Source organism: Octopus sinensis, linkage group LG2, assembly GCF_006345805.1.
Source record: "Octopus sinensis linkage group LG2, ASM634580v1, whole genome shotgun sequence".
Taxonomy (NCBI): Eukaryota; Metazoa; Mollusca; class Cephalopoda; order Octopoda; family Octopodidae; genus Octopus; species Octopus sinensis.
Window position 1 is genome coordinate 136404306 of NC_042998.1, and position 63001 is coordinate 136467306.

General features: G+C 36.4%; 3 protein-coding genes and 1 long non-coding RNA gene across 7 annotated transcripts in view; 2 read left to right on the plus strand and 2 right to left on the minus strand.

Annotated features, from left to right (window-relative positions):
• The window catches only part of LOC115231180 (mitochondrial import inner membrane translocase subunit TIM44), a 30735-nt gene extending 18586 nt beyond the window's left edge, over positions 1-12149 (minus strand). Inside the window, exons 1-4 of one of the 2 annotated variants that reach the window (XM_029801258.2) lie at positions 11604-12149; positions 7070-7207; positions 4646-4870; positions 1935-2012 (exon numbers count right to left, since the gene is read on the minus strand). In XM_029801258.2, the coding sequence (XP_029657118.1) occupies positions 1935-2012; positions 4646-4870; positions 7070-7207; positions 11604-11648 (486 nt within the window). In that variant the 5' untranslated portion in view covers positions 11649-12149. Of the gene's footprint in view, positions 1-1934; positions 2013-4645; positions 4871-7069; positions 7208-11065; positions 11184-11603 lie in introns of those variants that run through there. The other variant, XM_036499586.1, reaches the window with a different exon arrangement.
• Positions 12150-15623: 3474 nt separating this feature from the next.
• On the plus strand, positions 15624-32886 carry LOC118761556. Its single transcript, XR_004997471.1, has 4 exons — positions 15624-15635; positions 19053-19058; positions 20643-20650; positions 32816-32886. It is a non-coding gene; the product is annotated as an uncharacterized LOC118761556 (long non-coding RNA).
• LOC115232459 (39S ribosomal protein L54, mitochondrial) lies at positions 19404-22185 on the minus strand. Its single transcript, XM_029802342.2, has 2 exons — positions 22027-22185; positions 19404-19820 (listed from the first exon to the last, which is right to left on the minus strand). Exons 1-2 carry the CDS (start codon positions 22175-22177, stop codon positions 19567-19569), a joined length of 405 nt encoding a protein of 134 aa, XP_029658202.2. The 5' UTR covers positions 22178-22185; the 3' UTR covers positions 19404-19566.
• Positions 32887-34700: 1814 nt separating the features above from the next.
• LOC115232399 (spermatogenesis-associated protein 5-like protein 1) lies at positions 34701-59722 on the plus strand. Of its 3 annotated transcripts, none has more exons than XM_036499590.1 (9): positions 34701-35331; positions 38074-39230; positions 46110-46310; positions 47145-47297; positions 49086-49295; positions 49750-49989; positions 53335-53463; positions 54900-55022; positions 55157-59722. In XM_036499590.1, exons 2-9 carry the CDS (start codon positions 38133-38135, stop codon positions 55328-55330), a joined length of 2328 nt encoding a protein of 775 aa, XP_036355483.1. In that variant the 5' UTR covers positions 34701-35331; positions 38074-38132; the 3' UTR covers positions 55331-59722. The 3 variants fall into 3 exon arrangements, with proteins under 3 accessions (XP_036355483.1, XP_029658116.1, XP_036355487.1); XM_029802256.2 differs by having other exon boundaries at positions 38090-39230; XM_036499594.1 differs by lacking the exon at positions 34701-35331 and adding an exon at positions 36958-37290 and having other exon boundaries at positions 38090-39230.
• The last annotated feature ends 3279 nt before the right edge of the window (positions 59723-63001 follow it).

The window sequence follows — 63001 nt, forward strand, 5'->3', positions numbered from 1 at the left end:
GGATTAGACAAAGCAATGGTTATCTATTATATAGACTAAATATTTGGTAATACTTCAACATTCCAATAGGACATAGATGTGATCATCATCATAATTACAATCTGACAATCAACAAGAGGAAATTGCAATAAAAGCCGACAGAGATCTGTAATTGAAGACTGTTTATGTTAACAGCCACTGATTCTGCAAGATCTGATATGATTAATACTAATGAATAAGTAGTAAACAAATTTTAATATGGTCACAAGTTGTCATAAATCCCTGGGTGACAATCCAAAAGTTTCTTTAGTTTCCTCCATGCTACAGCATTGTTTGCAGTCTATAGGATAAACTATTTATTCATAAGAGCAACACAGCTTTAGGATTCCAAATTATAATGATTTAATAACCAAAAGAAAAAAAAAACAGGAAAAACTATCTGAATGAAATAAACATACACACACTGAATATGGTAGTGGATAATGGTGGTTCTCCATCATTCAACAGTGAAGATTCAGGTGTTCAATCAAGTGATTTATCTGCTCCTGAATTAAAAAGTAAGTGGCTGAGAATTCCACATATACATGTGATCTTAACACAATTTCCAAGCACAATCAAAGTGACACTGTGTGTGACAAGACTGTTCCCTTCAATTACAACTACAATCCACCTGGTGGACTTCTGTGTAGTTTGCCATAACCCAGTTTCACCCGCAAGGTGGGGGTCAATGCAAGACTGAAGTAACATTTGCACAAGATGCCACACAATGGGATCAAACCTGGGACCTCTTGGTTGCAAAGCAAACTCTCTAATCATTGCATCTACACATAAAATGTAACATACTTCAAAAAGCAAATTAAAATATATGATTATTCATTACACTGTTTCACAAAATTTTTCTTTCTCTTTTGTCTTTTATCAGTAAGTGCTATTTCTTATTTGCTTCTACCTAGAAATCAAAGAAAACGACAATTATTCCCTTTAAACTTTGCTTTTGTGACCTGGACATCAATGTTTTGAAACTGACCTATTTTCCATGACATTTCAGACAGATTTACTGCTGTATTGCTGAAGCAGAAATATCATTATAGCAAATATTCTGCTTAATACCACAGATGTGCTTCTCAGTTGCTTGCCCGTAACCACTTGAGCATGTCTCTCAGTGGCTGACAATATATACATCTTTGTTCATGAGCAGGAGTAGTGGGGGAGCATCAAAGCCATATATTGAGTGTGAGTCTTTGGGGTTTGAATAAATGTAACAAAAACAATGTTTGAAGGAAATATCAGCCATTTATCATACTTTCTATGAGTAAGCAAATAGCAAATAATAGTTGCTATCCAAGACAAAAATCGTGTTAGTGTTATTAGCCTCTGTAAAATGATCATAGGTATCTTTAGAAATTTAAGGCGGCGAACTGGCAGAAACATTAGCACGCCGGGTGAAATGCTTAGCGGTATTTTGTCTGCGTTACGTTGTGAGTTCAAATTCCGCCGAGGTCGACTTTGCCTTTCATCCTTTCGGGGTCAATAAATTAAGTACCAGTTACACACTGGGGTAGATGTAATCGACTTAATACCTATGTCTGTCCTTGTTTGTCCCCTCTGTGTTTAGCCCCTTGTGGGTAATAAAGAAATAGGTATCTTTAGAAATTTAACTGCAGCAAATGTAGACAAATACTGCTTTAATAATTCTCCAACTCTAAGGTATCCATCCATCTACTCACTTCTATTCACCTTGAACCTTGAGGAGCCACCTGGACACCTCATCTACACAATCCATCTCCTTGCAGTTCCTACTGATCATTCTTTCCTCCTCTTATTGTAATGAGAGCATGGAACAATAGATGATGATGATGATGATGATAAATCCTAAGGTTACAAAAACAAGAATCTAGTGTTTACAATAATGCAGTATAAAACTGAGAACTGATTAAAGAAAGAAACATACTTACAAACTTCTGTCTGGCTTTTTGAATAGCATCTGACTGTTCTAATTTATTTCTCTCTTCTCGGAATTTTTTCAAGCTTTCCTAATCAAAATTTTAAATTAAAATATTTAAGAATCTGTAAAAAGAAAACACAATAATACAAACTATAATAAAGATTTCTCAAATGGGCACAATTTTTTTCAAGATGGAGATGTTATTGCCTCTCAGTACCTGACAAGTGCTGATGTCATCAACCTTGGCACAATGGAAGGTTGACTTTCTGGAATGATACTGTAAGACAATTTGCTTCACTGAGTAATTCTAATGATAAATACAACACTTTCTTCTGCTTAGATATAAGAGCAGATTTTCTGCAGAAGTGGTTAATTTACTTCCACAGTATATTACTGGCATTAAAGATCAGAAGAATGAATTTAAAAAATGCAAAGTTCATTCCATTTAATTTGAACATAGAGTAGTGAGGAATTAGTCAGTTTTCTGTTTTATACTTCATTGGAAACAAAATATCAGATATTGTTTATAATTATTGAAATCTGAAATCTGACATTGTTGATGCAATAAAACATTGTCAAGACATTCCTAATATTTAGGACTAAGAGGATACATCATTGAATAAATTTGAAAAAGTCTTTGTCTCTAGTGATACAATCTTCTCAGTCAATATGTAAGACGCCAACATTCTATGGAAATTACACTGCATTACAACAGCTAAGCTTCTACTTAAGAACCAGAAATTATTTCAGCCTTGAAAAGTTCTTGATTTGATACACAAGTGCCCTTCACTAATGCATTAGTCACATATATGAGAAAGTGCTAATGCTAAATACAAACATTCTTGACTCTACATCCAGCAGAGCAGATAGGTAAATTGTTACTCACCACAAGATTACAACCCCTAACTCACCAACATTTTGAATCACTATATCTTTTTTTCTACCACAGCTATAAAATTTTTTGATACTTTCAATTAGTTTTCCATGTTTTAATCTCATTTATATCCAACAGATACATTCAACCTCATTGCTTATTTTTTTCTCCACAGTTCTCAAACTAAATATTTCACAGAAATGTTTAGTCAAAATGTAGCACTCTGGAATTCCCTCTCTGCTTACATTTCCTCTACAGATATCTCAACAAGGAGAAGTTCAAACTGAACACACACAATATCAGTTTGAAAGAGTGGACAACTGATATGGTCACTGTTCCTGTTCTTCAGACTAAACCAAGATTTCATTTAGCACATTTTAGGGGAGGGCTACAGTTGATTGTAAAGGAACATACCCTAGTCATTAGAATATTCGGCTTACAGTCATTAGATTGCGAGTTCAATTCATGGACCAAGTTGCATCTTGTGTTCTTAGGCAAGGCCTTTCACTTCACATTGTTCCAATCCACTCAGCTGAAAAGGAGTGTTGCTGGATATTAATCCAGGGTGGGGCCACTGTCCTGCTGAGGGAGTAGTTTTGTACTCTAAAGTGCTTAAACACCTTGAAAGAACAGATAAGCTCCAGTGTCATGAGCCTGTAAGTTTGAGGCAGACTGTTAGAGTTAACTGGACTAACCCTAGTACTGTTACTTATTTCACAAACCTATGAAGGTGAAAACCACCTTGGCAGTACTTGAACTCAGAGCAATACTGCAAGATATTTCTCCTAATTCTAATATTTCTGCCACACCATTATTTCCCTGATATAATAATGGAAGTAAAGACCTAAAATTTTCTGGGAAGGGTTTACTCAATTACATCCACCCCAGTACCTTACTGGTACTTTATTTCATTGATTCCAGAGGGATGAAAGGCAAAGTCAATCCCAGGTCATAAAAGAGTTAGAAGAAATATAGCAAGCCATTTTGCTGGATGCTTTAACAATGCACACAATCCACTATAATAATGACTTCAAATTTTGACACAAGGCCAGCAATTTTAAGGGGAGGGAGTAAGTCAACCCTAGTGTTTAACTGGTGCTTACTTTATTAACCCCTGAGAAGATGAAAGGCAAGGTCAACCTCAGCAGAACCTAGAACATAATGAGTTCAAAGAAATATTGCCAGGAATTTTTTTCTAATACTCAAACAATTCTGCCAGCTTGCTGCTTTAATCCACCACAAAAAAAGATATGGTTAAATACAGAACAAAACTAGTGTGTCTATCTCCTTAAAAGATTTTTAAAATTGAGGTGGGACATGCATAGTTTATATTTGGTCATATTTCTTCAATATACAACAGTACTTTTAATAAGTTTGTAATAAAAGCAATCATTTGCATCTAATATAATTTAACAAATGGGCATCTTTTTTAATAGATTGAACGAGCAGAACGCAACCCCGTCCAAATTTTCTCAGAACAACTTGTCCGACCATCCCATAAGCCTTCCCTTTGAGAAACACTGATTTAACCTAAATTTGAGACACCAGCAAAAGAAATAAAGATAGACTTTTTTTCTTTTCCAAAGAAAAACAATTTCCCACGGCTTTATCGATCGCATTCTTACTTGGAATCGATTTTTGCAATTTTTTCAAGACTTATACACGCCCTGATACTGTCGGTATCTATATATCAAATTTGAGCGCAATCGAATGGAGGATGCCCGTGATCCTAGAAGCCACACACACACACAGAACAAATTTTATATAAGAGATCATAAAATATCATTATAACTTGGAATATCAATAACTTTATTTTTAATTAAAAACAAAACGTCTAGGTAACCAACCTTCATCTCTTTGTTCTGAGTCATTTCTTGTTTGATGTTATTAATAAAGTCTGTGAAAAAGTTCTTTCTTTGAGACATGAACCGAAGTTGAGAATGCACAGGAAAGGAACTAACATTATTCAAAAGATAAGTTTTACTTCTGTAGGCATTAGACAAGAAAGGAGACAGCATTTTGCTTTCTAGACTGTGATATCTGTGCGTATGAGATATATGATAGTGGGAGATCTGAAATTATAAAACAGTGGGGGGAAATGCAAGGAAGCATGTAAAACAGATCATAAATACAACAGAACAACAAAATTGAATATATGTAGAGTTATAGCCCTTTTGACACTAACCTATCTGAGACCGTTCATGAATATGAAATAAACGCTGCTTTAAAGTTATCTAAATTAAAACTTTCTAAAGAACTTTCATGTTTAAATCCAAACATCAGGTTAATAATAACTTATTTTATTAAATTCTTCATTATTTTCAAAATTAATTGAAACAAAAGTAATGTATTTCAACAGAAATATAGTAACAAAAGGGTTAGAGAAATGCTTGATCTATTTCCTATTGTTATCGTTTAGCCCAAGGTTGGTCCTGATTGAGCAGACCTATGGTTAAAAATATACCAGTATTGCCTTACCTAACTATATTTCTCAGGCATATTGTATCTAACAACATTATACAATGTAATCTTCGATATCAATTTTAAAGATGAGAGATTATGACTTAAGGGAAAATTGACTATTATTTCTACTAGGCTAAGAAATTATGTAGCAGCTCTCTTCTTGTCTAAGAATGTGTTTTCTGTTTTAAAGATGAGTAGGTAACTAGGAAGAATATTTACAAAGCTTTACCGATGTTAATAATTATAATTGGGGTAGTTAACTTACATTGTTGTCTAACATGTTTATCAGAAAGCTGTATAGGTTAAGTGGAAAGATGAGCTATATTTCATACTTATAGGTGGAGTGTTAGAATGTGTTGTGATGAGAATGAATCTGGAATTTTTGAGAAGGAAGATGCCAAAACAGTATTTTATGGTTCCGTTCTTATATTTTGCTCAAAAAACTACATTGTCATAGTTGAAACTTTACTAGAACATTATTATTGTAGATTTTGTTGTTGTTGTGCATGGATGAGGTACAAAATGCTGTTTGCAAGGCTGACAAAATGCACTTCAGCCCTACTCACAGTCAGTGAATAATGGTAAGTAGGAAAGACTTTGAACTATTACAACAAAAATAATACCATTCATCTAGTAGCATGGGAAAATTAACGTAAAATGAAATTTTTTAAAAGATTACATCATTTCAGATATGCATTTCACTCTTACTTATGATCAGGAATGAAGGTAAATAGGAAAAATTTCCTGCTATTGAAAACGATAAAAATCCATTTATGCTATATTAAAATGCAATCAAAAAAAGAAATTACATCATTTCAGATATGTACATATACTGGTTTCATATTTTGGCACAAGGCCAGCAATTTCAAGGGGAAGGACTAAGTTAATTACATAACCTTAGTGTTCAACTGGTACTTATTTTATCAATGCTGAAAGGATGAAAGGCAAAGTTGACCCTGGTGGAGTATGAACTCAGAACATAAAGACAAATGAAATGCTGCTAAGCATTGTGCCTAGTGTACTAATGGTTCTGCCAGTTTACCACCTTAATATGTACATATACTGACATTCATTTTACCATACATTCAAAGATGAAATGGCTGTCACATACTTCAATATTTATTTGTTACAAGAATGATAGCTTCTTTCAAAACAGAATACCCTTAACACCACACAATTATATGGTAATGGTGTTGAAACCTCTATGTTCTCAATCTCCAAAGAACACACATCAGAAACATTAGATTTTTCTTTCCTCATGGCAAATTAACTCTTCTACAATCTTTAATGCCCTTATCATTGCTAACCCCTCAATAATGGAAAGAAGGGTATCTATGGTTAGTTGGTAGGCTGAAATAACATTTGTTACCAAATGTCGCACTAAAATATGTGGAGCTATGCTTTGCTTCTAAAGCAAGATCTGTCTAGAGTTCAAGACCTCCAGTGAGAGGTTTTGATGTATCTGTATATGTATTTGCAGGCATAAGCAAGAGTTTTAGAGAAAGGCTGCAGTTGATTTTATATGTTAGCAATGATCCATCTGTGCATGTGCACAGAAGTTTGCCTTGTGTGCAAATTTAGCTTTTTTGCAAAGCATGCGCACATTCTTGTGAGTGACAGGCAGTACATTTCATCAGATGACTGAATGAAGATCTAATTACAGAAGTATACTTTAATAATAAGCATATATACAGATTAACAAGAAGAATGAGCAGACGAAATGATGAAAAGGAAGATACCTAGGAAGAGAGAATAAAAGAGTAAGAATAAGGGAAAGAAGAGAGGAATACCAAGAAAGTAAAACATACCTGTGATGTAGAAGAAGAAAATTCAGGAGAGAGGGATGTAGAAACATGTTCAGTTGGCCGGTCATCAGACTGATTGAGTTGAGTTGTAATGCACACATGTCTGCAAGCCAGCTGCCGTGATGTATGCAAGTATAATTTCTGGAATTTAAGAATTAGGAAGGTATAAATATATCAATCAAAATAAAGAATATGCCATCTCTAAAAAAACAAAACAAAAAAAAACAATAACATAACAAATAAACAATTCATACTTCATTTTGTATCTGGTTTGCAAGATTCTTTATGTGAATTCGTGTGTTGAAACAAATTTTGTTGTGTCTCGGGGGAGTCATTAGACCAAAAACAAAAATCATCAACTGTTTAATCAATAAGTTAAACAAATAATCAATTAGTTAGTTGGACAGATATCTAAGCAATTGACTAATAATAAAGGAGTGAAACTGAACCAGTATGTGAGTTATTAATTTTGAATAATGACCCTTTCAAGACACAACAAAATAATCCATAACTAATCATATTTATGCAAAATTACTTGTAATTTTTAAGTGTCATTATAAAGAATATATAAATGTAGTATTAATTCCATGAGAGTCTAAGACCTGGAAATATATCTTTAATTTTTCACCATATTTTATAACCAACATTTCTGATGATGCTTATTTCTTTTAATACAAAGCTCAGTATGTCTGCATGGATAAGAAGCCTGCTTCTCAAACACATGGTTTCAGGTTCAGTCCTACAGAGCAGTACTTATGGTTGCGTGAGAAAATTTGGTAGAAGGAAACTAAAAAAAAAGCTCATCATATACGGTACATATACATATATTGTGGAGGGGGTAGACCCAGGACAACGTGGGTCAAAGTAGTGAGAGAGGATCTGCAAATGTTGGGACTCACAAAAGGGATGACAGGGACCAAGATTCCTGGCAGTTTGCTGTGCTTGAAAAGACATGTCAAGCTAAGTAAAAGCATGGCTGTCCTTGCATACAGACTCGTCACCTGCAACTCTTTCCAGCTGAGCATCCCTAATCTTGTGGGCTCATAAATGCTGGTGCCACTTAAAAAGCACTCGTACCAGTGCTGCATAAAAGCACCCAATACACTCTGTAAAGTGGTTGGCATTGAGAAGGGCATCCAGCCACAGAAACCATGCCAAAACAGACATGGAGCCTGAACAGCCCTTCAGCTGGTCAGCTTCTGTCAAACCATCCAACCCATGCCAGCATGAAAAATGGACATATGATGATGATGATATACATGTACCTCAGGTGAAAACCCAATAAGGTTTGAAAATTGACTGAGGTTGTTCATCATAGTTTCAATCTACAGAGAAATAGTTAAATTTATCATTTTTGCATTGCTATGAAGTAGGCTTACATATATCATATCTTGATAGCGAGTGGCCTGAGACTCACTGATATTAAATAAAGAGTTAAATACTTATCGTATACTAATTGGTGGCCCTAGTTTTCTGTAGCTACTGGAATTGTTGAGCATATAAACGGATTGACTATTTATTTTCACAGGAACTGATAAGAACCCAATAAAGTTCAAAAATTGATCAAGATTGCTCAGTTGTTTCAATCTAAGAAGAAATAGTTTAAATTGCCGTTTTTATTCTCGTGGAAATTGGGACAATTTGTTGAGAGGAAATGTTAACAAACATCACTAGCCTAGGTACAAATGGTGATGCCACTGTTTGTAATACACATCGTAAATATTCACGCAGATACACACATATGTATGTGTGTATGTCTGCATGTATGTGCATGTGTATCTTTGCAAATATTTACAATCTACATTATTAACAGTGGCATTGCCATTTATAGCTGGCTAGTGATGTTTGTGAACATTTCCTGTCAACAAATTGTCCACTCGCTCTGTGCTTTCAGATTCCAGTGGAATAAAAATTCCCTTAATTGAAAAACAGATATCGGTTGGTGACAGAAAGAGTCTCTGGCCATAAAAATACTACATCAAAATCCCACCAATATAACCCATGCTACCATGGGAAAATGTACATTAAACAAATGAAGAAACACCTAAAGCATAACAGGCAAATAGTTGTGAAAACTAAATCTCTCCATAATAAAAACGGTGCCTTCCACAACATTGATTTAGTGATTAGTGACTTCAGTTTGTTTGTAAAATTTCTTCTCACAGTCAAATATGCTCCAAACAATAAGTTTAATTTTCACTCCTACAGACCAACACTTTGTAAATACTATTCACATTATGGAATGCATCTCTTTGGATGTAGCTGGACCAAAACAGTCATTGTCTTGAAACAAGCATCTCTTAGCAGCAGCTAATGAATAACCAGGTTTCCTGGTACTGATATCAGTTTTTAAACCTTTAAACCTTCTTTTTTTCTAACTGGAACCCCCAATGATGACCATAGTGATAAAAGCACTTGACTCATGTCTAAATGCAAAATATTTTATGAAAAGAACCACACAAATCAAAACCAGTCCTTGCAACCCTAGAGGAAATGGCCAAAGCAAAACAACCATTCACTCAATAGAGAAATGATTAGTTTTAATTTTAAAATCACAGTGCTTTTCGAAATTTTGTTGGAAAGATGTTCTTTTTGATGTACTTCATTTAATTCACTACCAGCTCTCAGCTATTACCAATGTTACAATGTTTCTTACATTTTAGGCATGTCCTCCAGTTAGCATCTCTCTATGTTCAGGACTAATTTCCCCATGCAAAAGTTACCCCTTACTAGAGAAAGCTTAATTGAATATAATGAGAATTTTACCTAGATTCATAAAAATAATGGAGTATTAAGACAGTTACATTTCCTAATGTGTCAGTGCCGACTCAATTCCAGATCTCAAAAACACTTTGACTTGTCATTGTTAAATTCCATGACTACTATTTCTTTTCAGAGAAAAAGAATATCTGAGTAGCAGCCATGCTGAGATTATTCCACAGAGATCAGCCATATCTTTCACTCTTATTGGTGCACTTCATCACTCAAAAAGATTTATCAAACCACCTGAAAAACTTAATTTGTGACTTTCCAGATCTCTTGTTATTTTTCTCAAGATTATCTCCATTTGTTTCCCAACAAGTGCCTACTAGGACATCGTTAAAGGGCTTGAATTTTCCTCAGTGGTATCTATGTTATATCTAAGTAGATCGAGCTGTAAACAAATATTTCATTCATCATAGTTACAGTACAGTGCCCACGAAGTTAATGTGAGCCGGTTACCCAAACACAAAGAAATGAAACAGTAAGTAAAGAGAAATTACTACAAAAAAAAGCATGGGGTGAAATTTTGATACCTATTTCGATGTCTGTATTAAACATTATTAATAAATTTAAAATTATTCTATAAAATTACGAAAGGAGTAGAAGATATACCAGTCAGTAAACAACATGTATTTACTCGTATATAATAGCGCTATTTTATACTTGATTTTAACTGAAAGAACTGGAGCACAGCTTAAACGGGGCAAAGCTAAAACAATGAAGAGAAAATTATTGTACCTAGATTTAACAATAAATTAGGGTGCGGCTTATACACGAGTAAATAAGGTCGTTCGACACCAAATAAACAAGGGTTATATTTGCGTGGTCCGTAACGTTAAAACGTTCTTTTGATCTAATACTACACCCTAATCAAGAACTCTCTTCTTGTTCATATGTTTACATATTAAGTATCATCGATCAGCAGACGTTCAACCTCTAAACATAAATTGTATGGCCCTCATCTGTGTGCGCGTGTGGGGGAGGACTTACAGAGGCAATAAAGAAACCCTGCTCAACTGAAAGTTTTCGAAATCCCCACCCATGTGTTCAATCATGTTCTCCTTAATAGAGAAAACAGTTTATAATTGCTACACAACACTTGGAATAATAAATGGTGATTACACAAAGGATTCGAACAAAGAATATCAGAATTCTAAGAGATGAGATCGTATCGGAATCCTGACAATATTAGCAATAAAAATAAATAAATAAATAAAACAAAGGTAACAAGCTTACAGAAAGTTTGACCTTCAGAGACCAACTACGTGCCATTTTCTTATTTTTCTTTGAGCAGAACAAGAAAAATCAACAAAAAGAAAAAGGCAGTAGCAGAATATTTTCAAGTAACTTTCAATTTTCTAAAATTAATTTTAAAAAATGAAAGAAAATTTCACAAAAGCTTATAAACGTTGGTGAAGCACACGCGATCCCAAGTTAACCAGGCTTTCCTTTATGTAATAGCAGACCACATTGAGGTAGACAGTTGTAAGTTAATTGGCACATTGAGACTGATTAATAAAGAAAATCTCTAAAACTTTAACAAAAAGCAAGTCGTCCGATACAGAAATATAAAGGTTATCATGTACGGAAAACAAACAGAAGGCGGCGCTGAATATTGACGGTAGTACATGCGATTCGAAGATGTACTCTGACAGACAGTAGAGTGCTAGCATAAAAAGATTAGTTTTTTTCATAAAACACGAACACACATATCAAGTTAAAGTCATACGAAATACATTGATTGTATCAAAGAACGAAAATAAAGACAACATACCCTAAGTTTATTCAGCTTGGCCGACTTTGCCAGTGAAGAAGCCATTTTAGCCCGGCTCTATTAACGATAACACTGTTGCTTTTACGTCACTTCCGTAAAGCTAGACATGTACCGTCCACGTGTTTCCAGCAGAACAACCTGTCTTATGTAACTTTCGCTGGATTTAACTATCTTTATGCTTTCTATTTGTTAACATGCAATACCTGACCTTTATTGTATCAGACTTGAAATGTGTATACTGATGCATTAGTCGAGAATTTTCGAAAAGTGTGTAGGAGGCGAGTGTTGCAAATTGTTCTTCCTGTTAAAGACACTGGAGCATTACGGCGGATAGCTGTCTGCTAGTTTAGATTATTTCGAACTGTTTGCTCTCTGATTTTGTCGGCAGAATCGTTAGCGCATCAAACAAAATGTTTAGCGGCATCTCTTCCGGTTCTTTATGTCCAGAGTTCAGATCTCATCGAAGTTGACTTTTCCTTTCACCTTGGCTCAGTAAAATAAAGTACTATTCAAATACTGAAGTTGATGTAATTGACTGGCCCTATCCCCTAAAATTGTAAAGATTGAGAAAAAAATTTTTTTTAATGGCGAGCTGGCAGAATCGTTAACACTCCCGGAAAAAATGTATAGTCGAGGTCGACTTTGCTTTTCATCCTTTCGAGGTCGATAAAGTAGGTAACAGTTGAGCAACAGGGTCCTTGTAATTGACTAACCCCTCCCCTCAAAAACTGCTTGTCGTGTGCCAGGCAGAATCGTTAGCAAGCCTAGCAAAATGCTTCGCAGCATTTTATCTGTCCTTACATTCTGAGTTCAAATTTTGGCATGGCTGACTTTACCTTTCAGCCTTTCGGGGTGGATAAAATAAGTACTAGTCAAGCACTGGGGTTGATTTGATCGACTTATCCCCTCTTCCAAAATTTCAGACCTTGTGGTTATAGTAGAAAGGATCATCATCATCATCGTCGTCGTCCTCATCATAGTCATCATCATCATCATCATCCTCATCATTATTATTGCCTTTGCACAGCTTCTAGCGCTGTTCACTACCAGTGAACTAAGGTAACACCTCTTATTTTTCGAGCACCTTCCAGAGTATTTGAGCGGTTCCAAGCAATGCTGTTTTCTGCAAGTGCTCCACCCTTATTGCAGCCCCTATTTGTTCCACGTACTTCTCGAGATTTATACTCACTGTTCCCAGGGCTCCGACAATTATTGGTACTACTGCTACCTTTATCATCGACCACAACTGCTTAACTTCCCAATTTAACCTGTCATATCTCTCAACTTTTCTTTCTTCCTTATTGCATACCTTGTTGTCAGCTGGGCATGCTATATCTATGATCCAGAATAGTTTGTTTTCTTTCTCAAGACTATGTCCAGCTTCCTATTCTCTATCTCATGGTTGCACTGAATCATAAAATCCCATAGGATCTTTGCATTTCCATTTTCAACGATGCCTTCAGGTATGTGGTCGCACCAATTTTTTGCTCTGTCAAGTTCATACTTGTTGCAAAGTGACCAATGGACAAACCTGGCTATACTGTTGTGGTGTCTCTTATATTCCTTCTGGGCTAGTGGCATACATTGGCTGGTAATATGCCATACGGTTTCACCGTTTTGTCTGCGGATTCTGCACTTATCACTTTCTGCTGTGTTGTCTATTCTGTATTTTATGTAGTTTGTTCTTAGTGCTTGCTCTTGGGCAGTGCAGATTAGAGCCTCCATTTCCAGTTTTAAATCACTTTTAGTCATCCACAGCCATCTTTTTTCTCTGTCTGTCTTATCTTCAACATCCCTATGAAATTGACCATGCATTCTTTTCTTTACCCACCTATTTTCAGTTTCATTCGTTTTCAATTTCTTGTACAGTGCTTTATTTTTGCAATCTTCCATCCTACACGAGCCTGACCTTTTTACTTCTAATAGTAGCGGTTCTGTGGCATTTTTTACATACCATGCTATGTTGTTTTCTTCTGCTCTTATGCTGTGTCCGCATCCAATAAGTCCTCTTCCCCTCTTTTTCTTGGTACATACAGTCTGTGTGTGTCACTTTTTGGGTGGAGTGACCCATATCTAGTTAGCAACTTCCTTGTCTTTCTGTCTAAGCTGTTTAGTTCGTCTACTGTCAATGCGATTACTCCTACTCCATATCTAAGGATTGAAACACTGGAGTCGATGTAATTGACTAGTCCCCTCCCCACAAATTTCAGGCCTTGTACCTATAGTAGAAAGGATTATTATTATTATTATTATTATTATTATTATTAAGGCGGTGGGCTGGCAGAATCAGCACACTGGCTAAATGCTCCAAATTGTAAGGGATTGTATTTTCCTTGTTTTTCTTTTTCTTTGCAACCCTGGTACCAAACAAGCATGATGGGTTGATTAGTAAGTAACCTCATTTTTCTTTATCTGTGATTGTAATATCCGGTCCATTATCTTCTAAACTCTTGTCTGTTTGAATAGGAAAGTCCCACAAAATCTTACATTTTTCTGACTCAAGTATTCTTTCAACTTGATTATTGTACCATGTGTTTCCAGCTTTAACTCTCCATTTATGGCACAATTTCCAGTGTAAAACTTACAACCTGGTCATGTCTCCGTTTCTTATATTCTTCTTCTTATTATTATTATTATTATTTATTTATTTTTAATCTGCATGTGTGCTACAGTCACTTGCCAAGACACATCCAGAGTCCTGGGGCAAGTGAAGGATAAGAGATGTTACAGTATGACTGAAAGCTTGGAGAGGGCAAATAGCAAAATATCTTCATGTAATACAACACCGACATTTAAATGGATAGGTTTTTTCTAAGGATGTGGGCAGTACTTGTCAGTATAATCTTTTGGATTTTTCTGAGACATAGTTCCCCTGGGATCTTATCTAGATGTTTCTGACATCCCTTTTTTATCATACATAGGGCACCTACAATAACAGGAACAGTTCTTGTTTTAAGATGCCCCATCTTTTGTATTTCAATTTCCAGGTTCTTATATTTACTTAGTTTGTCAAATTCCTCGACAGATATGTTTTTTATCAGTAGGAACACTTACATCTGTTAGTCTACAAACATAATTATTTCCAGTGTTGACTGGAAAATCCCAGAGGATAGTGACATTTTTACCTTCAATGACTGGCTCAGGACAACGTTCATACCAGTAAGCAGGAGTGCTGATTTTGTAGTGTTTACATATTTTCCAGTGTAAATACTGTCCTACCCTATCATGGCTATTTTTGTATAATTGATCCATAATCCTTTCTGATAGTGATCATGATAAAAGAGTATCTGTGAGTACGCATATCAAACAAGGCATTTTTCTCCAAACTCACCCTTTCATCAGTTTTATTCTCCACACTCACACACCCCATCCCTCTTCTCACAAAGTACAAGACAATTTAAAAGGATAAAATGTGTAAAACTTACATAGTAAAAATATAGTGATGAGCTTCAAACTGAATTAAAATTTCGCAAAATTATACAAAACTATACAATAGACATTACTCTTTACTCTTTTTCTTGTTTCAGTCATTTGACTGTGGCCATGCTGGAGCACTGCCTTTAGTCGAGCAAATCGACCCCAGAACTTATTCTTTGTAAGCCTAGTACTTACTCTATCGATTTCTGTTGCCGAACCGCTAAGTTACAGCAACACAAACACACCAGCGTCGGTTGTCAAACGATGTTGGGTGGACAAACACAGATACACAAACACACACATACATATACATATATACGACGGGCTTCTTTCAGTTTCCGTCTACCTAATCCACTCACAAAGCTTTGGTCGGCCAGGGGCTATAGTAAAAGTCACTTGCCCAAGGTGCCACGCAGTGGGACTGAACTTAGAACCATGTGGTTGGTAAGCAAGCTACTTACCACACAGCCACTCCTGCACCTATATATCTATTATAACTTGGCAATGAATGACAAAACTGAATGACTGGCTAGGACAATTTTCATATACATTTGGACCAATCTAAAGAAGTAACTCTTTCTTAAAGCTTCCTGTATAGAGTAAGTTTCAGAAATTGTGGAGGTGAGTGAGTTCCAGATAAGAATAACTTTGATAAAGAAAAAGTCTTGCATTTGTGCTTAAGTGTTTAGGCATCTACTCTGCACCCCAAGCATCATAAGTACCTCAAAAATTGCTACACTTATAATACCACTGCACACATTTCAACCCAAAATGAATATCAAGCCACCCTAAACTGTAGACACATAACCAGAAAACTCTTGTAGTTTTACAATACCCCAGAGACCATTTGATGCCTTGGGACAACTCTTGATTTTACTCTTGTTCAGTTCATTTCATTTCTTTTTTTTTTTCAAGAATCACAAGCTGGATGTATTTTTCCACCTCCAATAAAAAAGCAGTCAGCAGATTTTCTTCTATACTGCAAGCTCTGGGGATTGCAGGGTTACATAATCAAGCTGTTATATTATATTCAGTTTAACATGCAGTGTGAAACCAATTTGTAAGACTGGCTGTAATGGATATATAATACTGTAACACTTTATATAATACATCCACTCTATTGACAAATATATGAGTGCATTATAGCCTGTGAATAAAAGAAATGGAATAAGTAGTTATGTACTGCAAGTGTTGAAAAGGAGTACTCAACCCATATTTCATAACTTTAAGGTTCCACATAATTATTCATTGTTTGTTTTGAATCAGGTATTTAGAAATCTTTTGCTGACAAAGGATTTCAAACAGACAGATGGCAAGTACCTGACGAGAAATAACATTGAATAGTGTGTTGCATTTAAGAAGTAAGGTGGTGGTAAGCTTCTATCAGTTTCCTCACAGGCAAAAGTGCATTGGTAAAATATCTTCTGGGTAGGCAATACTGATGGGGTTGGTGGTGTGGGCATACTTCTTGCAGATATATATAAATATATATATATATACATATATATATATATCTTTCAGCTTCCGTCTGAAGAATTGGTGAAGTACTGATTTCAATATGAATAAATTGAGTTCTATTAGACAACCTATTAGACATATTCTATTATTTGTGAGTTAAAATTGATTGCAATATTTGTATGGGTTTGTTGTGACTAATAAAATCAAACATTTTTGCTATATTCATGTTATACACATACATATTTTGTTTATTTCCGTAAACCTGCCTTCATCTATTTTCATAAAGCTTACCGTTATATATATATATATATATATATATCAAATTGTTATATTCATGTTATATATATACATATACACACACACACAGGCGAGTACATTCTTTTCTACTCTATGCACAAGGCCCGAAATTTTTGGGGAAGGAGGCCAGTTGATTAGATCGACCCCAGTATGCAACTGATACTTAATTTATTGACCCTGAAAGGATGAAAGGCAAAGTCAACCTCAGCGGAATTTGAACTCAGAATGTAAAGATAGACAAAATGCCTCTAAGCATTTCGCCCAGCTTGCCGCCTTTACAGGTGAATATATTGGGCATTCCCACCTATTTCACGTAAGATTTTTTCAATCTTATCATAAAATTTATTTTATTTTTCTTATTTTTACTTTTAGATTTATACTTTACTGTTAATTTTCACATCACCCTACCACCCACCCACCTTGTAATGAAAATTACACCCTTGTATTTTGCAAATCTGCCACCCAATCAAATTTAAATGCTTATTCATGTATCTGAATTATATCACATAACATTATATTACATGTACAATCATTATTTTAATTCAGTATTCAGGGTGGGATACTTGGCTTTTGTTGCCTTAGAGAAAGCTTTTGACAGAGTCCCTGATCCCTTATCTAGTGGTCAAAGCAGAAACTAGGGATAGATGAGTGGTTGGTGAGAGCTGCACAAGCCTTGTACAGGAATGCTACCAGTAAGATGAGGGTGGGAAATGAGTACAGCAAAGAATTCAGGGTACAAGTAGTTCACCAAGGATCGGTGTGTAGCCCCCTTTTGTTCATCATCGTCCTCTAGGCTGATGACGTTGCTCTTATAACTGAATCACTACCTAAACTAGTGAAGAAGTTCCAGGTATGGAAGCAAGGTCTAGAACCAAATGGCCTTAGAGTTAACCTAGCAAAAACCAAAATCATAGTATGTAAGAAGGTTGATAAATCACAAATCCCTTCAGGTAGATGGCCTTCCTCAATCTGTAGAAAAGGTATAGGTAGCAACTCCATAAGATGCACCAAGTGTAAGGTTTGGACACATAAAAGGTGCAGTAACATCAGAAGAAAGTTAACAGGGAAACTAACTTTTGAATGTGGAAGGTACACAGGTGCAATAAACGCAGAAAATAGACTAAATCAACTGTCAGGGGGGCAAGCTAGAGGTAGTAGATAGCTTCCATCATCTAGGTAACCAAGTTAGTAGTGGAGGTGGATGCTCCATGAGCATAGCTGTGAGGATAAGATTAGGCTGGGCAAAGTTCAGAGAGCTCCTACCCCTGCTGGCAACAAAGGGCCTCTCTCACAGAGCTGAAAGGCAGATTGTTTGATGCTTGTGTCCAAACAGCTATACTGCATGACAGTGAAACATGGGCTATGACAGCCAAGGACATGCATTGACATGAGAGAAATGAAGCCAGTATGCTTTGCTGGATGTGCAATGTCAGTGTGCATGTTTGACAGAGTGTAAGCATCTTGAGAGAAAAGTTCGGCAAAAGAAGAATCAGATGTGGTGTGCAAGAGAGACAACTGTGCTAGTAAGGTCATGTGATGCGTATGGATGAGGACAGCTGTGCAAAGAAGTACGATCTCTAACTGTGGAGGGAACCTGTGGTAGAGGTAGACCCAGGAAGACAAGGGATGAGGTGGTGAAGCATGATCTTCAAACTTTGAGCCTCATAGAGGCAATGACTGGTGATTGAGACCTTTGGCGATGTGCTGTGCTTGAGAGGACCCGTCAAGCCAAGTGCATTCATGCTGGTGGCACATAAAGAACATCTTTTGAACATTGGGCCTGACAGAAGCAAAGTGGCTGAGTTCTGTTTGGGTATTGGGTCTCACAGAGGCAAAGTGGCTGAGTTCCTTTCGTGTGTTGGGCCTCACAGAGGCAATGACCAAGACCTTTGGCATTATGTGGTGCTTGAGAAGAAAACTCATCAAGCCAAGCAAAATTGCAGTCATGGCAAACACCGGTGTCATGCTGATGGCACGTAAACACACTCTGGTGCCACACAATTGGCACTCATACCGGTGGCATGTAAAAGCAACCATTACACTCCTGGAGTGGTTGGCATTAGATAGGGTATCCAGCCATAGAAAGCCATGCCAAATCAGACTGGTTTGGTGCAGCCTTCCATCATGCCAGCCTAGTCAAACCGTCCAACCCATGCCAGCATGGACAATGGACATTAAATGATGATGATATATATATATGCACACACACACACACACAACAGGGTTATTGCAGTTTCCATCTACCAAATTCATTCAAAAGACTTTGGTTGGCTCAAGGCTATAGTAGAAAACACTTGCCCAAGGTGTCATGCAATGAGACTAAATCTGAAATCATGCCGTTTGGAAGCAAGCTTGCACCTCATTAAGACCTATGGTACTGAGTCATCCGCAATTCTGTTTGACAGCCATAGATAAATAGATAAGAATAACTTGAATATAAACTCTTAGATATATAATGTTAACTCACAAAAAAACTGAAAGTAATTTGAGGAAATTACTTGTCATTAAACAACAAGAAAAGATTTCAATAGTGTTGATTTTTTCCCCCTATTATTGCATATTACATTAGATATATCTCAGTATTCTGTATGTGAAGCAGAAAGTGAAAAAAAGAAAACTTCACAAGAATGAAGTGAATAAATTAATTTATTGTTTTCTAAATATATCAAAAAACAAAATGAATTTGCTTCTTAAACATACGGAAGATCTAATGAAAAGTGTAATTTGAAGATAATACAAAAAAAAAAATTCAAACGTCTGCAAATATTGCAGAAATGTCTTTGGAATTTCATCACCTAGAACTTCTGAATGACATTTTTCTTAGTCTACGCCAATATGCACGATCATTTGGATCTAACTCATCTAGTGATGGTGGTGGACCTGTATTTAACTGCCACAACCAATCAGGATATTCATGATCTGCCTTGATTTCAATCATCTCACTACCTTCAACAATATTGGCACCACATACATATTTTAGAAGCTTGTCAACATCAGTTTCAACAGGAAGCTTTTCTTTCTTGACTGGCTGGGCAGACATTTTCACTGTGAAACAAAGAAACGAAAATCATCATCAACATCATCATCATCAAAAACATGAATCAAGAAAAATATTAAAATCATCAGAAATTGCATGGGTTGGATAGAATAGTTCTTTTGCACTCTTTAAATATTTTTAAAGCTGATTTTCTTATAACAAAAACTAATTAGCATGTTGAAGATGGATGAACTTAATCATGAATTTAAAACATTTCCATCTTTGATGATGGTAAGAACAATGGTTTCAAATTTTAGCACAAAGCCAGCAACTTCATTGACCCCAGTACTAAACTGGCACTTATTTTATTGACCCTGAAAGGATGACGGACGAAATGCCACAAAGCATTTTGCCCAGTGTGCTAACAATCCTGCCAGTTTATCACCATAATAATAATAATAATAATAATAACGTCACAATGCAATATGAGAAATTTGAAGACACAAAACTATGAGTTAGTACATTCAAGAGTTTGACAATTTAGATTGTTTCATTCAGCGAATGTAAACATGTTTTTTGTTTGTTTCTTTTTAATGTAAAGGTTTGAAAGTGAAATGCTAAGATTTAATTTCAAACATAGATACAGAAATTAAATCAAAGTAACAACTGGCTCCTAATCACCTAGACATGTGCCAGAACCCATGTTTTTTTATAGTGGGGAATGTACTCTCCAACATAGGTTATTAGATTGAGAATAGAGAAGATTAGAACATGAAACATAATTAAAAGATAGACACAGAAGTTGAAAATTTTCCTTTATTAGCAATATAATATCTATTTAGAAAAGACAAATGACTGACTACTCACAGATTGAAATGAGTGCCAGGTAGATGGCAAAGTTGTTTAAAAAGAGCCTAGAGAATAAGGCCAGGTGAAAAGTGCTTGTGACAGTGCCATGCAAAAAGCACTGGTGATGGTGCCACATTAAAAGCATCCAGTAGACTGTAAAGTGGTTGGCGTTAGAAAGGACATCAAGCTGTGGAAACCATGCAGAAACAGACAATGGAACTAGGTGTGGCTCTTGGCCTTGCCAGCCCGTCCAACTCATGCCAGCATGGTAAACGAAGGTAAGATGATGAGGAGGATGAATGGAGTGGAAGAAAGGTGATGATGAATGGAGCAGAGGACAAGTGTAATATTAGGAGTCGAGGCAATATGGAAAACAAGTTTAATTAGCAAAGAAAGTGATAAGAATAGTTTGGAGCCATAGCAATGAGAGGTATTTCAACTCTTAAAACAATGTTTTCATATGGATCAGAACGTCATTGGGAAGATGGGTTCAAAATAACATTATCACAGGGCTTGAATGAGTGAAATGAAAGAAATACAGCAGTGTCACTACAGAATTAGGAATATGGGATAATGAGGACCTATTTGGTAGAATCAACAATGAAACTAGTCATAAAAGATTAATACAAGCATGATTATTCGATCAAAAGAGAGGAGAGTCGGGAGGGTGTCTATGTCTGCTCGCGACTACGTGGATACTCAAAACAATTAGCAGGTTACCAAGCTATAATTGCTCAAGGGTGGCGGATTGCTTTATATATATTCGTTAAGAGAGAGGCGATTTCGTTATGCCTAAGGTTCCTAGAGGGAAATCTAGATGCAAATCTTTTTAATGTCAAGAATTTGGGGCCACAATGTTCTATAAGTAAACCGAATCTCCAAGTCGTTAAGGAACTCCTCCAAATGTGTCAACACTAAAAAAAAAAAAAAAGACGGAAGTTTTAGTTACATAAAAACTTTCGTATCTCACTCAACTTATTTTCTTTTGTCACAGCCTTAAATATCAACAGCATGTTCTCATGTAATAGGATGCATTAAAAGGAGGTGTATTGTGAATTTCAACATTTTCGGTCCACTGGTCTATGTTTTATAAACAACAAAATAGTTTTTTACATCACTTTTAACATACTATTTTGTTTTCTCCCCTCACCACATATATGAAAACATGTTACGATCTGGCCGTGACAAAAATCAAAAAAGCTGGGAAGGTGACACACAAGAATTTATGCCGCTTAACTATATTTTAGTTATATATATGTGTGTGTTTCTATACACACGTGTTAAATTCTTAACATGCCTATACAAGTGGGACTGTTTAACTTTCAATAACTTAAAGCTTAGATGACTCTAAGATGGGAAGCAGAAAACTTTGAAGCAATGAAGAATTTTTTCTCATGAATAAAAATAAACAGATAGACCACTTACATCCTGCTAGTTTCTTGGCATGTCTGATACATGCATAACTAAAAGGAGAATTAGGTAAAGCTCTTTTTGATTGCAATGTCAGACTACACAAGGTAAGTCGATGAAAGGAGACTGCCATTTTAACTTTGAGAGTGACGGAGTTATTTCCCATTTTTTTATTCCCCCTAATGTACCCAATATAAATTGTTTCCGTCTATGATGTACACACACACACTTACATATATATTTAAATACATCAGCGTAATAGATTTGTTTTCTTAAATTGAAACACTGGTAATCTCTTGTTATTCCGGCATCTCTCTACTTTTTATTTATATATTTATTTTGCATTTTAGTACATTCGCCTCAGTAAATGAAACGGAACAGATTAAATATAAATAGGAAAGAATTAGGTTTTGTAGACTTTTGTCTTTACCGAATGTGAAAAAAAAAATGGGAATTTTATTTCCATCTAAATGTACATCTTTTAGAACATTGACATTTTATAAGATTTTGGTAGCAGACTACTAAACTATTTGTTGACTCCCTCCCTTCAATCACGATTACTACTTCTTTAGCGTGGTGCTTCTTTGGAACCCCAATTACTGGCCTAGCTTTCGAGTTCCTCTTTCGATCCAAAACGGCTAACCTCGAACAACTTTTAAAAAACCTTGAGATAATTGAGCCCCAATAGGTTTTTTTTTTTTTTTACTTAGAAATTTCTAAGCTATTGTATTTTCTGAGAGTTAGTCCTTCTAATAAATTCCTGTCGTCCCTCCAATGCCTTGACGATTTAATCTTCAGGAAACTCGAATGCTTGGTCAATGTCAAACTCTTCTCAGAGTCCACGACCAAGCTTCTTTGCCTAACGGTTTGGAGATCTAGGTTTGCGCAAGTACTCGTCTCTATTTCTTCCCTATTTTCTTTCCCCTTTTGATAGACAACATCCTTTCCTCTCCAACACAGACTAATTCCAACAGGGTGATGGGTGAAGCTCTATTACAATGGCAAGAGCTGGGTTTGCCTGTTCCTGTACAAATTTAGGATAGACAGAAGCAGAGACTATGGGACAATCTGAGTTCAGGTGTCACTTCCAACTCTCTCCTTGGTCAATCTGATCAATTTTCAAAGCATCGCCTACTTTCAGCTAGTGCAAAATTCTCGGGACTCTGGAATGATGCCCTGCCTATGGCTAACATTGGAGGTCTAACCAGTCTAGATGAACTCCGCATCTCCATCGCACTCAGAGTGGGAGCTGGCATCTGTAGGGGACTGAGATGCCATTGTGGTAGGCCCCTTCGTCCTCACAGGTCTTCACGGTCTGTCTTGCCGCCTAAATGCTGGTCACTTCGCTCGTCACACCGAGCTAAACCTAATTATTAAGCGGGCCCTGGCTCAGATTAATATCCCCTCAGTTCCGGAGCCGATGGGATTATCCAGAAGTGATGGAAAATGACCAGATGGTCTTACCCCTGTTGTTGTTATATATATATAATGTATTGAGTATTAAAGGAAGTAGTGAGTACTTAGTATGAAAGATTAAGAAAATGAGAGAGACTGAAACAACGTGTTAACGATACAAGATACTTTATTCGACTGCCGTTGTTGTACAAGTTAATTGTTTTGGCGGGAAACAAAGTGAAAGTCCTTTTATCAAGGGAGACAATGGGCGACGTTGATTGTTCATGTTTGTTGTGATGATTATATAACATCTTCCTTTTTTTTTTTTATATCATCTGTATCTACAGGGAATAATTATTCGTCGTCCACTTTTTGTGGTTTTATTATTTTGTAGTGTTGAATTCTGTAGTGCTGTTTTGTTTTTTCATGCGTGTTTGTTGACTTTGGAATTATATTTTCATAATCTAATTCTTCTGTTATGCGAACGTGTTCGTTTGTTTTAAGAATATGTTGTCTATTTCGTTTGACTGTATTTCCTTCCTCTGTTATTACTAAGTATGAACGAGGTTGCTCTAGTTTTTAATTATTTTGCCCCTTCTAAACCAATTGTTGTTAAACTTAATTCTAACCGTGTCGTGTGGTTTTAACTCTGGGAGTTCTGTTGTAATGTTTGATTTCTTCTTTTCGTGAGGCCTGATACCAATTTTGTCGTGTAGTATGTTTGGGAGATTTGTTCGCAATGTTCTATTCATTATTTGATTTGCAGGGAATGGTGCACCATTTTGTAATTTAGTCGTGCGTAATGCTAAGAGCGCTAACTGAGGTTCTTCGTCACTTTTGAATGCCTTTTTTAGCGTCTTTTTTATTGTCTGTATATTTCTCTCAACCATGCCATTCGCTTGATGATAATGCGGGCTTGTCTTCGTGTGATGAAAATGCAAATTTTTTGCAAATTTTTTGAATTCAGCCGAATTGAATTCTGGACCGTTGTCACTTACAACTGTTTGCGGAATTCCGAATTTAGCAAAAGTTTCTTTTAATTTTTTGATTACGGTTTTTGACTGGCAATCATTTATTTCGTGTAGATCAAAAATCTTGTTGTATAGTCAATAATTGTGACATACGAATTTCCAGACAGGTGAAATACGTCTGTACCCACTTTGGTCCATGGTGTAGTAGGTATTTCATGATTTATTAGTGGTTCGGCTGCTTGTTGATTTTTGTAGTCAATGCAGTATGAGCATGTGTTAATCATGTCTTTGATTTGAGCGTTAATGCCGGGCCAGTATATACATTCCTTGGCTCTCTCTATGCATTTTTCGATACCCATGTGTCCGGTATGTATTTCCTGTAGAGCTTCTCTACGTAATGACTTAGGTACAATTATTCTTGAACCTTTTAGAACAAGACCATTGACGATTGATATTTCATCACGAACGGATACGAATGGTTTGATGTTTATTGGTATTATTTTGTCTTTGGGGGCCATTCTGTTCTTGTATATGTGACGAGTGTCTGTAGAGACGGGTCGTCTGCAGTGGCTTCTTTATACTCTTTTAATTTAGTGTCGGTTATGGGGTAATTTTTTATTACTGCATGAATGTGCGATTTCATATCTTCGTCTGATACTTCTGGAGTATTTTGCTCAAGGTATGCACGTGATAGGGTATCTGCAACAATTGATTCTTTACCAGGTATGTGGTTTAGTCAAAATCATATCTTTGTAATGTTAGTAGAAATCTTTGGATTCTGGGGGGGCATTTAGTGATCGATTTTTTGAATATTTGCTTCAACGGTTTATGGTCATTTTCGATTCTGAAATGAGTTCCGTATATAAACTGATGAAATTTCTTGCATGCGAAAACTATACTGAGAGCTTCGCTCTCTATCGGACAGTAGTTTTGTTCCGCTTGAGTTGTTGCACGAGATGCAAACGAAACAGGTAGCCATCTTTCGTTGTGTTTCTGCTCAAGTATCGCTCCGAGCCCATGCTTACTAGCATCTGTAGTTATTTTTATTGGTAGATCTGGATCATAAAATTGTAGCACTGGTTTTCTGGTAATCATTTCTTTTAGCTTTTTATTGCTTCGATTTGTGGTTTGTCGAATGACCATAACGTGTCACTCTGTAGAAGCTGGCGCAATGGTGCTGTGACTTCGGAGTAATTAGATAAAAATTACATAGGTAATTTGTCATACCTAGGAATCTTTGTAATTCTTTTTTACTTGTTGGCAGTGGCATGTGAATGATTGCTTGTACCTTGGTTGGATCTTGTTTTATCCCTTCGCTGGTTAATATATGCCCAAGGTACTTGATTTGTGATTCATAGAAGATACACTTTGATTTATTTAACTTTAATCCGTGCTTTCGGATTCGATCGAAAACTTGTTGTAGTCTATTTGTGTGTTCTTCTAAAGTGTGTTGGACCAGATTATGATGTCATCCTGTGAATTTCTTGCTCCTTCTATGCCCTCTATTATTTTTGAAATTTCTTTTTGGAAAACTTCACTGGCGCTGTGAATTCCAAAGGGTAGTCGTGTGAAGCGATACCTTCCAAAAGGTGTGTTGAACGTTAAAAGATGGGAGCTTTCTTCGTCAACTGGAATTTGCCAGTATCCATTAGATGCATCGAGTTTTGAAAAATATTTAGGGTTATGCATTTGTGCAAAAATGTCCTCCGCTGTAGGGAGTTTGAAATGTTGCCTTTTTATGGCTTTGTTTAGATTCTTGGGGTCTAAACAGAGTCGGAGTTTTCCGTTCGCTTTTTCAACGATGACTAGGGAATTTACCCAGTCTGTAGGTTCACTAACAGGTTTTATGATATCTAATTCTGTCATTCTTTTTAATTCTTTGTTGAGTTTTTCTTTTATAGAAAAAGGAACCGATCTTGTGGATGAATTACAGGAGTATTTGTGGATCCACTGTGATATGATGTGTTATTGACAAAGTGCCGATTTCTCCGAAACAGTCTTCATATTTTTCTAATATGTCGTTTTTGTTCGACGAATTTATTTTTGAAATTCTCTGAATCAGGTTCAGATCTTTAGCTGTCTTTGCATCTATAACTGCGTGCGAGTTTGTTTTTGCAACAATGAATTTTATTTGCTTTGATAATTCTTTGTATTTAATGACTGCTGTGCATTTTCCTAGCACTTTTATAGCTGTGTTATTATAAGCTGATAATCGAGTTGAAGTTTTTTGCAGTTGTGGTTTTGGAATTATATTTCTATATTCTCTGAATGGCAGTACGGTTACGTCTGCTCCTGTATCTATTTTGAATGTTACATTCGAGTTGTTCATTTTTAGTTCGACCGTCCAAATGTCTTTTGGAGTCTTGAACTTTTCGATTTTGTGCACGCGGGAATTATTTGCAGTGATCATTTCGAGTGCATGTGTATCGTCATCTGATTCATCGTCGGTATGTATCTCTACTTTATGTACAAATTTTCTTGATTTGCACATTTTTGCATAGTGTCCTTGTTTCTTGCATTTTTCACATGTCTTGTGAAATGCTGGGCATTTATTTCTTTTGTGATTATAACCACAATAGTGACAGTTAGTGACGTAGTGTTGACTTGGCGCTTGAAACTTCGCGGGCTTTCTGTCACTTCCGCCTTGTTCGTTTTGATGTCTGGATTGCATATGGCGGGTTATTTGTGTTTTGGCGCCTTTTCTGTCGTGTTGACTATATACCCTCGAGATTTCGTTATCTCTTGTTTCGGATGTGGCATTTAGCATCCTTGATTGGAGTCGTGTTTGCTCTGCACTCTGACCTGCTTGAATTGTTTTTTGTAGGTCTAAATTTGGTTCTCTCAATAATCTTTCTCTTAATCTCATGTCTCTGATTCCACATATCAGAATATCTTTGGTGAGACTGTCTGTGAGGTTGCCGAATTCGCACTGTTGTGCCTTTTGGCGCAACTCTACTACGTACTCATCGAATTTTTGATGTTCCGCTTGTCCACATGTGAAGAATTTGTGTCTTAGGAAAGTTATGTTTTTCCTGGGTTCACAATATGCATCGAATTTTTCGATTACTGTCTGAAGGTTCATTTCTTCATTTCGGGTGAATCGAAATCCAGTGTGGAATGGATATCTCGGCCTTTAGAACCGATGCAAGTTAAAAACATTGAAGTTTTTACTTTGTCTGGCTTCATGTCACTTTCTGTTGCTATCAAAAAGAGATTGAATTCTTTTTTCCACTTTTTCCATGCTGCGGCTAGATTTTCCTGATTAAAGTCTAGGTCTTTTGGATGCGGTAAATTTTCCATTTCGTCTTTGAAGTATGATTTCAACTTCTTTTTTCCTTTGGTTTCTGTATTTTGGGTTCTTTTAGTATTCTGACACCATGTTGTTGTTATATATTATAATGTATTGAGTATTAAAGGATAGTGAGTACTTAGTATGAAAGATTAAGAAAATGAGAGAGACTGAAACACGTGTTAACGATACAAGATACTTTATTCGACTGCCGTTGTTGTACAAGTTAATTGTTTTGGCGGGAAACAAAGTGAAAGTCCTTTTATCAAGGGAGACAATGGGCGACGTTGATTGTTCATGTTTGTTGTGATGATTATATAACATCTTCCTTTTTTTTTTTTTTATATCATCTGTATCTACAGGGAATAATTATCGTCGTCCACTTTTTGTGGTTTTATTTTTGTAGTATTGAATTCTGTAGTTGTGCTGTTTTTGTTTTTTCATGCGTGTTTGTTGACTTTGGATTATATTTTCATAATCTAATTCTTCTGTTATGCGAACGTGTTCGTTTGTTTTAAGAATATGTGTCTATTTCGTTTGACTGTATTTCTTCCTCTGTTATTACTAAGTATGAACGAGGTTGCTCTAGTTTTTTTAATTATTTGCCCCTTCTAAACCAATTGTTGTTAAACTTAATTCTAACCGTGTCGTGTGGTTTTAACTCTGGGAGTTCTGTTGTAATGTTTGATTTCTTCTTTTCGTGAGGCCTGATACCAATTTTGTCGTGTAGTATGTTTGGGAGATTTGTTCGCAATGTTCTATTCATTTTAGATTGCAGGGAATGGTGCACCATTTTGTAATTTAGTCGTGCGTAATGCTAAGAGCGCTAACTGAGGTTCTTCGTCACTTTTGAATGCCTTTTTTAGCGTCTTTTTTATTGTCTGTATATTTCTCTCAACCATGCCATTCGCTTGATGATAATGCGGGCTTGTCTTCGTGTGATGAAAATGCCACAATCTGCAACTCTTTTGTACTGCTCACATCATGGATGCTTGTAATAAATGGGAGGGTCACTGCTACGGTAGCCGAACAGAACAAAACTCTGAAGTATCGGGATCTGAAAATGAATTAGCTCTTTCAAACTGTGACGTTTGAGACGTTCGGAGGGACTGGGCCATTAATCACGAAGTTCTTGTCAATGTTCGCAGCTCATGTCAGAGGATGCCCGTGAGGGCGCTTGGCCTTTCCAACGTCTCAGCTTCGCCATCGATCGTGGTAATGCTGCAAGCATGCTGGCTTGCTTCAGTAGGTTCCATCAAACCTTAGATGTGCGACCAGTTAAATCACTTGTGTTGCATTGTTGGGTTTGTTTTCTTTCTTTCCCACAAATGGTTTCAGTACAGTTTTAGCTGAAAGATTTGAAAGTATTATAAGAAAGTTCTCCGGTAATTGTCTTTCGTGTAAATAATTTAAGAATTTGCCGGTTTTACTGAATTAAAAGAGCTCACTCCTAAAATATTGTAAATGTTAGTCATACACATCAAATAATTTCTAAAACTACAAACTTGTTGCAATTGGAAATTAACTTGCCTTCACTTAATAAAAGTAATTAATAAACATTTATGTACAACGAGATAAAGTAATTAAACTACAGTTTTAAAACCTTTCGCCGTGAGATTTCAAATATGCGAAGAAGTCTTATTTTCGTGACAGAAAAAAATAAAAGAAATAGCGCTAGCGTGTTTCACATTTTAAATCATGAATTATGAATATTTTATTATTTTTGTAATCTATATCTATAAAACTCAAAATGTGTGTGTGTGTGTGTGTGTGTGTGTGTGTGTGTGTGTGCGTGTGTGCGTGTGTGCGTGCGTGCGTGTGCGTGTGTGCGTGCGTGCGTGTGTGTGCTTTTTATGCGTTTCCACATTTTTCATTCGATTTTGCTGAAAATTTTTTTATTAAATGAGAAATTTACCTAGGCAGGTCACTGCCGCATTACATATGCCTAGAGATACCCGCTTCTAGGATAAAAATCAAAAAAAGGCAAAAGTTGCACGCGAGAAAACTTTTTACAGGAAAGTACGATTTTTATAATTTTGGTGTCAAAAGGAGCGTCATGTTGCGACATTTTAGACAAATAGTTTGGCACTGCCTTGAGGTCTCACATTCCCAACAAAATTGCGAAAAACTTTGAAAAAAATCGATTTTTCGCAATTTGCAAAGTTACACGGTAGAAAACATTTTACTGGAAAGTCCGATTTCCTTGGTTTTTACGGCTAAAAAACCACCATGTGACGGCGGTTCTATCAAGTATCTGTTCTATGTCCAAAGGCATCCCAGTGCGACAAAAAAAACGCGGAAAACTGAAAAAAATTGATTTTTATACACTGCTTCGGTGAATTGCATTCAAACTTTACACACTATTTACTCGTCTTATAGATAACGTTAGGAGATTCCGATTTGAAGAGTTCATCTGCGTATGATCAACAATTGCGAAAAACTGAGTAGAAAATTGGTTTTTTGCCCTTAAATCCCACATTTTTGACCGAACACGAGGGCCCAGCTTTTCGGCGACAACTTTTCGGGTAACTTCTCCAAGCATCGTTGGCGATGGCACAGTTCCCTCCAATATAGCTGGAGAGGCGGCTGTCTCACACGTAGGTACACCTGTGGACACTGTGGATGAACTTACAACCGCTGTTTTTCCCGATCTGCACGTAAACTACCAAAACCTGAATAGGCTGTGTGAAAGAGCCATATTAGCTCCCAAAAACACATTTATTGCGAAACTCAATGAAGACTTACTGCGAAGCCTTTCTGGAAACCTTCACACCTACAAGTCTGTGGACACTCTTGTGAATCAAAAAGAGGCCGTTAAATTTCCCACAGAATTCCTCAATTCCTTGGACCCCTCTGGACTACCGCCTCATCAACTGCACCTCAAAATTAGAGCTCCGGTCATGCTGCTGAGGAACCTAGAGCCACCACGCCTGTGAACGGAACGTGGTTAGTGGTAAAAAAAATGTGCTGCCTCATGTTATTGAAGCAACAATTCTTACGGGTTGTGGCATCGGAGACATCTTTATACCTAGGATACCCCTTACTCCATCAGATAAGCAATGCTCCTGTCCCTTGCGTCAACTTCAGTTCCCTCTTCGACTTTGCTTTGCCATGCCCATCAACAAGTCCCAAGGCCAAACACTAACAACGACAGGACTCCATTTAGGCCAACCATGCTTCTCGCATTTAGGCCAACCCTGCTTCTCTATACGTCGGATGCTCAAGAGTCGGATGTTAAAAAAACCTTTTCGTGTTCGCCCCGAAAACCAAAACAAAAAATGTCGTCTACCGTGAGCTGCTGTAGGCCGTCCAACATGCCGCAGCTTCCCTGCCGAACCGGTTTATGGTGAGTGAGTATTATTGTTACCATTCTTTCAAAATTACCTGCTTTTCTTAAGTCTTCTTTTTTTTATATTTTGTTCTCTACAGCTTCTCAATCTCCTTGCAGATGGCTTGAGTTCTGGCATCACTGTACCCACTGCTTTTCATGTGAACGAAAAAGGACATTTATACCTGTGAACGGTTAACAATCCTTTTCACGGCTCTTGTGAGAACGATAACACGGCCCTTTTCAGGGCCACTTTACATTAAATTGTTGCACTCCCTGCGATGCTCTTGTGGCTTCTCCAAGGCTTTTCACCCTGTTGTTACTACTTTATTTATGGTCTATGGGTAAAAATCACTTCTTCCTCAATGTCAATATTTGCAACTTAACGCAAAAAAATATTCAAAGAGATGTACAAAAAAAAAATGATAGAACCTATTAAGACTATTGCCAAGTATTTAATACCCGAGCGACGCCGGGTACTCGTGCTAGTTATTTATAAATTATTTTAACAAAATCAATCCTCAAACCTTTTAAGTTACAATGAATATCTACGTCACAGTACAGTTTCAACAGAATGAAATGTCCAACATTTTCTCCCGTATAGGCAATAGTGTAGCTAGAATGTGAACCGCCCTTAAGCCAATGAAAACCAATGAATTAGATGTATAGTTGCTGGGCAACATTAGTCTTTATTATAATAATCTCATCCAGGTTTGTAAGGTCTTGTTTTTGTTTGCGGAAACATTCTTATTGGAAAGAAAAAAGTCGCGGTTCAAACTGAGGAAGTGGCATCAAGTTCATTGACTGACGTCAGCAAAAATAATGACGAAGCTTTTGATCAGTGAGGTTTTGATTAAACTTAATACAACAGAGAGGGACGAAGGACAGATAATCAGATGGATATAGTCACGGGCAATAGAAACAGAGAACGGACGCAGCCAAGCGTTAAGATAGAATAAGTTCAATATCAGTTGTTGTTCGTCAACTAGACTGGTCAACATGAACAGTCTGTAAAACCCAACTACGATACTGCTACTAACTTAAAAGTACAGCACTGTTTTTTAACGATCTCGAAATGATAAAAGAAAAAGTCGACTTCGACGGGATTTTAACTCAGAGCACAGAGAATAAATACTGCTGAGTTTTCTCCCCGACACGTTAGTGATTTTGTCAATGTGTCACTTATTTTACAATATAAGTCATAAAATGTTCATAAGTTCATTTCAATAATTTTTTTCAATATTTGGTTTGAAGGAAGGGGATGTGCTTACCCTTTTCAGAGACCGTTGACACTGATGCAGTCAATGTTCCTCTTGAAGAACTATAAGTTAATGACCACCAGAAAACATGGACAAAGGTTTTTTTTTTTAAATTGCATAGTCAAACTTTAATCTCTCAACACTTAACAAAAAGCTACCTTCCCCTGGAAAATCTCTTCTTCGTTTTTTTTTTCTTTTGATAATTACCCAATACACTCCAAAGTGAGTGGCACCGGGAAGGGCATTCAACCGTAGAAACTATGCCAAATATATTGGAGCTTGACGCAGTCCTTCGGCTTGTTGGATTCGTCTAACCGATGCCAGAATTGAAGATGGGCGTTAAAAGATGATTATGGTTGCCAGTGTGTGTGTGTGTGTGTGTGTGTGCGTGCGCGCGCGCGCGTATACATACATGCATACGCGCGCGCGCACACACATATATACATATACTTCTAAAACCTTTGTACTCTTTAATACCCAGTTATGTACGGGATGGCTTAGATTTCATCCAACACATCCCACCCACTGTCGCAGAAGGTTTTTTTTAAAAATTGCTCACAAGTTTTGATGTCACCAATCTCTATACTAATATACCTCACACTTTAGGCCTAGAAGCAATCAAACACTGGGTAGGGAAACATAGAGAACGGATAAATGAACGCTTCAAGACTGACTTCATCACCAAGGCCAAACGCCTAGTACTAGAGGAAAATACCTTTAGATTCGACAATAAAACATATCGACAGTGAAAGGGTACGGCTATGAGTACGCGGTTTGCGCCCTCGTATGCAAACTTAGTTATGAGATATTTGGAAGAAATACTTTATGAGGAAGTGGAAAAATCTTTTGATCAGGAATGCAAGAAATATATCATTAAAAAGTGGAAACGCTTCCTTGATGATTGCTTCATCATCCGGGACAAATCGAATGAGGATCTGAATATATTTAACAATATACCGAACAGAGAAATCAAAAGCGGAGATAACCTTGGTCACAAGAACATTTAGATGAAGGGGAAAATGGGAGAAGAAAATGTTGTTGTTGAGAGAGAAAAAGAGAGAGAAAGAGAAAGGCAGTGTGAGAAAGAGAGTGGAAGATAAATTATGTTGTCACCATTGTAAGTAACAAGTCTTTGTCAAAAACGCGGGAATTTTAAGTGTAAATCTGTCAACACAACGCAACACAGACTTTAAAAAAACTTATTTGCATATATTTATATATAATACATATAGTTACTTTTTGGGTTGTTTGTGTGTTTCTCTATGTCTTTCAACATATAGACAACGCAACACAGACTTTAAAAAAACTTTCAATATAATGACAGGTTGTTGTTGCAGTTGTTTTAGTTGTTGCTGTTGAGAGAGAGAGAGAGGGGGGGGGGAGAAAGAAAGAAAGACAGAGAATCAAAATTTGTTTCAAGAAAAAACGAACAGGTTGTTATACATATCTATGTGATTATTGCAGTAGGTTTTTACTGAAGGATGTATTTTATCTTGACTAGGTTGTTACCTGGCAGCGTAGCGATAGATGCGGACTAGTTAGTGGCGTGGCTACGGTAAACCGTGCCCGGGCGCGAAAATTTTTCCCCACGTGAGTTCGGACCCCAGTAATGACCTCATTTGCATACAGCCAATCAGAGCTCATCTTGACCTTGTTATCAAGTTAACTAATACATTCTACAAAGTAAACTCAAGAGGAAGAACGGTGTAAATCGACCGATCACCAAGTTATGCCTGATTTTAGGAAGAGACAAGTAATTAGATTTGCATCTATATCTATTATCGGATTTTGTTAAGACCCCGTATGGTAAAGATGTGGCTGGGAAAATGTAGATAGAGGGTGATGTGCTAGCAACCCACTCCCCTTACTGCTTTACAAAGTAAACAACAAGGATTCGAAACTGAAAAGATCCAACAAGACAAATAACTACACAAAGGCAGCCATGGTTGAAACAAGAACAACAAGCATTATTAAAAAAGAAAAAAAAGCATGGTCGTTCCTTAACCAATATCTTATCGCCCATCGCTTGTTATGTGCTTATGGATTAGTTTGATAGTTGAGTTCTGATTGGCTGTATGCAAAGAAGTTCATAACTGGGGTCCAGAACTCTCGTAGCCCGGAGGAAGCTGCAAAAAGCGCCCCCACACAATTACAAAATCCGCGATATTATGTAGTACTTATTTGTTAAAATGTTTTAAAGCAATATTTTAGGAATAAATACTTTACCAGGGCTCATTTATCTGCCAGTCCGGTACAGCCAGTAATTTAAAATATATTTTTTGGGCGAAAGCAAAGAATACGCACGCCCGATATTTAGGGTTAGGGTTTAGGGTTAGGATTAGGGTTAGATAAGAGTATGGGTAGTGTACGTATTCTTTACCTCCGACAATTTTTTAATGTTTACTTTTATAAATTTTACAAATGGAGTTCAAGCTTATCGTATTATGGTCAATTTTGCGCCCCCACTTCAATCGGCGCCCGCGGCACGTGCCGTCTTGCTCCCCTTGTTACGCTTCTGGGACTAGTATCTTTTAGTTCATTGACTATGTTCTGATGATTTTGGTCAATTGACGTCTCGCGTACTGTGACATATTCTTGCATTGAAGAAATTCTTTTACATCGCCAGGAATAACAGCAGTGAACGAGGCTCGAAGGAGAGACAAAAAGGTTAAACACGGGATGAGGAACAAATGACATTACTCCACCGAGCTATGTCAGTTTTTAGTTAATTAAATTTCTCACTGTTGGACAATTACCTGTTATCTGCATTTCGGTAAGGTAAATGGGTGGGGAATGTTTAATGTCTTACATAGAAGATACGAATGAGAATTAATAAATTCAGGTATTTAATTTGTGTGAGCTTTAGCCTTTAACATGAAGTTAAGGAAACACAGGATGAAAAATAGATGAGATTCCTAAGTGTGACATGCAAAATGTCCGGGAGCAAAATAAGCTAACATGGAATAGAACACCTATATTAATTGGATAATAATTTACGAAGGAAATAATTTCTCAAACACCGCTTTTTTGTCCTTTTAAAATAACTTCCGGTGTTAACACGTGTGATTGGACGAATAGGTAAGCGGTTTTGATTCAAAACTTACAAACATTTTATTTTATATTAATTATTTTGATGAACTGATGAATAATTAATATCTATAACTGTTCAGCTTTCGTTGGCAAAATAATAAAATTTGACTTTCATGTTACTTTGTATAAAAGCTGTTATTATTCACAAAAGGCGGTTTACCTTGATAGAGAAAAATAAGGTATTTGTAACTCGTAATTATTGTTAGTGTATATTTTTTAAACATTTAAATAAAAATAAATTGTGCTAAAGTTTTTAATTTGAATTTTCGCGTATTTTTCTTAGTTCTTTCCAAGTTTCATTTCATATATATTATTTGGAATTTATATCTAATCACAAAAATGAAATTTAAAAAATTTAAACGGACTAATAGTAATAATAATAATAAAACATGGAACGTCCGATATAAAAGATACAAAACTCATCACAGTCATGTTTTTTAAAAAATATATACTTAAATAATGCCTAATAATTTACTATAAATATTTAAAAAACTATGTAAAAAAAAATTTAACAAAAGCCCTCAGATTTCGGCGAAACAAGTTTTTGTACTTAGCCAAAGTGAAAGTCAAAGTTTGTTATATATAAAATGTATATGAAATAGTAATCACCCTATCTCTAATTATGTGCTCCTATAACATTATAAGGGAATTTTCTGCATCTCATTTATCTTCTATTTGCTTTCCAAAAGCATTTCTTTTTCTTTCATGTCCGGTGTTATTTTTATACAAAATTAATTTTTAAAGTTCTCATATGACTTTTTTTTTTTAATATCTTCCAATATTTACATAAACCGCGTTTATACATAATCTAAACATTTTTCTCTTTGAAATTTATCTTTTACGATACAGTTAATACTGCCCGTGTTTTGAGTTTTTAAAAAATGCTTACTGGTAAATACGGGCATTCCTTGTGTGCAATTGAGGGAGTATGTCTGACTGTGTTATTATTTTCTTTAGTAAATTATATTTTTAATGAATAAGATTTAAACAAGTAGATACTACAGCAAATATAAATCATTTTATATTATGGAACAACAAATTCGTTAGAATAGTTATTTTTTTATCAAGTTCTTTTTAAATGATGCTATTTTGTATCCTCGTGTTACCATCCCATAATTTGCATCATTGACAGTCTATTTGTGCGGGCTTTATAAATTAAATAAAATCTATGTGGATATATATATATTTAAGTCGTAGTGTAATATCGTCAAAAAGATTTTCCAGTGAAACTAAACAGTTTAACCAAGAATACGAGGGCAATATTTATTGGCTCATTACTGTTTTATTACTTTGTTTTCAAACGTTATTTAAAACACCTTGTGATTATTGATCATAGCAGTAATTTTTGTGTCTTTCTGTAAAACATTATTTGGTACTTTGAAAGTGTTATAGTCATAGTTTGAAACGTCATTTGATGAATTCATTCAACTAACGAATGAAAATAATCGGCAAAGTGCTACAGAAACAGCGTCAAATTCTGGTGCATTAATGTTATTATTTCTCTTTGATGGTCATAATTTCTTTCTTTGACTAGTTTTACCTTCTTTACATGTAGCTATTTATGTTACCGCAAAGTTAGTATTAAAGCGAAGAAAAACAAAACTTGGCCAGCACTACCCAACTATGACAACTTTAACACAAAATAACTTCCAAAATACGAAAATTTCTCAGAAAACGTTCAGAGTTAACCGTGTTCTACGTGAAAAATTCTACCAGTATTCGAAGTTTCAAACTGTTTAGTTAAAAAACAATTAATAAAAAAATCTGTAATTCAAACTGAACAAATCCACAAATTATGTTTACACGAGGAAGGATAACATATTTTCTCTTTTTCCGCTACGCTCCAAGTGCTCTCAATATTTTGTAGATTGTCAAAATAGTGACGAACAAAATGCTTTATGGTGTTTATTTATGATGCCTTAAGTTCTGAGTTCAAATCCCGTTGAGGTGGGTTTGGCTTTGCATCCTTATTGGGTCGATAAAGTGCCAGTCAATTACTGATGGGTCAATATAATCGAGGGTTTTATTCCCTCCGAGTTTTTGTCTCGTGTCTATTTCAGAAAACAGCGTAGTGTGTTTGCAGAGTCGAAATGTGCAGTATTTAGTTTGAATCTCGCCGAGATCATCTTTGCTCTTCATCTCTTCGAGAGGGGAGTGATGGAGCAATGAAACGAGTATCAGTTCAGAAGATGAAATTGGGCAGCCATGTACTAAAAGGATTTGTCTAAAATAGAAATACATTATTTTTCTTTGTAAAATAGAAATACATTTTTCCTCGTTACAATCTTTGTACGACTCTTTTGGCACACTTTAGTCGAGTGAACATGTTCCACTCATCTAACTGATTACCGTTTCATATTTATTTACATTGTAGAATAAACAATCCGTTATTTGCTCCAATGGCAGTTTTATAATGTTTATGTAATACATTTTATAAATGCATTAAAGTAAGGAAGCAATGTTATTTTCCTGCTTGTAGTTGTAGTTAGTACAGCATATCTGGTTGTTCATATTCAAACTGTTTGACTGTGTGCTATCAGTGAACATAATCATCACAAAACCTAAACAAAGAAAAAAAACAAACTTTTGATATGTAATAGGACTTGTTATATTTGCTATATCAACTATCAAAAAGATGATTGTAATAAGTAACATAAATGAATTGTTGTTTATTGAAATATAAATTATGAGTTAAGACTAATATTTTATTTTTGTTTTCCATAAATACAGGCTTTTTTATTTTTAGGTATTTTATTTATTTTACTTTGGTTAAAATTTTCATCTTCCGGATGGAGTCTTCAGGAAGTGAACATTTTGATTTGAATGTGGAACCAGTAGAAACCAGTGACTGTGAAGGGCAAAGATGTCGTTTGGGCTCAACGCTTTGTGCTTCCCTTGGAGTGGAACTTGGTTCATTTGTAAGAATAACAACACCTAAAATTTCTGCAATATGTAGTGTCTGGCCGAGACCTGAGGACCAGGATGGTGTATTGCAGTTCAGTGAATTAGTTACTCGCGATTGTTTTAAGACAACCAAAGTATTTGATGGTATACCTCATATTGATGTACTCTCTACAGCAAATGCCAAATCGACAGAAATTAGTATAATTGCAAAAGACATTAATAGTTTTGAAAAATTAAAACACATGCATCGACATTCTGTATGTCTTCAGGAATACTGTCGCAGCTGTTTACATTTTGTAGGCATTGGTGTTAATGTCAAAGTTAATTTGAGTAAATCAGATGTTGGTTGCAAGTATGGAATGTCTTATATAATAGTTCATTCTATTAAACCAGAAACTACTGATGTTGCCATTGTGAGTAAAGCAACTAAAGTTCGCATCCGTGATGTTATTACTGAAGAGAAATATAAACAAAGGCTGAATAAACCAAATATAGTTCTTGGTGGCTTAGAAGAACCAGCAGAATCTCTTAAAGAAATTGTAAGACTTCCCATGATACTGAAGGAAAATCCCAACTTCAGAGGTGCTGAATTGCCCCGTGGAGTGCTACTTCATGGTCCTCCTGGTTGTGGTAAAACAACCCTTGTCAAATACGTTGCTGTTGAATGTGATGCCCATTTGGTGACTGTCAATGGTCCTGAGCTATTGTCCTCTCAACCCGGTGAAAGTGAGCAGAATCTCAAAACAGTTTTTGAATTAGCAACTCGGATTGGTAAGACAGATGGTTGCATTTTATTCTTTGATGAAATTGACTCGCTGTGCCCTAAACAAGATTATTCATCAAAAAGTACAAAGCTAACAGCCCAACTAGGATTACTTATGGACAGCATAGAAAATGATAGTGGTCTTGTGGTGGTGGCTGCCAGTAATCAGCCAGCAGCTATTGATCCCACTATTCGACGCCCTGGAAGATTTGATCGAGAGGTAATACCTTTTGTTAAATATCTATGTATTTCTGTAGAATTAAATTCAGACTTTGTCATTTGTCACTGTTGTTCTTTCTCTGAAGCAAGGTACATTGTTATTATTTAGCTCAAACTTAGCTGGAATTTTCTGTTGTGTCTGGGGAGAGCCATTTTCTTTTTGTGCCTTATAATTTAACATACCAGTAAAATTTCTATTTATTTCTTATTTCCTAAAATTTTCGTTTCATCTTGCAACCTTTTCAATAGTCTTGACTCTGTCCGTTATTTACACTGTGTTCCTTTTTGTTTGTTTGTGGGTCTGTGTCTGCATGCATGTACGTATGTATGTATATATGCATGTGTGTGTATATATATGTGTGTATGCATATGTATATATATGTATGTGTGTGTGCATCTATGTATTCTGCATATTCATGTGCTTGCATGTTCATGTTTGTGTATTTTCTATGTGTGTGTGAGCATGTGTTTATATGTATGCACCACTGTCTCCTTGTGTGTGTATGTGTGTTTTGCAACTATGTACCATGTTTGTATGTATGGATGTGCATCTCTATGTGGACCCGTGTCTCCATCTCTCTACTTAAAATCACAAACGTTTTGTATGTGTGTATAGGCGTGGCTGTGTAGTAAGAAGCTTTCTTCCCAACCATATAGTTCTGGGTTCAGTCCTACTGCAAGGCGCCTTGGACAAGTGGCTTCTACTATTGCCTCAGGCTGACCAGAGCCTTGTGAGTGGATTTGGTAAACAGAAACTGAAAGAAGCCTGTCCAGTATATATATATTTTTTCTTGTATCAGTTATTTGACTGTGGCCATGCTGGAGTACCGTCTTTAGTTGGACAAATTGGTCTGAGGGCTTATTCTTTGTAAGCCTAGTACATATTTTATCTGTCTCTTGCTGAACTGCTAAGTTACAGGGGACGTAAACACACCAACATCTGTTGCCAAGTGATGGTGGGAAGATAAACACAGACACACAAATACACACATACGATGGGCTTCTTTCAGTTTCCTTCTACCAAATCCACTCACAAGGCTTTGGTAGGCCTGGGGCTATGGTAGAAGATGCCACACACCCATCCCTGTGTCTGTGCTTGACAACCGGTGTTGGTGTGTTTACATCCCCGTAACCTAGCAGTTCGGCAAATGACACTGATAGAATAAGTACTAGGCTTTAAAAAAATGTAAAGTATGTCCTGGAGTTGGTTTTCTTTTTTCGACTAAAACCCTTCAAGGCAGTGCTCTAGCATGACAGCAGTCAAATGACTGAAACAAGCAAACGATAAGATATTGCACCAATGTCGGTGACACATGAAAGACACTATGAAGTGGTTGGCGTTAGGAAGGGCGTCCAGCCATAGAAACTAAGCCAAAACAGACTGGAGCCTGATGCAGCTCTATAATTTACCATTTCCACCCAAACCATCTAACTCACGCCAGCATGGAAAACACGCTAAATGATGATGACAGCCAATAGAGTGTAGTTTAAGAAATACACTTCTACTGCACAGCACCATGAGCAAGTGTCTTCCACTATAGTCCTTGGCCAGCTAAAACCTAGTACTTATTCTATCAATCACTTTCGCCGAACCGCTAGGTCACGGGGATGTAAACGTACAAACACCGGTTGTCAAGCGATGATGGGGGTAGACAAAGACACACTCACACACACACACACACACACACACACATTTAGTCTGTGGAAACTGGAAAGAACACTGTTGCTTGTATGTATGTGTGCATGCATGCACACATGCGTGAATGTGTGTGTCTGTTGATATCTTCTTGTCTGAACTTCCATACACTCATTGAACAGATGCCAGTCGTACAAGAGGTGTCTGTTTGCAATCTTCTGTAGCAATGAGTCTGGCATTTGTTCTATTCTTCTTTGAATGACTAGGGGAAATATTCCCCTAATGCCTCAACAGATCTCGTCTGACCCAAGCAAGTAAGAAAAAGTGGACATTAAAACGATTTCTCTCTCTCTCTCTCTCTCTCTCTCTCATGTGTATATAGGCAATTTTCATGTTTAAGGTAGTTTCCAACTTTTAAACTTGTCCAAGCGCATGATGAAAAAAGAATTCTATGAATTTCACAGATATTTTGGGAGGACTTGGTACTTTGTCAGTCTAGGAACCACTGGATTAAAGCATATTTAAATGTATGGAACATAGAAAAGTTAAGCTAATCTCAAATATACTTTCGAAAAATAGCAACGTTAAGGTAGTAACTGTATTTTCTCCGCTTTGGCAAGTAGGGGAGCTAACTCTTGGTACATTTTCATTTAGATCACGAGAAGAAATATAAATGACGAACAGTTTAGCAAAAATAATTATCATTATCATTTAACATGTTTTTCCATGCTTGCATGCATCAGACAGAATTTGTTGTCACAGATTCTCAGTAGTCGAAAGTTTTTCCTGTTGCCAACTTTTATCTGTTTCTAAGTAAGGTAAGACATGTTTTCCATACAAGACTAAAACAAACAACCTTGCTTGTATGACGATGGTGCTCATTTACAACCATCACCTGATGTCTAGAAAAAAATACACACACACAGAAACACACTAGCAGACATGCCCACCGTTGCTTGGGATTTAAATGTCATAGTTTATATTAGGTCATCTCCTAAATAATGCGGGCTTTTTATACTTTTATTTTTCAAAATTAAGATAAAGTTCTTTTTTAATCTAATATATACTCTCCTTCATTTTCTAAAATGCTCTTCTATCTATCTCATAGACTTGCTAGACCCTCATTCAAAATTCACTTGTCCACGATAAAAAATATTCCTCCAGTACTGTTCTGACTTTCTTTAACCTGGGGTGCCAGTGTTTCTCCATTCCCTACCCACTATCTTTGGCACTTGACATTTTTATACAGAACCCATTTCTCATCACCAGTCGCTATTCAGGCCGGAAAAGGTTCATTCATGAGATGTAACAGCAATGAATAGCATGTGATTACTCAGAAAGTTTGTGAGGAACCTATTGACCCAGTTTGCTAACTTTTCTGATGGCATGCAGGTGTTGATGAATGGTTGAATAACCAATTCCAAGTATATCTGCTAGTTCCTCAACATTTACAATGGAATTTTGTTCCAAATTTTGCAAGATGTCCTCGTTGAGCTCTACAGATCTTCCAGGACAAGGCTAATCTTCTAGGATGTAGTTTATGGTTCAGAATTTCTGGAACCACTGTTGACACTGGTTTATGCCGATTGTCTGATCCCTATATACTGCATTTATATTTTCATTGTGTTGTTGCCTTTATTGAACTCAAAGCAAAATATACTGAATATATCTTTGTCACTTCCATTATAGCTTTGAAAAAATAACTTAAAATTGAACTGCACTCTTCAAAACTTGTACTAGGAATAAAGACAAGGTAAAACTATTACCTACTTTTAGAGCAAGTTGATGCAGGTCGTTTATCCTGTCCCCCTCCAACTTTTAGTTCATGCAATTTAAAAAACTGCATTATTTATGGGATGTAATTTTTTAATGCACCAAAAAGCTCTCACTGGATATCCTCTCCTTTGCTGCAGTTGGTGCTGCTGCTACCATGCTGATCAATCACCAGCCATAGGAGCTACATCTGTGTGATAAATTAAGCCAATAGGTGTACTCAGCAGCACCACATGAGAAAGAAATGACATGGTATGGCAGGGTGGTGGCTGAAGTTGTTAATGCAGCATTTCTGGCCAGGTGAATACTACGCTGCTCTTGCAGTAGCTGTACCTGCAACATTTTGTGATTGTTTAATTGAAGTCTCATTTGATGATTCATTTGCTCTCCTTTTCAATTTCTCTGCTACTGCTGTTTTTTGACCAATAGAGGATCTCTTCTTTGGAGATATTATGTCAAGAAATATGATGTAATAAACTAAGATGACAATTGTACGTTAATAATGAAATATCAATAAAAAAAAGGTAAATATTAATGTCTTAGCAAATTTTAAGGAGTTAATTCACAGAGTTACCTCACTTTTCTGCAGTAGCTGTACTTACCCCAGGAAAAGGGGTTTTCTGACCCTAGCGGCCCCATTACTCATTATGTGAAAAATTTTAAGAGTCTAAAACCATCTGTGGAATATAATGTTTGTATGTTCCCCTTTTGAAGAAAATTAGTTGCAAACTTCAGAAGTTATACAGATTTACACACACTGAGTTATATATCATCATTATCATTTAATGTCCGCTTTCCATGCTGGCATGGATTGGGTGATTTGACTGAGGACTGGCGAACCAGATGGCTGCACCAGGCTCCAGTCTGATCTGGCAGAGTTTCTATAACTAGATGCCTTTCCTAACGCCAACCACTCCGAGAGTGTAGTGGGTGCTTTTATGTGCCATTGGCACAAGGGCCAGTCAGACAGTACTGGCAATGGCCATGCTCAAATGGTGTTTATTACGTGCCACCTGCACAGGAGCCAGTCCAGCGGCACTGACAATGACCTTCCTTGAATACTTTTTCACATGACACTGGCATAAGTGACAATAAGGCGACGCTGGTAATGATCACGTTTGAATGGTGCTTTTTACGTGCCACCGGCATGGAAGCCAGTCAGCTGCTCTGGCAACAATCGCACCCTCAGATGGTGCTCTTAGCGCTCCACTAGCACAGATACCAAGTCATGCGGTGTTGTCATTGAATTTGATTTTGATTTCACTTGCCTCAACAGGTCTTCGCAAGCAGAGTTTAGTATCCAATGAAGGAAAGGTATGCATAAGTGGGCTGGTTACACTCCTGGCATAGGCCATGGGTTATAGTCTCACTTGGCTTGCTGGGTCTTCTCAAGCACAGTATATTTCCAAAGGTCTCAGTCACTAGTCATTGCCTCGGTGAGACCTAATGTTTGAAGGTCATGCTTCACCACCTCATCCCAGGTCTTCCTGGATCTACCTCTTCCACAGTTTCCCTCAACCGCTAGGTTGTTGCACTTTTTCACACAACTATATATATATATATATATATATATATATATTTATACTAGCAGTATCGCTCGGGTTGTAAGGGAAATAAATATATAAGCATTTTTAGAGAGTTATAGCCAAAAAATAGCAAAAAAATGCATTAAAAATTGAAAAAAAATTAAGGTAAATTTTTTTTAAAAGCGTTGACACATCGTAGATATTTTTAGAGAGTTACTTCTCTTATATAAAAGCGAAAAAAATGCATTAAAATGGAAAAATATGATGGTAAATTTTTTTTAAATCATAGACTCATCGTAGACGCACACTAATACCCAGAAGGGCTCGATATGAATCACGACTATAAGATACCCGCTTTTGGTTAAACTGCACCGCAAAATGTGGGAGTAGTTAGGAATCTAAATCGTAGGAGACAGACACACAACTTCACTCTTATATAAAGATGCTTTTTTTTTTTCAGTCATAGAGTTAGATTTATGAAGGTCTTCAGTAGAAAATCCTTCGAATTCTGACTCGCTGCTTGATATAATGAAATTCGTATCCATTTTTTGTCAGAATTACAAATTTTGAAAACACAATAGGAACAAATTTTGGAAAAAAATCTCCCATAATTCACGGAATTAAAATTACACTTCGATTTTTGTACAAAACTGTAGTTGAAGTGTTTACGAAGTATAATATGTGTTTTCACGAATGTACTAAAGAGATTTGCTCTGATATTCTCATTTAAATATGAATAGGTAAATTCGGGCGGCTTGGTAACTATATATAAGTGTCGTCTGTTTATACATAAACACTGTTTCATACTGCAATTATATATACATATATCTATATTATATAATAAAATATATACAGAGTAAAATAAAAACCAATTTACCTTTTCTGTCCGTCCGTGTGTCTTTGCAAATGTGTTGGAATGATAAGTGAGTTGTGATTTGGCGCCTTTTTTACTAATAACAAACACACACGTGTTTGTATGTAGTTGTATGCGTGTGTGTGAGGAATGACACACACACACTCACGCACGCACACATGTACATCAATGCTTTTGGAGTGATATGTTAAAATATTGAGTTTTCTCGAATTTTGTCTTAATTGGTGGTAAAATTGAAAGAAATTTTTTATGGCATCACCCACTGAAGTACTCTGAAAAATCTTAGGTAAACTCTAATTGAAGAAATTGTGTGAGGATTAAATCGTTATGTATTTATTTGTTTCTGTTTGCTGTGTTTCTTTATTTTTTGAGTAGTGGTTTAAATACTTTCAGTTTAGTCTTCCTCAAATCACTCTGTCGCTATTTACTTTCATTTTATTCGTTGCACACTGTGTGTGTGCGTTTGCGTGTGGTGTAAACCAGACTAAGAAAAGCATTTGACACACACACCAGAATGTGAGTTTTCTGTAAATTTTGCTTAATTGGAGTTTAAATTTTAAAAACTGGACCTGGCATGACGCGATGCATTGTACTCTTAAAAATGCTAGGTAAATTGTAATTGAAGAAATCCTATATTGTAGATTTGTATAACTCCCAAAGGGAGGCAGATAAAATCTGCCTTTTATAATAAGAGATGTATATATATATATATATATATATATATATATATATATATACACACATACATACACACATACATAATGGGCTTCTTTCATTTTCTGCCTACTAAATCCATTCTAAAGGCTTTGGTCAGCCCTGGGCTGTTGTAGAAGATACTTGCCCATGGTGCTGTGTAGTGGGACTGAACTTGAGACTCACCTGTGCCTAAAACCATGCCTTGTGGGAATGAGAGTTAAAAAAATGTATTTGATTTCATGAGATTGTTTTCTTCCTTTTGTTTGAATTCTGTTGGGTAAGAAATCTCATATAAAACTGTTTAGATTCTGATGTTGAAACTTCTATCATTATAATATATTATTGCAACATTTACTTTTCATTGTATTTTTAAAGGTCCTACTGAGTATCCCCACCATGAAACAGAGAGAGAAGATTTTGGCAGCACATTTGAAGAAGATGCCAGTAGCTGTTGATGTTAATCTCGGTGAATTAGCTGAAGTGACGACGGGATACTCTGGAGCAGATCTTGCTTTGTTATGCAGAGAAGCTGCTTACATTGCTCTATCTGAATACCAAACAGCACCAGTAGATTCAGTAAGTTATTAAGCCTTCATTTTCTTTAATTCTTTGATAACTATTTCTTTTAGTCTTTGGATTGCAGCTATGATGGGGCACCACCTTAATGGGCCCTAGTACATATTTGAAGTCTGGTGTTCCATGTGTCTCTTTTACCAAACTGCAAAGTTAGATGTAAAGAAACCAACACTGGTTGTTAAGTGGTGAGGGACAAAATTTAAAGACTCATACCAACATTATGTATATGTGCATTATGTGTGTGTGTGTGTGTGTATAGAGAGAAAGAGAGAGGTGCATGTGTGTGTGACAGGCTTCCAAACAGTTTTTTTCTTTACCAAATTCACTCACAAGTCTGGGTTTATGAGACACTGGCCCAAGGTGTTGTTCAGTGGGACTGAATTCAAAGCATTAGAAACCAAAGCATTAGATTTCTTATTTTTATGACATTGTGTTGTACTTCTTAAGCAATACCAATGCTAATTGTGTCAGCCTGTCTGACTGATTGTTTTGATCCTAGTTTCTGATTGAGCAGTTGGAAAGCAAATTTAATTGTACAGCATATTACTCCAATTTATATGAAATCTAGTTTATCATGGGGGAAAAAAAAGGTAATAAGATAATCCCTAGCTGGTCTGCTAAAACCTTGAGACGGCCATTGTCTGACTGAAAATAAGTAATTCTTTGCATTATAATGTTAAAAATGACTTATTACTGGAATTTTTTTTATACTTTGCTTAACTCATGCAAATATCTGAAATTTGCAACTATTACACAACTTGAGTTAATATATTTAAAACATAATTCTTTTAAACTGTACTAATTGTTTTTCTTTTTTTTTTCTAAATTGTCTAGACTCCTGTACCCTTGAAGAAATCTCATTTTCAAACAGTACTTAAAAAAATCATGCCATCTCTAACAAAAGGAAACGAGATAACTTTAGATTCCAAGCCAATTGCATGGGATGATATAGGTGGACTGGAAGATGTAAAGCATGAAATTCAGCAGGCAAGTAAAAAAATTGTTATAGTCTGGTTTGTTATGTAATAATCCAAGCAATATAATATTTTGAGTATTAATCAAGTTATCATGATTGATAAATATTTGAAAATTTACAGGATTTATCAAACGAGCTGTACTGGAAACACTTGACATTGTATTTTGCTTCTTTTTGCAAATGTATGCATTTTATCAGTTGGTGGTCTGTAACAAACTTGATAATTATTTTGGTATATATATCATTTAAGAACAATTACAGTTGCTTAGTGTAGAAACAATATATAAAATGAAGTTATGTATTTATGTGCAGGTGATCAATGAAAAGGATCCTTGTTAAAATAGATAGGCTGACAGAAGCATGTAATGTAAAGAAAAAAAATATGCTGCTCAGCTATCTAAGTAGACTGTAGAAAACCTGGCTAGATGTTTAAATATAATCTTAGCTCATTAGCTTTCAGGAAAGAGTTAATACAAAATAGATTCAGCTAGCCCTTGTGTGTATGGTTAAAAATGGTTGTTGAACTATGATCTTTATTCACTATCATTGCATGCTTGCTTTTTTTCAGTAAGGTCCTTTATTCCACTAGTCTTCTCAACATCAAAGCACCCAGCTATAGGATCTAAACAAACATGATTGTTGTCTAAGCAATGTTAGTAATGAAGTCATGCAGAGACATACATTCACAACGCACAGAAGTTTCCATACAGTTTCTGTATGCCAAATTTCATTTATAGTGCATTGATCGGCTAAGTCTTATAGTAGAAGGCCTAACTTGGTGCCACACAGTGAGTTTGAACACAGTCATGCCTACACTTATTTGAAAGAATTATACCATTTGATGATATATACTGATAGAAACTGAATGTTGATTGTCTTTGTTAAGTCAAACAGTTTGTGAATGTTGTGAAAGGCAAGCTTGAAATTTTGGCATTGGGTTATAGAGAGCTTAAATATAAGCTGACAGTTCTGTCATAAGGAGTTATCTTTATTTCTCTTGTTGAACATTGTGGTAAAAATTTTTGAATATGGCTCCTGTGGTGGTGGCATGTAAAAAGCACCATTCAAGAGTGACTGGCTCTCATGCCAGTGGTACGTAAAAAGCATCCACTACACTCTGAGTGGTTGGTGTTTAGAAATTTTGCCAGATGTGATTGGAGCCTGGTACAGCCTTCTGGCTTGCCAGTCCTCAGTCAAACCGTCCAACCCATGCCAGCATGGAGAGCAGACGTTAAATGACAACGATGATGATGGTAATGATGCTAACATCTTTTGAAATTTGTAGTTTTAATCTTTTTTTCCCCCCTTTAGTTTTTGTGTGATTTTCTGTGATTTCTGACATTTAACCCTTTTAATACTAACCTATCTGGAGTGCTCCAGGTTGTATGATTTAAACAGTTTTAAAATGGTTTAAATTGAAACCTACAATCAAAGCTTCATGCTAATTTCTTCTAAGCACCACTATAATGGTTTCAAATTTTGGCACAAGATCAATGTTTTTAGGAGTAGGGGGTTAGTCAATTACAGTAATCACAGTTCTCAATTGATATTTATTTCATCAACTGTGGAAGAACGAAAAGCAAAGTTGATCTCAGTGTGATTTGAACTGAAAAACATTAGTATAATAATAGCAAAGTTATTTTAATAAACTCATCCTTATTCTGAAAATGTATTGAAACAAGGATTTTGTATTTCAACAGAAATATAGTCACAAAATGGTTAGAGGAACTTTAGTAAAACGTTTTGTAAAATAGTACTAATTATTTATTTTTCTTTTATATTAATTATTTTGCTTCCAGACGATAGAATGGCCTTTGAAGTATGCAGAAAAATTTCAGAAACTGAAGTTAACATATCCTCATGGTGTGCTTTTAATTGGTCCACCTGGTTGTTGTAAAACAACGTTAGTCACCACAGCAGCTAATGCAACTAATACAGTATTCATGTCACTTACAAGTGCTCAGCTTTATTCTCCTTATGTAGGACATTCAGAGACACTCCTGACAGAGGTGAGACCTATGCACGTTATACTCTTCATTTTGCAGAACATTTTCAAAAATTTGTTTAACTGAATATTTTAGTTTAAAAGTGTAAATCTCATTCATAATTTGAATTTTGCCCTTTGTTGTAAGTTTATTAAGTTTTTAAAACAATATATATTTCAAGTACTTCATGAAGCAATTTTTATTGGCTTTAGTCAGGAGTTACCTCCCTTCTCCACACTTTGACTAACAGGCTAAATGAAATTGGTATCACATTCAGATGCAACAGGTTACTTTGTGATTGAAAGATCACCCATGTTTTCATGATTCGGTATTATTCAGCTCTATTGTAATCAGAAAAAAAAAACATACTATTTTAGATGAAATAATTTTACTATTTTTAATCTAGTTACTTGTACAGAACATAATTATCATTTTCATTTTAAGTGTTGGCATTTTTTCTCCTCCACTTTTGTTGCAGTTATTTATGAGAGCACGGGCCTGTGCACCAGCTATCATCTTTCTTGATGAACTGGATGCATGTTTTGGTAAGCGATCAGAGAGTGGATCTGGAGATGGCTGTAGCATAAAAGACCGTTTATTGTCCACTTTACTCAATCAAATGGATGGCATTGGTGTGAAATTGGATGATGTTCAATATTCAAATGCAACTTCTACTGTACAACCTATTACCTCAACTACAAATACAGACGTACCTATTGTAAGTTTTATTAGCTATTCTTAATTATTGAACTATCATTCAAACTTCCTCTTATATGTTAATGCTTAGTTGCATAATCAGTTCTCTTAGAATGGTTTTAGTTCAAATATGAATCCAGAATGTCACTATTTTTATGTACCAATGTTATAAATTTGAACAGTAAATCTGGATTCTCCCTCTTCCTTGATGCCTCTATATATTTTAAGAGACCATAGATTTGCACTGGAGAAGTTCTTCTCCAGATCACAGCCCAGAGTAAGAGCTTTTTTTTTATGACAGACCAGTTTTTCTGTCCACAGAAGTTACCCCTCTTTACATTTCCAGTGTCTACAAGAAAGACAAATGCCAATATATCTTGTTGATGGCAGAATAAAAGAACCAGATCAGATACTACAAGGCAGTTGACTGATCCTATAACAATTTTACCAACCTACTGCCCCAAACTGGTTCTTTTAACCTACTCAAAAAAATATGAAAAGCAAAGATGCCTTGACAGGGATTTGAACTTGTAAAGCAAGTTTTGATTCTCAGTGCCTTGTTTCTTACTTACAGATGGTTGTCTTTTATCATTTAATCTTAAGTTGATGCTTTCTCTTTTCCTCTGCCATTTCTACAGGCATCAGCAATCATGGAACTTCTTCCATGTCAAAGCTTCAAGATTCATTACTTTTCTTTGGAAAGATATAGCAATGGTTACCCATGGCCTTTTTACTTTGTTCTTGAGATAATGCTTATGTAACCTTTTCTTTACTATATTTCTTACCAAAATACTTCCCTTATGTGTTTCAGTTAAATTCTAATATAATCGTAAATTTGGACTAGTTTCATAAAACAACTCTAATTTTTTTTTTATTTATCAACATGTGATTTTTGGAACACGGTTTAACAAAAAGTTCTTAAACCAATCTATTGAATAATATTTATTTCAAAGTGACTCTAATTACAGGCAAATATTGGTAAATCCAACTTAATATAAAATTATTTCAGTTTTGTGTAAACATCATCATAGAAAATGAGTTATTTGCTAACATTCAATTACATATTCAACAAAATTTTAATATAGAAGGATCGTGCTTGTTACTGGATTATCAGTTGAACTTAAATGCATAGAAGACAGGTGTAGCAATAAAGGTATAAATAGGATGAAATACTGAGAATTCATCTTTGAAGAAAACTAGAAAGATGAAATACACTTACCATTAAAACCATTAACTAAATGAAATAAACTTGCATGCATACATAAATACACAGAAATGTGTATAATAATGATTCACAATATAAATTGATCAAAATTTGTCACTCACAGGTTTGTTGCTGCTCCAATAGTGGATCTGCTGAAGTCTGTCAACAGCAATTTTTTGCAGTGTCATATGAAAATGTCCCTAAGAAACAGATTGGGTTTATTTACTCTTTAGCGTCTACCCATAATTACGACCCTACTATCGATCTATTGCATTTCAATCTGTTTTAGGGTTAGTTAGGGGTGGGGGGAAGGGTATCTTTTTTTCTTCAGAAATGTAAATAAACCCAATCTGTTTCTTAGGGACATTTTCATATGACACCACACAAAATTGCTGTTGACAGCCTTTGGCAGATATTGTTTTCATCTCAATAGACGTCATTGATTGGTTGAAATTGCCGAAATTGAAGAAAACATCTTACAAACTACAGAATTTTCTCAAGAAAGCCAAGAGAAAAAGATGTTTTATAAACACATTCTACCAGTATACGAAGTTTAAAATTTTTCAGTTACATAGAAATTATTTTAAAAAACTGCCGTTCAAACTGAAAAGATCTCCTATAGTTTGTTATTTTGGGTAGCTTCTTTATACCCATAATTATATTGATTGCAAAAAAGTTTGGATTTTGTCAAAGTATGTGGGATCATTCTGTATAATAATTAGTTTCTGCAGTAGTTGCTTCAAATAAAGGAGGAGGAAAGAATAAAAAAAATAGTCTAATGGTTTTGTCTCCTGGGAAAGGCTGTGACAAGATCCAATCCCTTCAAGAAAATCAGTGAGAGAAACAGTTTTCAAACCTTATTTTATTTGGGTACAAATCCTGTCAGTTAATGTCCAAATTGCTTTCACTTTCAGAAATGAAATATCTGATTCATTCAATCACCATGTGGTTTTTGTGTTAGCTGTACATTTTGTTTGATTTTTCCATATCTTTAGTTGAAAATCTTTGAAATTCTGATTCACCACTTGACAACATGAAACTGGTGTCTGTATCGAAAAAATGTGGGGAAAAAAAAATCTCTAAAAACCACAGAGGTCAGATATGCTAAAGAATGTGGGATATTGTAACTCAGTTGTTTACATAGTGAAATCATGTGTTTTCACAATTTGAAATTTTCATTTAGAAATGACTAGGTTATCTTGGTTGGCTTGGTGTCATTTACCATTGAAATTCTTGGCTAGATTCAGGTGGTTTGATATCAAAAGGGTTCCCCTTTGACAGGGGACTAGTCCATGTGACTTTCTGGGCATATCTCCTCAGTTGTAGGTTTGCATGAAGTCATCTCTCTTCAGAGTCCTATATATGCCTGAGCCATGCAACTATTTTCTACTATTTGACCCATAACTGTTGTCCTTGACAGATACTACCACCCTAGGTCAGAATGAACTTGAGAATAGTGGTAACTAATCACTAGCTCTAAGCTCTATTCTCCTCAAAACTCCTGAGTTGGAGCCTTACCATGCGATGTAATTCAACTGTTTAGCATTTAAACAAGCTGTGAAGGCGTTGCGCTCACAATCATAAGATAGTAAGTTCAATTCTCAAACCAGACTGTTGTGTTCTTGAGCAAAACACTTTTTCATGTTACTCCAGTTCACTTACTGTAAAAATGAGATGCGACGTCACTGGAACCAACTTGTATTGGCCTATGCCTTTCCCTTGGATAACATCGGTGGTGTGGAGAGGGGAGGTTGGTATGCATGGGCAACTGCTGGTCTTCTATAAACAACTTTGCCTGGACTTGTGCTATGGAGAGGAACATGACCGAAGAGGGTCTTTATTTAAACAGGCCATATCTGGCCCAAATATTCTACCTGTTTTTTGATCTGGCCTCTCACACCAACCTTACAATATCATTCTAAAAGTTCAAAATCTCAAAGCTACAAGAAAATGCAAGATAAATCCAAAACATGTGAATAAATAAGCTTTACTTTTGACAGAGTAATGTGAACACTAAAGGGGTTAATGTCATGTCCAGGACAAAATTCCTTACTTTGTACTTAATTTGACATTGTATACAATTAGTAGTTTATTAATCTGAGCTTGTTTGTCATTGAAATTTCATTTTTTTTTTTCTTTGACTTTTTCTATTTCTAATATTAGAATCCGGTTTATAACAAGCCCTTTGTGATTGTTGTTGCTGCAACTAACAGGCCTGAATTAATTGATGAAGCTCTTTTGAGACCCGGTCGTTTTGACAAAATCATTTATGTTCCTCCTCCTGATGAAATGGTAAGAAAAACAAACTGATTTTTAGTCTTATTATCAACCTTTTCAAATGTTTAGCATTTTTGCTTAATTTATTTAATTTGTTTTTTTTTTGTTTTTACATACTAGCATGGATTGGATGGAGAACTTAGAGGCAGGATTTTACATCCTGATGCTCTTCCTATTACCAGTCCTGGTTTTTTAAGTATTTTTATTCCACGTATCTTTGAAAGCCAGAGAAACTGATTGGAACATGAACATTATATTACCAGCAGTGACAAACGATGCTTTGGAATGTCAATATTCATGCACATTTGTTAACACAGATATGCATATGCATACACATCATCATCACCATCATTAGTTAATGTCCATTGTCCATGCTAGCAGGGGTTGGACAGTGTGACCAGAGCTGATTAGCTGGTGGGGCTGCACCAGACTTCTGTCTGATTTGGCATGGTCTCTATGGCTGGATACCCTTCCTAACGTCAACCATTTTACAGAGTGTTCTGGGCGCCTATATGTGGCACTGCATGGATGCTTTTACATGATGTTTATAGATACATACTTATACAATGGGCTTCCTACAGTTGCTGTCCACCAAATTGAGTCACAAAGAAATTGGTTGGTTCAGAACTATAGTGGAAATCATTTCCCCCCAGATGCTGCTCAATGAGAATGAAGCCAAAACCACTTGGTTCTTCCTTGGTTGCAAAGTTAGCTTCTTAACCAGACGGTTTTTGTTTTAGTATTTATTAGTGATTTAGTGGATTAAGTTTAAAATGATTAAAGTGACACTCATGGCTGCTAGATGATGGCTTTGATTTTTAGGCCAGGCAGTGCATTGTATTGAGCGAAACACTTCAGTTCATGGTGCTCTGTAATCAGTTTGATCTGTCGGAACACCGTGCACCTGTACAGGTAATGTCAATTTAATGGAGAGAGAGAGAGAGAGAGAGAGAGAGAGAGAGAGAGAGAGAGAGAGAGAGCTAATGTACAGCACAAACATTTGATCACTGTGAACAAATCATCTGTGCAGGTTGTTCATCATGAAGTTGATGAAGCCCCATCTGTCTTTTATAAAAAGAGAGTCCACATATGTGAGTGTGTGTGTGTGTGTGTGTGTGTGTGTATATTTGTGTCTCCTTCTCATAACTTCCCATGATAGTTGTAAATGAGTGTCACTGTGATGCAAGCAGTGTCATTTATTTCCAATATACTGCAAAAACGTATTTGTCTATGGGGAAAATATTAACTTGTTTGGAAACCAGTAAGGGTTAGTGACAAGATAGGCATCTGGCTGTAGAAAATCTGAGTAAACTCTGTCCAACCCATGCAGTCATAGAAAAGTGGACGTTAAAAGGATACTGAGGTTGAAAATTTGTATAATTCTTATATTTGTTACTGATTACTTTTAATTATTCATCATTTAAATTTAATTTCTCTTTTATAATTTCTAGAGTAGATTAGAAATCTTACAGATTTACACACGTAAGATGAAACTTAGTGGTGTTGATCTGGAAGTTCTGGCAAAACAAACGGTGAATTTCACTGGAGCGGATATATGTAATCTTTGTCAACAGGTAAGAGGAATTTCCCTCTTTCAAAAGTCTTCTTTGTAACTTGAAAGAATGTTAGTGCTTGTTATAGTTTCAGTTATCACTCAAGCCATTATATTTCCTTCTCACTAATTAGTTTTTATTTTCTTTCCTTCAAGGCTGCTTTGCTTGCAGTTCAGGAAGAAGGATTCTCTGTGAAGACAGTCACCATGCAGAATTTTTTAGATGCACTCAATACCCGTGGTTCATCTCTGTCTGAACATTTCATTCGCCAGTATGAAGAAACAAAGACTAAATTTGCTCGACTCACTGGGAAACACAAACATTTATAAAATTCCCATCAATCAGAGAGAAAGAAAAGAGAAAAAATAATGCAAGAATGAAATGTGTTCATGCAGAGTATTTTGTGGTCTAATAGAGAATATTTGAGTTTCCGTAGATTTAAAATGCATATTGCAATCGTATTAACATATCAATTCTCTATTACCATATTTAATTAGGCTTGACAGTCTAATTTCTCTTTCCATCATTTAATATATATTTTTTTAATGTTTTCTATTTAGAATTGATATCAATTCATTGTTTCATTTTCTTTATGTTACTGCTGGAACATTTTATTAATTTTGTAGCTCATATCTAAACTGATTTTTATTTTTTTATTTTCGTAGTTGTTATTGCAATTCTTGTTTACGAAATGGTAAAGTTGGTATAGCTTGTAGTGTTAAATTTAAATACTTTTTGGTACCTATTTCAAGATTCAAATCCTGGTGAGGTCAGCTTTTAATTTCCATCCCTAGTGGTTAGGGCAATGTACTCTTGATTGTAAGATTGTGGTTTTGATCCCTGGACCAGGTGCTGGTTTGTGTACTTGAGCATACTTCATTTCATGTTGCTCAAGTTTGCTCAGCTGTGAACGAGTTCCAGCAATAGCTGGGAATTTAACCCTGTGATGAATCAACATTCCGTTCAGCTTCAACAGGAATTGTTGTAATCTCAGCCACTTATACACCTTAGAAACCGAGTTAAACCCTATCCACATGAGCCCTAGAGCTCCTGACAAATTGAAGAAGATGGATGAAAAATTTCTGTGATTTTCTTTTGATTTTGGTAATTGTGTATTTTGTTGTAGATTCATTGTAATTTATGTTTTTTTTTTTCTGTAAACGATTTTTATAAAAACTTTGGTATATACCTTTTTTGCAAGTACAGTTTACACAAGCCATCTTTTAAACAAGTTTTAATAATATTTTTTGCTGACGTTTATGCCAAATCCAGTTTGATACTGGATCGATGGTGAGCAGATACTCTTTTGAATGAGATTGTAGTTCAGAAGGGCAGAGACCATTGTAGTTGTGATAAGATGAACTGATACATCTGCAAGATTGCAATGTGTAGCCAACCAAGTTGACTGGTCCTCTACAGTCTGGACAGTTTATGACTGGTATTGTGTGTTTAGATGTTGAGATTGCATGTGCAAAAGATTAAGGGGACGTGAAAAGTGATATAGTTTGTATAAGAGTGTTGTGTTTGAGGGGATTGCATGTCAGTCGTTAATGTGGAGAAGGAGGGTGAAAGACGTTACCAAATCCTTGGGCACTCAGAGATGATGAAATGCAGGTTGGAGAGAGCTTTATCAATGTACAGGTGTGGATTTCTTTTCTACTCTAGGCACAAGGCCTTAAATTTTTTGGGGCCAGTCGATTAGTTCGACTCCAGTATGCAACTGGTATTTAATTTATCAACCCCAAAAGGATGAAAGGCAAAATCAACCTCGGCAGAATTTGAACTCAGAAAATTAAGCAGACGAAATACTGCTAAGCATTTCATCCGGCATGCTACCAGCTTGCTGCCTTACAGGTGTGGATTTCTGATCCAGAATGGGAGATAACAGAGTCCATAAATGAGCATTTTAGATGAACAGTTCTCATTCCAGCCATGATTCAAAGTTTTGCTGATGTCAAGAAGGATAACATTACTCTGGTCTAAGTTCTGAAGTACAAGTGATTTTTGAAGCACTTGGGGGCAAGTATGGTTTTGTAAAGAAATTTGCTTTGCAACTATTTAGTTTCAGAGTTGATGTTACTGCATGGTGCTTTGACCTTACGTTTTCTACTATAGCCACTTATTGACCAATTACCTGGGGTGTGGAATCTGGTAGACAAAAACTGCGGAAGAAGCCATTTATATATGTGTAAAAGTTTTATCTTAAAGCCATTATATGTCTGGGAAGAATTTAGAGACATATTTGTGCAACTCTCACTGCTAGAAATTCAATAACCCAGTGATTTGTTCTGTAATCCGTGACACTGTTCACCAATCGTTGTAGAAAATCTAATCAAACTGCCTGTAGATCTGTTTGATTAGATTTTCTAGTGTTTGCTGCAGGGTGAAGGAGAAGGTGAATGTTTACAATGGTTTCCATTTCATTTGAAATGTGGAGTTGATAGTATTAGATCAGTAAGTGACTGGAGAAGAAAGGTTGCAGCACTAATGCATTGCAAAACTGTTAGGTTTCTAAAATTCAGGATTGATTCTGGAGACCTGATTAAAGAATTTGGTACAGATTTCTTAGGCCTCTCTAGCTAGTTTGTTTCTCTAACTATGATCATGATATTAAATCTCTCATTAAATATACAGTGCTTCAGCAGTGAACTCTAGCAGTTTGAGTGTCAATCAAACTATCTGTATCTATAAAGAGTTCATAGTATATGGCTTAGACTAGCTTGCAGTGACTATCAAAAGAAATTTACTTTTAATCGTTGCAAAAGTGTTTTGTCTTGGAACAGCAATATCTCGATCATAGGTTGCATATTGTGAACAGAACAGTACTGCTCCAACAAAATATAGGCAATGAACTAGGATCCTTTGTACCTCCTGAATATGGATATAGGGAAAAAAAAAAAAAGAATGTGTGTCTGTTTTGCTAAAAGGAAAGTATTATGTAAATGGACTAAATATGAACTTGGTGGTGAATTCCAATTACTATTGAATTTTGAGATGTATACACACACACACGCAACACACACACACACACACACACACACACATATGTACTCACTGTATTTGATGACACATAAGATGCACTGTTCCAAAAATATGTCTTGAAAAAAAACACCCTAGGTCCTTATGCAAGAGTGAGCCTCCCATAAGCTAATTTCACCCTTGACCCTCACTTTTTTTTTAATATGTGCTGCTGAAATTGGGGTGCCTCTTTTCTGCCATCAAATATGGTATATGATATGAAATAGAATAAACATTTATGATCAGATGTATGTTATCATAAATGTTTGTTTGCCAAATATTTGCAGTAAGGACATATGATTCTTTTCTAATTGAACCTCTAAACATTGTTAAATCTTTGATTCTTGATCATTTATCTAAATATCTAATTGTCCATTAACCTGTGCCATTATATTTTCCCATCATGCATCTCATCTATGTCATAATTGTTCTCTCATATTGCTCATTACAGATAAAATTTTACTGCATAATCTCATTTGCTAATTTTTTGACTAATATGTCACTGTCCAGCTCTTAAACCTCTTAGTTAATGAATACTAAACGACCTGCAACTTTAAAAAATTCCTTTTGTATATTACTGTTTTTCCTGTCTCAGAATTGATCTCTACTGCTGACATATTTGTTCCAGCAAAGATAACTTTCATTCATCAGTATTCCTTGTCCTTCAATCTCTGTGATACTTCTATCTTTCCATTGTTAACGAAGGCAAGTGGATCTAAATATTTTCCAATAAACTCCCAGTGACACTCATAATACTAGGTATTTCATATCTCAATTACATCAAACATTGTCAAAACTTTTTTGTTGTCTTTATTTTATATTTAATTTCTTGCCAACCTTTTTTCTCATTCCTTAACTGACCCATCGCCATCCAAAAACTGATCAGAGATTTACAGCCAGACATCTCTAAGAATCATTCAGCTGCATTATATATATTCTCTAATTCTTTATCATTTAATGTTCATCTGTACTTTATGCTTAAGACTCTGTTTATGTTAAATTTGACTTTACTGCATTCGTGAAAACTGCATCACCCTAGGATAATCTTTGTATTTCATAATTCTTTGTTGCTCTGGTCAGGACAAAATGCATGTGGAATGTGACCAGCTGGCTGGCTGGGTTCCTGCGTTTTGTTTTATAATGGTAAAATTTGTTATACCAAAAGTTATAGTTTCATTGCATTCCTGACACAAGGAGGAGCCATGATAACATTGGTTGTGGTCATGTTTGGAGAGTTCTTACTAGTGTATTATGACTCAAATCCTTGTCTGTTAATCTTACTTGTGGGTGGATGAGGTAGTGGCTATTATACTGTTAATAATGCAATTCTATCATTTCATTAACTATCTCTATTAGAGTACAGTATGATTATTATGGTACCATAATAATCATACTGTTATTTTCCCAGATTTACATAAGAGTGAATTTTTTGAAGCTGTAATTCTATTAATTACGAGCTTTCATGACACTCAAACAATTTCACTTCAGACTGATTGTTTTTCTGAATGGACCAGTTGCTATGATGAATGGAACATTGGTAGGTAAGGGTGGGAGAAATTTGAGACAGGAATAGAGAACAGTAATATTAAATTTCTTCAACGAATGGTGGAACATGAACTTATACATGATTGGAAAATACTATTTATTAATGATGTTACTTGTGTATGTCATAAAATGAAAAATATAAAGTATTCATAAATAAATAATGGCGTTTGTGTATTTTTGTGTAAGTGTGGAAGGAGTGAAACAATCAAATCTAAATGAATGGAATACATTTTTATGAGCTCACAGAAAATGTTTTATCTTTATTCTTTTCTATTGCTTCCCTCAGTGACTGTGGATAATGACTTCAGAATATTTATTCTCATGCATTTGTCTATGTGTGCCTATAACAAGTAATGAGATTTTGGGGAAAAAACAAAATCCTGTGCATTGTTCCTACTTGTATACGAGTTGATGCTCACGTTTTGCAGTCGGCAGAACAACAAATTATGTGCTCAAGTAATTAATGTGAACAAAATGTAGTGCCTATAGTGATAATTATGCTAATTACGCAGTTAGTATTCATGTAATTTTGTTACAGGAAGGAAAAACTTGCACAAAATTTTTGCTGAGACTACTAAAAATTAGAGGGAAAATTGCGTCTGATGTGTTGGATGTGTGTTTAGTCAGATATAATTGTTTGGGAGGTTATGTTGAAGTGGATTTAGGAAATGGAAGATGCGAAAATTTAACAGACATGTTGAATGGAGAAAGTAGAGCAAAATCAGTATGGTGGCTGAAAGACCTTTGTAACGTGAAAGGATCTATTATCGAAGCACTGGAAGGGTGTCGAGATCCTTTCTAGTCACATATAAAATTCTTCCAGAAAACAATACAGACGAACTCAGGTTAAAAGGGTGAACAGACAGTAGTTTGGTTTATTGATTTCAGTGTAGTACGTTGTCTGGTGGGGGAAAGACAGCCTCTGATATACTGCTTCGTGTTGGTCGTTGAAGTTGGTTGAAGTCGGTTGCTGGTCGTGTGGCGGTCAGAGCCGAGAATTCGTGACCGATCGCAATGCTGTCTTAGCCGAAGAGAGAGATTTGAGGTTCGCGGGCTCGAGGGACGTTTTCCCGCTAATGCGCATGGGGAAGACTTCCGGTAGCCACCCGGAAGTAGTCCCATTCTGCGCATGCGCGCCGAACCCTACACAGTAGCATCACTACAGGGCTCCCCTCCGAGTGCGAAGTACGGCAACAAGAATCTTGTGGTGGTGCTGCAGAAAACAGAAGGCTTGCCGATCCCCCAGAAGACTTGGTACATGATATCATACAACGAAAAAAATTTTAAAGAAAGTTAAATGTAGATTGTTTTTGAAAGTTTCTTGGGCCAATGCACTGTTCTGCCCGATTTTGTAACATACGGTGTGCTCGGGGCACCCGTTGACGGCGAGGGTGGTGTTGTAGGAGCCGGTGAAGGCAAAGGCGTCTGTGCAGGTGAAGGTGTTTGTGCAGGTGAAGGCGTTTGTGCAGGTGAAAGTGTTGTTAAAGGTGCATAGGTGGGTGTGTCAAGGTTGTCATCAAAAGATGAAGACGTCTCAAAATGTGCCTTTTTTAAACGGTCCACGGAAACGGTCTCCGAACGACCATTTATCTCAATCGTGAAAACCTTTGGTGTGCGAGAAAGCACACGAAAAGGTCCTTTATAGGGAGAAACAAGTGGGCCCTTCACAGAATCGTCCCGAACAAAAACATGCGACCAGGTGTTCATATCCGGTGGAAGATGGGACGGTGGAGATTGCTTTCTGGGAACCATGGGCGGAAGGTTCGAAAAATATGCCCGCAGTCTGGTGACATAGGTCGCCGGATCATGGGGCTGGGAAGTGTCTGGCACCAACATCGTACCGGGCAATGCCAGTGTGGTACCATACAGCAGCTCTGCAGCAGAAAACCCCAGGTCTGCCTTGACAGCAGTCCGACAGCCGAGAAGCACAATGGGCAGAAATTCGATCCAGGACTGTGGGTCTGAAGAGGCACGAAGAGCGGCCTTGAGCTGTCTATGGAACCGCTCAACCAATCCATTAGACGCTGGATGGCAGCTTGTGGTGTGGATATGGTGCATACCCAAAATTCGCGACAATTCGCGAAATAGCGAGGCCTCAAACTGTCGTCCACGATCAGTTGTCAATCGGGACGGGACTCCGAAGCGAGAAATCCAGTTTGAAACGAAAGCTCGCGCAACAGTCTCAGCAGAAATGTCTGCTATCGGAATGGCTTCTGGCCAGCGGGAGAAGCGATCGACACATGGTCCAACCAGATCGATGTGGACATGGCGAAAACGGGCCTCCGTGGGGGGAAATTGTCCAAGCGGGGCACGAATGTGCCGTTGAATCTTGGATCGTTGACACTTGGAGCAGGTGCGTGTCCAAGAAGTAATTGTGCGACGCATATTCGGCCAGAAAAACCGAGCAGTGATTAGTTTGAGGGTGGCAGCGATGCCAGGATGTGATAAGGAGTGCAGTGCTTCAAACACTGAGCGTTGATGGTTCTCAGGCACCAGTGGCCTGGGAGATCCAGTGGAAGTGTCACAAAGAATGGTGCCTTCGGCTGACGGAAGCGGAAGGCAGGAAAACTGGCAACAGGAGAACTTGGGAGAAGTTAAATCTAACGACGCCAAAGGTGGCTGCTCCTGCGATATGGCAGCTAAGTCGATAGCAGCAGGAGACGAAAGGGCGCAAACTGGAAGGCGAGAGAGAGCGTCAGCAGGAACGTTCTCTTTTCCAGGTATGTGTCGAATGTTGCTAGTGAATTGAGAGATAAAATCCAGGTGCCGAAAAGCACGGGGTGAGAGTTTGTCGTTTTTGAAAACAGGGCAAACGTAAGGGGCTTGTGATCCGTATAGATCACAAAATCTCGCCCTTCAAGTTGATGCTGGAAATGACGAACCGATAGATAGATCGTTAGGAGCTCACGATCAAAGGTGCTGTATCGTCGTTCAGCTGGTTGCAGTTGACGGGAAAAGAAGGCTAGAGGTCGAACATGATCATCCACTGTGTGTTGTAACACAGCGCCAATCGCAGTGTCCGATGCGTCCACAGTCAAAGAGAGAAAAGCACCAGGAACTGGATGTGCAAGCAAAGAAACAGAAGCCAGCTCCTTCTTAATGGACTCAAAGGCTGTCACTGCCTCAACAGAGAGGGTGACTTGACTGTCCTTTCTAGGAGAGTCCTTTAACAGCCTGGTGAGAGGTAGCAGCTTATCTGCACAACCGGTAGAAATTGATCATCCCTAGATAATGCCTGAGCTGGCGCAAAGAAGTGGGGGGTGCGATGCGTTGAATGGCATCGACTTTTGACGAGAGGGGGCTGATTCCAGTCGAATCAATATGATGCCCTAGAAAATCTAGGGAAGAGCGTCCGAAAACACACTTGTCGGGATTTATGCGTATACTATACGCGCGAAGACGCTGGAAGAGTTGAGAAAGGTGCCGGAGATGATTTT

What these genes read in the sequence shown, in the direction of transcription:
- LOC115232399 (XM_036499590.1), top strand. Translation starts at nt 38,133, where the DNA reads ATGGAGTCTTCAGGAAGTGAACATTTTGATTTGAATGTGGAACCAGTA. An exon ending in CAGAGACACTCCTGACAGAG is followed by an intron (nt 49,296 to 49,749) that starts GTGAGACCTATG and finishes CTTTTGTTGCAG; the next exon opens with TTATTTATGAGAGCACGGGC. An exon ending in CAAATACAGACGTACCTATT is followed by an intron (nt 49,990 to 53,334) that starts GTAAGTTTTATT and finishes TTCTAATATTAG; the next exon opens with AATCCGGTTTATAACAAGCC.
- LOC115232459 (XM_029802342.2), bottom strand. Translation starts at nt 22,177, where the DNA reads ATGGGAAATAACTCCGTCACTCTCAAAGTTAAAATGGCAGTCTCCTTT. An exon ending in TGCCAAGAAACTAGCAGGAT is followed by an intron (nt 19,821 to 22,026) that starts GTAAGTGGTCTA and finishes TTTGTTTCACAG; the next exon opens with TGAAAATGTCTGCCCAGCCA.